The sequence below is a fragment of the Macadamia integrifolia genome, unplaced genomic scaffold (genome assembly GCF_013358625.1).
Source record: "Macadamia integrifolia cultivar HAES 741 unplaced genomic scaffold, SCU_Mint_v3 scaffold566, whole genome shotgun sequence".
NCBI lineage: Eukaryota > Viridiplantae > Streptophyta > Magnoliopsida > Proteales > Proteaceae > Macadamia > Macadamia integrifolia.
Genome location: NW_024870487.1, coordinates 216,800 through 288,888, shown reverse-complemented (window position 1 = coordinate 288,888; position 72,089 = coordinate 216,800). Strand labels below are relative to the sequence as shown.

The following is a 72,089-nucleotide window of genomic DNA, read 5'->3' as shown; positions in this document are numbered from 1 at the left end:
ATGTACCATATATGACCATATGGAAAAGAAATGCTAAGAATGATTCCATAGGATGAATGTATCCAATGATGCTATCTATACATATTAATAAGGCAGCAACTGCATTGCAAGCCAACTGTTTATATCACTCATCAGTGTACTCAAAAACACAACAGCCTAAGAGATGAAAACACTAATACACTTCTCATGCAACCATGAAAGTGGAATAAGAAGCAAATAACTTCTCTATGAAATAACAGATTAAGCATGCAACAACCAAAAAAAAAAATGCATAGGATATTAAACCAAGCAAATAAGCACTTAGAAGTCTACAGTCCTTCAGATTTTGACATTTGATCTCCCAGACTTGGAATTCGTGGCATTGCTACAAATGGCTTCTCTCTAGCAGAAGCCTATTATGGGCCACAAAACTGATGCATTTGCATTAGCATAATTGACCCAATTAGAGACCAAAGCTAAGACACAACCGACCAAAAGCAACTTTTTGGCCCAAGGGTCGGTAGGGGTTAATTAGCTACTTGGGGGTATCTTTGTAGTTGCATTCTCTTTGTTGGAGATTTATTTCCATGTAATCCTTTAGTTTCTTGTTTTGAGTTGGGTTTCTATTAATATGTTAGGATTTTTCTTTATATTTATATTTAAGAGTAGAGATTGAGCTAGAATAGAGTCGAAAAATTTACTGGTTGTTACTGTGCTTCGCTGTGGTGAGATTGGAGGTTGCATGGTTTCCCCCTCCCTTTTCCTGGTTCTGCTCTTTCTCCCCTCCAGTTAGTCTTTTACTCTCTCTTCTCTTCTTTCTCCTTCCTTTGTTCTATATTTCTTTTTATCTGTTTCATTACCCTGTTCGGGATGTATTTAACAGCCCCACTCAGTTTGACTGAACTCCTTCAAGAGCCACCTACTAGTTCTGAAATTTTGAGGTGAAGGGCATACTTCCACCTACTAGTTCTGAAATTTTGAGGTGAAGGGCATACTTCCCTAAGCAATCAGAAACCCTAGGACTTCGGTTTTCTGAAATCCATCCTATTGAGAACACAAGCTTTTATTCATAGCTGGATCTGCAACTACCATCTGATAGAACTTGCAGAGCTCTATTTGAATTCTCTGGTGATTACTTGGGTCCGTTTAATAAAGTTTCTGCTGTTTCTGTGCTGACAAACAGCAGAAACAGATTTTTCCGTTTGTGTGCTAAGAAACAGTTTTTGGAAGTGTTAAAAACCGTTTGATAAACCTGTTTCCAGAAACAGTTTCTGTCCTTCTCCTTTTCTGTCCTTCTTCGTCTTTGGAAGGATGAGGGGAGAGGGGCAAGAGAGATCGATTTGATCCACATAGACATTCAGAGAGGGATATGCAGGCAGTGAGAGAGGAAGGGGTTCTCACCTTCGTCGATAAAGAGGGGTTTCTCCCAAGAGTCTGTTCGCCTACTGCTGCTGCTTCGAATTCTCACTTCTACCACTGCTACTGCTGCTTCCTGCTACTAGTTTCAGGCGAAAGGAGGCGGTAGAGAGAGAGAGAACAGGAGTACAGGGTCCAGCCAGAGAAGCCGAGTTGCAAATAATGTCTGGGAGATGAGCTTGCGAGAAGCCAAGTTGCAGCCAAGTATGGTCGGTTTATTTCAAGGTTCAAGTTTGGAATCCTTTTGTCTGGCACATCCCCATTTTTTTCTCATCCAATTGTTTCTAGAAACAGAAAAACAAGTTTGTCTCTTCCGTCAAGCCCGTTTTTTCAAACATAAATTTTAATTACGTTTCAAGAAATGGATAAAATGAAACAAATTTGTCAAATGGTTTTTGAGGTGTTTTTCCATTTACGTTATCAAACGGACCCTCGGACTGTCGGTTGTGTGTATTCCGTAGTTCAGCAAGTTTGTGACCTTCTCCTATGATTTCAGGCAAACCGTGACCATATGAATGGATTCAAACACCTTTAAGTCAAAACCTGTCCTCCACCCTTTTCTGCCCACACAAGGTTGAAGACAACCTTTTGGTTGTTCTTTAACTTCCCTTCTATTTTTTTCCAAACATTACCCCTCCCCCTCTCCCTTATTCTTTCTTGTCCCATACCTTAAGTTTATCCAAGTCTACCCCCTCGTTAATGTAATCCCCTTATATCCTCTTCTTTTTTATTCCTTAATAATCATTTAAGATTCCATTTATTCACCAAACTGCCACTCTTTATAAAATTATGAATATTTACTGTTTTACCTCTAAACTCTTGATTCGAGTCTAATATTACTTAGGTTGGCCCAAAGCAAACTCAAACAGGGTTTCCAACCCCAGAATCGCATCAGAAACCCAAAGGTTTTTCAATCTCCTCAATGTGACCTTGATCCAGTTCAAAGATGCATCCAGATTATAATACCAGTAACCACCAGAGACTAAACAGGATAAGATAGCGAAGAAACAAAATTTTGCAGACTTTATCAAGTGTCTTTCCGGACATAAAGCACCACTGTGAATCATAGACAGAATATTTTTTTATCATTTGATGTCGTGTCTGTAGAGGAGCAGGGGGAATGTACAGTAACAAAAACTTAAACATGGCCTGGGTCTCACTATCTTACTCCAACTATACAACGTAACTTGGATGCCATAGTTATATCATTATAATATATACAAGTTAAAACCAGAATGGGAAAACCTCTTACCAGATCAACATTAGGTACATCAAGTCCACGGGCAGCAACATCAGTGGCAACTAAGACATTGAAGCGCCCATCCCTAAAGCCTGCAAGTGTCCTTTCCCTCTGATTTTGTGAGATATCCCCATGCAAAGCCTCACAACTAAGACTGCGGGCCATAGAATATGCCAAGCGATCAGCATCACGTTTAGTTTGTGTGAAAACAATACATTTTCCTCCCTTTGCATGTTCCTGAAAAGCAACCAAGTGTTAGCTCAAAAACTTGCATGATACTTCCAAGGCAAAGATGCTGCTATAAGAAAATTAAAAAAAGGGCAAGAGAACCCTGTCTGCTTGTGCAGCCACCGCACCAGCGAGCAAGACAATGGGGGCCACATGGAGGCATCTGGGCGGGGGGGCAGTACGGTATTTTTGTGCCTGCCTATGTCTGTGCATAGAGACGTGCAAGCAGGCAGGGTTCTTTTCTCCTTAAAAAAAAAATGAAAAGATTGCGAAGAGAGAAAAAATTCTGGAGTCATACCGTTATCAGGGGACCAATAACTGATGCTTTCCCATACATGTCAGCCACAATTGAATATAGAGTAATCCCTTCTGCCAACTTCTGATCAGAATCTCCTACCTACAGTGGAAATGATACACAGTCCATAACAACTAAGTCTGCAGTCGAACTGGTAGCAGAAATTGAAATTTCACCAGTTATCTTGAACCATCCCCTCCCCTAACTGAATGATCTTGTATTTATTTTGCAATATTTAACAACACTACAATGTCAATTGGACATGACATTCCAATAGATACAAACTTACATCATGAACAGCAGACGTCAATCAATAATAACCATAATGAACACAGATTTCTATTTTAAGAAAAACAAAAGCAAAAATACACGAATACTCCAAATTCCACATTCACATTCAATATTGATCATCCCATTTCAAATATCAGAGTGCATATTCAATGCTAGACTTTCATGCTTGAAGACTGGAAAGTTTTTAAAGTATCTATCTGTCATAACAGAATGAATGGAACCTGCTGCAGAGTGTTCCAGAAATAACAAGTATATTGACTATATCTACAACAGCAAAGTCAGCACACTGTTTGTTCACAATTTTATATATATGGTACTGGAATAAAAAATGAAGATGATAAAGAGGATGGTGATGACAACAGTAACAATGATGCTTCTGCAAAATGGTGGTAATGGTAATTACGACGCCTTCATTATTCGTCAACAGGAGGATATATGAATAAAGCAGAGGCAAATGCATACTCACAAGATCAATAGTTAGTGGGTCCTTCAGATACTTTTGGGTGAGCTTTCTTATCCAGGTTGGCATGGTGGCTGAGAACATCATGCTCTGACGTTTCTTGGGTAACTTCTCTAATATTACTTCAACATCCTCATCAAAGCCCACGGCAAGCATCTGATCTGCCTCATCAAGAACAATAAACTGAACTTCTGACAAGTTTAAGGCACCTCTCTTAAGGAGATCAATAATTCGACCAGGTGTGCCAACAACGACATCAACACCATGATCAAGAGTGTTCATTTGGTGTGAAATTGGCACACCTCCATAAACACATAGTGTATCCAAATTAGGGGCAGATTCATGGAATTCCTTCTCAACTTGCCTTGCAAGTTCTCTCGTTGGAGCCAATACCAAAGCCAAAGGATTTCTTCCACGTCTGGATAGATGAAAGAAAACTTCTCAATGCATAAAGAGGGAAAACATCATACGAATCAAATTACACACCCATCTCCCTGCCAACCGAAAACCTAATAAATAATTGGGGAAGGGTTCTATGAACCACCAGCGTAGCCTATGCCCCTCACATTGATTTTCTTATTCATTTTTTAGATGAGAGAAAAACTTAATGTGAGGAGATGTAGGCTATGCTGGTGATTCAGAGACACTTTTCCCTAAATAACTTATCAGATCAGCACAATTAAAACTGCTGAAATAAATAAGATAGTGCGGCAGAAGGAAATATACCCATGTTTAGCGTTGAACTGAATTATTCTATCCATAATGGGAATCCCAAAAGCTAGAGTCTTCCCTGTTCCTGTTCTAGCCCGACCAATCATATCACGGCCTTGCATTGCTGGTTCCAATACAGCTTTCTATAAAACAACCCAGGAAAAAAATTAAATGTAGTTGCAATGGCACCTATTTTTGCAGAAAGAAGAACCAAGTTTTCAATTAAGAGTCATATTTGGACAATAACTACCATGGATACATACCATTCCAAAGCATGAAATACAACCTAGCAGATCAATCCATTTATTTGTTAAATAGACAAGTAGAAAATTCATTACTGCACATAGTTTTTAAGGCGCTACTAAGGCGTCGCCTTACCAACGCCTTGGCGCTGATGCGATCTAGAGATGGTAAGACAGTGCTCCGCCTTGTGTGAAGTGGCGCCTTATAAGGGTTTTTTTTTCTTTAATACATTTTAAAATTACTTGATGAAGATTCCAAATATAATTTTTTTATTGGTAGGTGTATGGTTTTGTTAACACTTGAGATGTATGGGATCAGCTTTACTCCACCAAAAATAACCAAAACAAACAAAACAATAACACGATTCACAAACGGGGTTTGGATTTTGTAAAGGGTTTTAAGAAAGGACTTTGAGAAGGAATCAAGGAACAAAGAAGAACCACTGATCCAGGCGACCATTTTGCTCCGGTAGCAGTGAGCTTGCTCCGGCAACGGTTAGCTTTATTCTTCTTTGACAGGAGTAGAAATATAGTGGATGACCTTAAGGCTTAGGCACTCATTTTGGTATCATAGGGATAAATATAATAAATACTTGTATTTTTTGTCTTCTTTTCTTTATATTTATAATTTTGTTTCATAATTATGTATTTATATTATATGTTAATAAGATTGATGATTGATGATTGATGATTGATGAAGATTAACTTATTTTATTCACTTTATTGATTTGTTTTCTTGATGAATACCTTACATTGGTAATAGGAACATTTTTGAACATTTATTGATTAATATGTATTCATATTAATATGTTAATATGAACATTTAATATTTAGTTAACATATGAGTAATAGGATTCAACTAGGATTTGAGCCAAATAAATTGGTTTTATAAAAAAATTACACAGGAACGTTTTAGTCGATAAGGCGACGCTTTATGCCCGCATTATCGCTAAGGCGCTCTGAAAGACCCTCAAACGCCTCCGTCGCCTTACAGCCTTAAAAACTATGTTACTGCATAAAAACAATAAATACAAAAAAGATAACAGCACAGATGTGTTGCCACTTGCAAAGCTTGGCAAAAATGCCCCAATTGATTTTGACTACATTAGTAGTGATGTGGCTAGGTAGGGTCCCTCTTGGATCAGAAACTGAGCTACATGTCAACTTTGGTAGTGAAATTCAAACCTATGGCCAACTTGTAAACAATTATTTCCATGTATTTTGGACAGCCCACAATTTTCAATCATACCGACTATTAAGTTATAACCATATTTTCACCTTTTTTTTTTTCTCCAACTATAAAGATTGGGATGAAATTTAACAAGAATAGGGGATGGGGTCTATATGTGCAGTGCTGCTTCGGCCAATAACTAAAGAATAGCCTACATTTTGTTGTGTTGTTTGTTGTATGTCATGCAATAAGAAAACTATAAAATGGACAACACCATAGAAGAAGCTAAAAAGTAGTGTGCTAAACCTACATCTCCTAGTAGCATCATATTATCCAGCAGATTCAAACACAGATTACCCAATAAGAGTCTGAAAAGGGTGGAAGTCTGAGACTTGGCTTTCCAGGGATAACCTGATCAACTGGAGTTCGTAATTATCCATAGTGCAAATTTAACATACTTTTTCAATTTCAAATTGACGTTTCCAAACACAAACTAATTAACATCTTCCTAAAGAATACTAATCATGTTTGAAACTACAAGTTACCCATGTCTCCAGTTGCAAGTTCAACCATGTTAAGATAACCTCATGACATTAACAGTCAATAGATTGAGCACATTAATGACCAATATAAACCAAAAATTTTAATTTAAAAAAAAAAAAAAAAAAAAAAAAAAAAAAAAAAAAAAAAAAAAAAAAAAAAAAAAAAAAAAAAAAGAAGACCAATAAAAATACACAGGGAACATCGAAAACCTCCGACGTATGACGAATGAAGACAATGAAAGAAATCTTTTTCAAATTTTCAATTAACCCTGTCAAAGATCTGTTTCCGAAACTAAGGATATTCATGTTAGAGCACAAACGAAGAGGGATTTGACTTTCAACAACTTTAAACCAAATCAAAAGCAGAGCAGTGGATTCATAGAGGAATGCGAGAAGAATTTATAGAAATAAACAAGGAAACACACAACACACGCACACACCTGAATTGGAAAGAGCTTCGCAATTCCTTTCTTTGCAAGAGCAGAAACAATCTCAGGAGCAATCCCCAGCTTAGCAATCTCAAGCCCCTCGTCGTTCTCTCCACGAACCTTCTTCCCCGAAGGCCTCTCCTCATCAAAGAATTCATCAATCGCAAATTCCGCTCTAGCAGCTATTGTAGCTCTAAATGCCAAAGGAGCAGCCAAGAAATGAAAACCTCTAACCCCCAAACCAAACTCTTGCTTCACCGGCAACTCAGAAGACATAAATGAACGAATTTTACCGCTAAACACAACACATTTAACATTTTCAGTAGCTATTACAACTGGAGCAAAATGAAGTGACTCTACTGAGATCAAAGCAGTTCGAGTATGCCTCGATGCCAAGGAAGCGATCGAAGCTGACTTCCTGATAAGGTGATTCATCTTCTGTGTGGTGGTTTTCCAAACCCTAGAAATGAATCAAAGAGATATGATTCTGATAGAGAAACCCTAGAAATGAACTCCCAGTTTCTCAGGAGAAGAGAAGGGGCAAAGAGAGGCACAGTTGGTGGAGAACCGCGCAGAGGGTTTACGGTAGAAAGAAGATATTTATGCAAAAGCGAAGGGTTTTAGACGTGGTTGGGATTTTAAAAAAGAATTAATACTCTGGCTCTCGATGATGACTTTTACTATGGTTCCTCTGAATTAGACACGTTTGATCAGAATCTTTCGAGTAAAGAGCTCCCCATTGAGGAAAGATTGTAATCCAAGAGTGGATTGTGAAACGCCCTATTAAACCGAACAATGTTATCTCAATCTCATTCCATAGTAAAAACCCTCAGTCTCTAGAGTCTAAAGGGGTGTTTCATTCGGTAAATCTTTGGGATGACAATCTTTAGAATGATAATTCTTAATTTTTAGAGTTGTTTGGTTCCACTAAAATGATCCTCATAAGTGAGCATCCTACTTCCCATGAATAACCATATTACAAAGGATGTGCTTTAAATCTGAGTTCACCTCAACACTTAAACTCAGATTTGAGCAACATTTTCACCACCTAATATAAAAGGAGAAAGCAGAAAGACGTTCTCTACAGAAGCCAATGTCTCAACCCACGAGAAACATGCACTAGCCTTAAAGCAACCAAACGATTTTTCAAAAAGAAACATAATTCAAAAGAATGTCTATCAAAAGATTGACATTCATATCTGATACATATACCATTTGATTTACCGAACCAAATACCCCCTAAAAAGGCCTTTCTTGGCGCGCAATCCTTGGAGAGTGCAAGATTTTTTTTTTTTTTTTTGCCAATGAAAAAGGATATGTAATTAATAATAAATATCTTTGTTCACATACAAAAACATAGGATTTCATAAATGTAGGTTTACTGGCCAAACTTCTCATAAAGATGACTTGTCCTTTGAATCTCAACAAGATTGAATTCCCCTGTGATGTAACAGAGTGTTTGGCACGTATCAAATTGTTGGAAACACTTAAGCATGGAGACCAAAGTAACCACATGCAACCCAAGGTGTTTTTGAGCATTGGATGCACGTCAGATAAACATCAACAACGAAGCTGAATAGCACATATGGCTATGACAAAAGAAACACAAATATTGAGCACTAGCTCAAACAATGATGTTTTAAGTTTTATTTTTAATAAATTGATTTTTTCTTTTTTTGATTAGAAAAAAATGCAACAAAACTCTAATAAGAGATAAGTGCCAAAATCTAGAAAATGAAGACCAAGGCCATGCACCTTGAAAAAGTTCAGTAATCATCCCGGGTAAGCTTTTTGAGTTTGTCCAAATGGTTTGTCTTTGCCACCCCAAATCTGATACTTTCTTAAGACCTTGTCACACGCTTAACTAAGACTTTCACTTCCTGTCCTGCCAATATAAAATTGTATTCCACCAAAATAAATTCTCCTCAAAAATCAATTCCATAAACTCATCCTGAATCTTTTAAGGGGTAGTTAAAAAACCATGCACAAATTAAGATAGAATAATTAACCGTAGATAGTGATGGAGAAAATTGCTGAGATAGATCAACAACATCTGGCCACTGAACAATAGAAGTATAGTCCATATGGACTCATTAATTGAGTTTCAAAGCGGCAAAATCCTACAAGTTAATGAAACTGAAGAGTCTATTAGATGTGGAGTGCCAAATAAAAGACTCGTTTCACTCATGTAACAGAAGGGGAATAGATAAAATAGCTTCAGCCATATCTAGCAACCAACAAAATCAAACAAGTTGGCTCTTCCAAATGTGAAGGTTATAATCAATAAATCAGCAACCATTGAAGGGGTAGAATACTTAAGAACCCTAGAATCCCAGGGTTAATTGATCTACCATGGCTGACTTTGATGAATAACCCTTTCACTGGAAGATCTTTGACCTACGATGCAGAATAAGGAACAGCCACATAAAGAAACCCCAAATAAGAGAAATATTTCGCTTTCATTATTTTGCCCCAAAGGAGATAAGGAAGGGTTAATGAGTACCCATGATATTCTATCATGCCAAACATAGCCTTCGTCCAAATGAGTTCTTGACCCATATTGCATACCAAACACAGCCTTAGTGCATAGGGTTCCATTCCTATGAATGGTTTGTTCATGTAGTGAGCTGTGTTCAATCTACCACAAATAAATGAAATACCCAGATAATGATCCAGTCTTTGTCGTAGAGACAATGTGACATCTTTCAGATAAAAGTCAACGAAGAGAGCTAGAGACATTTGGACTGAATTGAGCTTTTAGTCTAGTGAATATTCAAGGCTTGCCCAGTGTATCTACATTACTCATCAATAGTTAAAATGAAAACATGTGTTCCATGGATTGAAGCTTCTCCAAACAAACTAAGATCAGCTACGAAAGCCATATGGGAAATGGGCTCACAATTTCTAGAGATTTTGATACCTCAAATGCAATTATGAGAAAGTGCAATAGTCAATTGAGTATAGATAAGTTCAGCACATAAGACAAATAGGTAAGAAGATAAGGGATCTGTTTATAAACCTTGGGAAAGCTTAAAAGATGAAAGTGGAGAACCATTGAGCAGAATTGCAAGTTCTTAAGATTTAACACAATTCTTAATCCAGCTTCCCCAAAAAGGATTAAAACCATAAGCTAAAATGTTAGCTTTGAGAAATTCCTACTCTTGCTTGTCGATCATAACCTTACTCATATCTAATTTAATAGACATGAATCCCTTCGTACCACATTTATTCTTTCTGATAAAACAGAAAAAGCTAATGACACAGAAGGATGTTATCTTTTATGAAACGACTTTTACAAAGTCATTTTGATTGAATGATATAAGATGTAAAAGATGAGACAAAGTCTGAAGGAAGCCCTTGGCCATCATCGCGCGATCGGCTGGTTGTGGGTTTGAGTTTGCACACTCCATTATCACTTGTTGTTCTTACAGAAGCCCTGCTTGCCATATGAGGGCTTTGGCCTAGGGGCTATAATCACTACTATGGAATACCATTTTTCTTCACCTAAAAAAAAAAAAGATGGGACAGAGGAAGATAGCCACTATAATTGGCTAATAATTTTGTTTGCAAATTTGTAAAGACCAATGGGTTGGTGGTCCAAAATGGAAGAAGGGAATTCAACTTTCGAAATAAAAGTGATGTATATGCGATTTAGATCATCAGCAAAATAGCTGTCATCAAAGAAAGACTTTACTAAATAAAAAATGTTGGGTTTGACAAAGGGTCATACATGTCGAAGAAATCCCTGAAAACCCATCAGGGCCTAGTGATTTATAAGGGGTCATCCCATAATAGTCTTGGTAACTTCGGCACTCCCTCAAGGGTAATCGAACTTCCTGAAAAATCTCTCTCTCTCTCTCTCTCTCTCTCTCTCTCTCTCTCTCTCTCTCTCACACACACACACACATATATTAGCATTTAAATATTTAATCTGTTACATGTATATACTCTCTCCACCATGTAACAAATGACCACGCATACATCTGTACATGCGAAGTTACTCATATATATTAGAGAAAATTGCACTGCCACCCCCTGAACTTTGATCCTTATTCAATGCCACCGCCTGGATTTTTCGAAACACCAAAGATACCCCCTGAAAATTCAAAAAATTCCAAATCAGTCCCTACCGTTAGCCGACCGTGTTAAGTGATAGAACCTCTGTTGGTTTTTTTACAAAATTCCCAAAACACCCCATGCTATTGTGAGAGGACAATATTACCCTCTCTTTCCCTTCTTCTTCTTCTTCTAAACTCACACTCTCTCACCCATATGACTAAGAGATACCCAAACCGAGAAGAGATTTTCTTGCAACTATCGTGAGCACTGCTCCCCTTCGACGTACGATCGTGAGCACCTCTCCCCTCCGACGTGCAATCGTGACCACTTCTCCCATCCGGCGACTTGTCCAACCAAAGTATTTCAATAGTGAAGTTCTCTTTCTCTTATGGTTTTTAGGGTTCTTCTTCCTTATTGGAAAGTAAGAGCAAGCTTTATTTTAGGTTTCTTCTTCCATGTTACATAGTTCATATCTCTAACTACGAAATTAATTTGTGATTTTGGGAATCTATTTTCTAACTATTGGGTTGATTTTGGGATTCTATTTTGGAAAAAAAGGACTCTACAACCATCGCCATCGAGCAATCTTGATAGGGACAAGCAGCATATGAGGGAGGGGTTTCTCTGATATTTCGTCCCTTTACTACCTGTTAGACTACAGAAGAAGGAAGAAACTCAAATTTTTAAGAAGCCATGTTCTCTGCTAGTCGACTGAAACTCAAAATTTCATCTCAGGTTTGTTGGGGTTTTCTTCTCTTTTTCGTTTAATAATACCTTCAATAGCTTGATTTTCATAAGCAATATGATGGTGGGTAGCTTGATTCCAACATCCAGCTAATTATGCCAGCTCTTTCTTATGAAAAATCCCTCGTTTATATCATCAAAGCCTAGCATTGCCATTGGACCATCATATAGTCCTTCCTGCTGTTTTTCGATCCTTTTTTATAATGGGTAGCTTGATTTCATCTCAAGTTTGTTGTGTTTGAATTGAACTGAATAAAGTGTAATCTATGTAAAATCGATCAAATTGAACTCAATAAATTATAATCTGTGAACTGATCAGTTTCTTTATTATAAATATTCCATCAAGCTCCAATGCATATTCTCCCTTTTGGTTATTAAAATTTGAAGAAGTAAATTCTATGAGTGAGGCGAGTGAGGCTTTACTATAGGAGAGTGTTTTATGTATTCATGTTAATTTTGTGAGTGGGGCTTTACTAGTGTAGAGTGTTTCATGTATTCATGTTAGATTGGATTATTGTGGTGGTCTTAGTTTTCCCTCACACATTGTTCAACAGTTCTTATTCACTTTTGGTGGATATCAATCTTTCAGAATGCTGTAACTTGGGAGTATTGATGAATCTTAGTTTTCATGTTTCATGATATTTACAACCCAGCCATTAGTATTGATCAGTATTAAGTATTGTTACTTATTTTCTCTATTTTCTCACATTTGATTTTCTTTAGGAATGACTGTTAAGTGTGCTATTCAATACCATTGGACTTGAAAGACGGTAGTTAAAATTGTTAACCCAGACTTATATGGCTACTTGGACATGGTGTATGACATCTACAATGAACTTATCACACATGTGCATGTGGGTCACAATGTAGTTTTTAAAGTGAAGTGTATATTACCAAACAATGAGATAAGGGAGGTAACAGATGATCCATCAGTGTATGAGTTGTTTGGTTTGCATAGTTGTGATATGATAAAAATATATGTGGATGACATTGTTTACAGCAAGTCTGCAACCGATGAATTTAAAGTCAACCGGTTCCCTAGCAGTCCAGTTAATGATAGAGATGGTGAACTTGATGATAAACCTACTGGATAATGTCAACAGCCTCTACAACCATATGGTGCTGGTCCTAGTCAGGGTAAGGGAAAATTGCTGTATATAGAGCTGCTACTAATGCTAATAGTAGTTGTAGTCGAAGTGGAAGCGGAAGTGCTACTACTTATGCTACAGCTACTGCTAGGGGAGGTAAAGGTACTATGACTATTGCAAGGTATAAGAGCACTGCTACTTCTAGTGGAAGAGCTAGTAGCAGAAGTGAAGCTACTGGTAAGAGACTGAGAGTGTCTGATGAGGTTGTCAGGGCTGTTAGCAAGAGCAATGTATGTTTGGATGACTCTATGGTTGAATCTGATGAAGATTGAAAAATGGGCAGCGAAGATGAGTGAGATGATGAAAGTGAAAGAGAAGATGGTCATAATGACATTAAAGCTACAGAGGATGATGGGTATGGGAAAAATATTGAGGATTCATTTGATGATGACCTATCTGGATATGAATCTGAAGAGTGTTATGGTAAATTTGGTGAATAGAACTATGTGGGTGAAGGTGGTAAGGTGAAGATAGCTGAAGGTAATGTGTATGGAAGTGTATAGCATTTCAGGGAAACTTTGAGAGAGTATATACTGCAAGAGGGGTTTGATATTATCAGATTGAAAAATGAACAAGCTAGAGTTACAGTTATATGCAGAGCACCAAAATGGTCATGGAGATTACATGTTTCACTAATATCAAATGGTGTCACCTACATGATAAAAACATATAACGCAATTTATACATGTATTAAGGCAACCAAGAACAAGTCTACTACATCTAGATGGATAGCAATGAAATTTCTTCAACAGTTGAAGGTTGAACCAGAAATGAAAATAGAAACTATGGTTGATCATATGCAGAAAACATATGGTCTTCAATTCCACTACACCAAATTGTACAGGGCACGCAGACTTGCTCAAGATATTAATGAAGGAAGTCATTCCAAGTCCTATGCAAAATTACCTGCTTATGGTAGGTTGGTACTTTAGAAGGATGTTGGGAGTATTTTTAAGCTCCAGTTTGAGACCATGAACCGTATGTCAAATAATCTAATTTTTAAAAGATTATTTATCTATTTTGATGCTTGCAAGAAGGGTTTTTTGAGAGGATGTAGACCATTCATTGGTCTTAATGGCTACCACCTCAAGGGTATATTGGAGGAGTTCTGTTGAATGCAATATCTGTTTATAGGAACAACGGTATTTTTTCTATTACATATAGTGTAGTTGAAGTTAAGTGTATGGACAGCTGGATGTGGTTTTAAGATAATTTACGAGATGCTCTACTCGATGATAGTGATGATATGTCACTCACATTCATATCAGACAGACAGAAGGAATACTTTTTTTTTTAATCTTCGGAGAAAATTGTGTAATCAAATCTGTATTTTCAATTACTCATTTTCATGTCCTAACATTTTCCATATATGTTGTGAAGGGATTGTCAAATGTAATCTCCATAGTCTTCCCTTATGCTTACTAAAGAATTTGCAGTAGGCATCTATATCAAAACCTGAAGGCAAGGCACCGTAGTATGTTATTGAAACAATATTTTTGGGCAGCCTCACAAGCTTCAACTGAACCTCAGTTTTCAAAAGGAAATGAATAACATCAAGGAGATTAAGGAGAATGCATACTTGTATTTGAATGAAAACCCCCCGAGGATGTGGTCAAGGCATACCTTCGATGTAGGAGCAAGGAGTGACCATATCACGAACAATATGACTGAGTCATTTAATCACTGTGTTTGAGACTTAAGGAGCAAACTCATTCTCACATTGGTTGGTCAGCTAAGGGTGAAAATAATGGGTAAGCTACATAGGAGGTATGAGAAGGCATCCATGTGGGAGGGTAAAGTAACACCAAGGGTTATGGTGAAGTTCAACAATATTCAGCAAGAAGCAAAGCATTGTAGGTGTCAATCGACAGGTTAAGGTCAATTTGAGATCTTAGATACATTTGAAAACAGATTTGTGGTTAATTTGAAAGATTACAGATATGATTGTAGAGTTTGGGAAACCACTGATATACTTTGTCTCCATGCTACAGCTTCTATAACATATATAAGGGGAGAGTTGGTCAACTACTGTGATCCATTTTTAACTATTGAAAAATACATGGATACATACAAAGAGATGATCCATCCATTTCCAGATTTACCAGGGTTGAAGGATGATGCTCCTAATGAGAGAGTACTACTACTAAATCTAAAGAGGTTACTAGGTAGACCTCACAAACTCAGGAAAAGAGAACTAGGAGAAGCACTTTCTTCATATTTTAAGAAGAGATCATCATCCATTAGGTGTGACATCTACAAGAAGGAAGGACACAATAGGAGGACATGCGGGTTGGAGATGTTGAGCAGGATGGATGTATTAGTAAAAAGAAGAGTATGAAGGTAAATGCAACTTACTTTATTTATTTAGTTGAAACTTATTTAATGAATATCTCATACTTATTTTATATTGTGTAGAAGAAACAAAAAGAAGAGAGTCAAGATGAGATCGACACATTTCAACAAATGACTAGATCATGGACATCTATGACTAGCATAGTTGGGTGTTTACAGGACAAGGTATTGACCAAACAGAAGATCAATCGAGCAAAGAAGATAGCAAGGGAGAGGGGGAAGAAATAAAGCACAAGCAATCTAGATGTTTTAATTTAGAACAAGAAAAAAATGATGTGTTAATTAACTTTTTTTGAGTTTAAGACAGTTGGGTGTTTCCTTATGGTTTTTGGATGTATTTGATGGATTTGCTTTTTAAGAACTATTTCTATTTCACACTAGACATGGTTGTATGGAATATGTTATGAACAGATATTTAATCAAGTATTCATGGATATGTTTTGGATGTTTCTTTATGATTCTGGTTGTGATGAAATATGTTAGTTTCAGGTGTGTAATGTTATATGTATTTAATGTCCATTTAATATTAGACATGGGATGTCAATTTGGTATGAGAAAATTGAATTATCAATTTGGTATTATTTACAAGTATATATTAAATGTCATTTTATAGCCAAAATACTGCCTGTTTACAACCAAAATGCTACCCCTTTGTTTTAGAAACTCATCACAATGATGGCCCTCTCTCCATCAAAATGCTACCCATTCAATTTGAGGGTCATGATTAAAGTTAACCAACAACTTAGTAATAAGAATAGAGAAGGAACAATTTCATTAAGTTCAAATGCTTACAGACTCGACACAACTTCAATATTAAACATTGTAAAATCATTTTTTAACACACAATACTAAACAGACCACCACAAGCACACCAATTACAATCTTCATCGTTCCATACGTTTTCTCTAAATGCTTAATTCTTTTCTTCAAAGTGTTGTAACCCGACAGTCACTGAGAGGGGGGGTGAATCAATGAGTCCAATTTCGATCCCTAAAAACCTGTCCGATGTCTGGCCAAGAAAAACCTGATATACCTGTCCCTGTTTGCACACAGTCGTATGCACACTCGGCCTCTCATAGGCACTTCCGAGTGTGCACACCCATTCCACATTCCACGCACTTCAATATAAAATGCAAACAACAAGCGCCCACAACACAGGGTTTTTACGAGGTTCGAAAATTTGCTTACATCCCCAGAGTAGTGCCTGTAAAGGCTTCGTACCTACTCAATACACTACTTTTGACTGCACCCATAGTCGGGAGCACCCACACCCAATTTTCTCAAGCCGAAGCTGAGATGGCACTCATAGTGCCGATACAATGTGTAGCACCCACTACACGGGAACACCCACTCTCGGTGCTTAGCACCCACTAAGCACACAATAAATAATACAGTAAATTGGGGCTTATGTCAATGCCCTATAGTTAAGCCTTGCCTAGCAAATACATCCACAACTAGCTAGCATGCTTACAGTTCATCCACAACTAACCTAGCATGTATACATTCATCCACAACTAACCCTAGCATATATACATACATATAATGTAAAATCAAAAGTTAGAGAATCTCACAACCGATTCCTTGGGATGACTGGAAACTTGTACTGACAAGTTTGGTGTTCACACCTTCTCTCTCCTTGGCTTCTTGCTCTTCAAAGCAAAGACATCCTTGCTTTCTTCTCTTCCTCATTGGCTTTGAGTTAATGTACCATTAACACACTTCAACCACCTCTTTTACCTCTTTTGATGGCCTAAGAGCATTTATCATTAAGTATGTATGTTCATTCAAGGACCAACAAAGGGGGGGAAGTTTCTCCTACCAAAACCATAGCCTTATTTTACTCAAAACTCATTTTTCTTGCTTCTATTGTGTAGGGCTTGAAAAAACGAAGAAACCGCAACTTGGTTCACCCAAATCTGAGTTAAAATGAGGGAGATATGACCATTTGAAGTTGGAGCAATGAGATAACCTGAAATGGAATCTTCGTAGGGGTGGCGTAAGCTACACCGGTGGCGCGCGCAACAGGGGCGAAATCTGACCGTAGAGCTCATATAAAAGATCTTATAATCTGAGCCGTCGGATTAAACCAACGGACAATAGATCCAAACCATTAGATTTGAATCTCAATGACATCATCATGACGTAGGCGCTGACATCTCAGAAGTGTTGTCGATCTATGATTGGTTGCTTTCCCGGATTTTAAGGGAGCTTGTCTCCCACTCACAAAAGAGAAATGCATATCGACCGTTGGATCTGAATCCTCCATGATGCTTTAATCAGATTTCATGAGATCATTAAGATCAGAATCTTTTTTATACCTTCTATACACGCGCGAAACACCACAACATACCTTGATAAGGTGTAGTGCCAGTGCATCAAGAATTATGCACCTAACCAATCAAATTCTACATGCAAGTATTTATCTCGTCCATGTCAGCGTAAAATCTCAGTAGCCTTTGGATGAGCATCAAGCCTACGTGGTCGAATTGTGGCCATCCATTTCACTTCCCTTTACTCCTCTTTATTAGAATCAAGCCCCTGCCTCCATATGTTTCAGTGCTTAAAGACCCCTTGCAACTCAGACCTTCAAAATCTTTAAATTACACAAAAGCCCTTCAAATTTTAAAAATAAATTCTGAAAAATCCACCCAACACCGAGAGCAATTGATGGATTTTCGGTTTGGATTTTCAAACCGACTTTACAGAAACACTTATAACTTTTTCATACGATATCCGATTGAGATGAAACAAAGTGCGTTGGAATCATAACTGGATTCTCTACGACTTTTCAGAAGACTCAATCATCTGAATCATCCATGTAAAAAGACCAAAATGCCCCTACATATTTCTAATGATGTATCTTTCTCATACCAAATCGGAAAGCAATGAAATCAAAACCGTTGGAAAGATTGTATTTTTTTCGTATTGTTATATGTAGAACACTTCCTTTAAAAAATTCATCTTCAATGCCGAAACTGCCCTCGACTACCACAAATGTTGTAACTTCTTCATACGGTATCGGAATGTGACGAAATCAAATGCACTGGACTAGGTAAATTACAATCTATCTTTTTCATGAAGAACCGATCTTCCAAAAATGTCATTTTCATTACCGAAAATGCCCCCGAGCATAAATAGGCCAATTTTGCCAGTTTTGACCCAGAAACCCGCACCACCTATTAATGATGTATTAAACCACTCCATGCATACCAAGCTGCTCTGTTATCTCATCGGTGACACTGGACATTGCCATGTCATCATTTTCATCCACATCACCTAAACTGGCCACGTCATCACCGCCACGTGGCCGAGTTGCCAACAAGGACAACCATAAAACAACACAAAGCACGAATCTCTTCTTTCATCTGTTGATCCTGGATTCTTTCACCAACAACTGCTTTTGAATTAGTTGCTTGAGGCAAAAGTCTTGGTTCAGCTATAGGATCACACCATGAGAAGAATCGACATCCTTTTGGTGCTTCAGGACAGTAGTAGTACAACATGTTTGGGTTCGAAATAGACTCTGAAATTCGAACCAATGCCTTTTTGGGTTCAGGACATTTGCATCTTACATTGACAAACCTTAACCCACTTTGGTTGCTGTCATTAACACTCGTGGTAGACATCGGTTATCTGCAAATTAAACATGGTAAAAGTGAATTACAAATATGCCAAAAATTTTAATGAGTTGCTAAAAATGAGGGATATCGATTCGAACAAAACCCAATAAAATAAGAGAAATCAAGTACTCAAATGGCTAGTTTGTTTTCCTAATACATATAACTTGTAGAAATTAACCCCAATAATATTTACACACCGCATAAATCTAAGCATGGTTTCTTACCCCTCCAATTTCAATCACAAAATCAACCCAATAGTTAGAGAATAGAATCCCAAAATCACAAATTAATTTTGTTTAATCAAGTCTGAACAATTTGAATAGAGATATAAACTTTTCAAGAAGGAAAGAACCCTAAAAACCCTGAGGAAGAAGAACCCTTAAATACCTTGGACGGACAAGTCGCTGGAGAGGAGAGGTGCTCACGATCGCACACTAGTGGGGAGATGTGCTCACAATCACACGCCGGTGGAGAGATGTGCTCACAATCGTATGCCAGAGGGGAGCGGTCAAATTGCAGGTTTGTCTTCTCGGTTGGGCTTTTCCCTTATTCGTATAAGTGAAGAGTGAGAGTGTGAGTTTAGAAGAAGAAGGAAAAGGGAGGGTAATATTGTCCTCTCACAATAGCGGGGGGTGTTTTGGGAATTTTGTAAAAAAATTAACAAAGGTTCTATCACTTAACACGATCGGCTAATGGCAGGGACTGATTTGAAAATTTTTGAATTTTTAGGGGGTGTCTTTGGTGTTTCAAAAAGTCCAAGGGGTGACATTGAATATGGACCAAAGTTCAGGGGGTGGCAATGCAAATTATATGCACTAGGAAAACAAACCAGCCAAGTGTAAATTGAAGGTCAAGATAATCTCTATAAGGTAAGTATACAATTGAAAGAACAACGACGATAGCAATTTTGGGCTCTAAAACTCAATAAAGATGTTCCACTTATTAAGTGCAAAAGTTTGTAATAAAGGCTCTCAAAAGTCTCTTAGATAAAGGTCTTTTAAAAAAAAAAAAGTGCTCCATGGTAGTGACTAGTGATCATAGCCCCCAGTAGCCCCCAATAGGGGTGTCAATCGATCGGGCTGGGCCGGTCTTGGTCGGGCCTAACCAGGCCTAGCGGGCCTATGTCCTCGGACCATGACCTACCTATTTAAGGAATGAGTCAATCTCGATCGGTGTTGTGTCGAGCTTGATCGGGTTCCAAGCTTTAATCAGGCTTCTCCTAATTGGGCTAATTGGGCTATAATCGGGCGTTAAACGGAGTAATGTACCAATAAAGCTTTAAACGGGCCTTAAACGGTCTTTTCTTTTCTTATATTTTAGATTCTTTAATTTATTTTATTAAATCATCAACAATTTTGAAAATATATTACTCTTAATTTCAATCAATAATTGATAAAAAAAAATCATATATACCCTATAATATGCCAAAAAAATCAAAATACCTATATACAAGGTTGAGCTAAATGTGTCGGTCCGAGTCGGGCTTTTAAATGGGTCTAGCCTGTCAAGAGACACATCAGGCTTACGGCTTACACTGTGTACTACCTATTCATAAACAGGCCGGGCTTAGGCCCGACACGTTTACCAATCAGGCCAGTCTACATCGGGCTCGATCGTGCCTACCAGTGTTGGCTTGGAATTGACACCCCTAGCCTCCAAGACAAGCCCCCATACGACAAGCAATGCTTCCGCAGGACCAATAGGCGATAGTGGACATGTCAAAACTCGAACCCACAACCAGCCGACTCGAGCGGTGATGGGTTGAGGACATTTTCACCACTAGGCTACCAACCCCATTGGTCTCTTAGATAAAGGTCAGTCAAAGGGAAGCTCAACCTGTATGACATTTTGGGTTATTAAAACCCTAGAGTTTATCATATTTTGGTCATCTAACTAGGTCAAAAAAAAAAAAAAAAAAACCATCCATATGATGTCCACAATTCGTTTTTTCAAATTTTTTTTTTTTAAACGAACCAGGTAAAAAAAGCGTCAGAAACAAGAAATGTTAGAACATTGTAATCATATTCCAACATTTGAGTTTTGTTTCAAAACGGAATTTTTACACAGAAATGAAAAATGCTAGTTTTGACACAAAACGTCATTTCTAGAACAGAATGACTACCAATCGAGCTTTTGAGTGAAGCTTGAGTCGCTTGACCAATCCAATGCCGGTCCAACATGTTTCAATCATCACTACACCAAGTATGGACTTGGCCCAACTAACTTAATCCATCATGAATTGATGGGCCACCCCAAGCTAAGTTTGGGCCTAAATGCCCATGCACAAGATAAGCTTGTGTAAGACCCGTTAAAAAAAAAATTTTGATAAACATCAAACGGTCAGGAGAGAGAGATCGAAAAAGATTCGTATCAATGGACACAAAGGACAATCTCAACATCTCCATTGCCATTCCAAGCATGCAAACAAGTGAAAGTCCTGACACCACAAGGTCCGCAACACAAACGACAAAACAACAACAACAACAAGAGCACACACTCGAAAGAAACCACATGCCAGTGAGGGGTCATTGCCACGTGCGTCATAGATCACATGTGTCAATTCCCTCTTATTTCATGTTTATTTACTACTCCGTAGTCCGTACACAGGATAGAACGAAGTTACCAAATCACCCTCCATTCCCGTAACGCTTCTTAGTCCCAAACGGTGGCATATTCAGCAGATATCGCTTCTTCACACTCGAATACGCACCAAGGTGACTTCCAGCCGAGTCCCGGGGCATTTCGGTAATTAAATTTCCAGCACTCTTCCCGGTTTCGGTCTCTGGCAGCAGCCCCTTCTTCAGAGTCGCATAAGCAGCGACGCCATTTGCCACCGATTTCCGGGGCGTTTCAGTAATTAAAGCTCTCGCACTATTCCCATTTACCCCGAATCCAGCTTCGGACAAAGGCTGCTGCTTCGTCAGAGTCCCATAGGTACCCACGTTATTTACCGCTGAGTCACGGGGCATTTCAGTAATTGGGCCTCTCAAACTCTTCCTCGCCACCGACAAATCAGCTTTGGAGGACGGTGTTGCATTGGTACCAACGCAATTTCCCGTTGAGTCCCGGGGTATTTTGGTCATTATATCACCTGGGAGAACTTTCTTCTGTTCCATCGCTTTGTGGTTCTCGTGGCCCAGGCCAGCGACCATCGTTCTTTTCTTAAAAACCACCAGGACAGTACAATTCACCGTACGGACGGCGACGACGTCGGAAAACCTCAAGAATGCAGCCACAGGGGCGGCGGCCTTCATAATCGCCGTCATCGGAAAATTCTCAGACACGCGTCGCATGACCACGCCGACACGTGCTGGTTTCAGAACTCTCTCCATCTCCAGAACCAGCCTTGCCGGAACCCTAACGCCGTCTATCATTTCCGTCGAAAACACGAAATCAAACGATCCATCGTGAAACGGCAAAGCCCTCAGCTGTCGACGGTGTCGGAACAGAGACGCGCACGATCTGTAGAGCCCCATAGCGTCAGGGAAACCCAATTTCCTCAGAATCATCACTGCCCTTGCTGAGTTACGGCCGATTGAGAGAGTTTCGTAGCCGTCGACCAGCCAATTTGCAGCCATTAAATCTCTGAATGCACCGTCCAGATCTGATGAGTTCAGTCGGACTTTAGTGGCTTCGATGGTCCAAGACGGATCACAGCCGTCGATTGGCATGAACAGATTGAAGCAAGGGATTGACGCCATTGTAGCTGCCAAGAGCAAAAGTTTAACCATAGCTCTCTTCTTGAAGGCGAGATTGTGGTAGTAGATCAGTTGGAGCTTTAAGAGCTCCACGGCCATGATTAGTAAAGAAAAGCAGAGGATTTCAGAAAATCACTTGTTTAGAGTTAAAAAAGTTGCCTTTTGAAAGGGAATTTTGATGAGAAAAACCGGTGAGGTTGGGGATTGAGAGATCTAGCGAGTACAAAACCTGGAGGAGGTGTGGTTTCCACCCACGAGGAGACCTTGAGATTTTTGGAAACAAAGCCAGACTCTTAACGGAACACGTTTCGGGTACCTGACGATTCGGAATTTCGCCATTGCTGAGTATTTGAGTTGCATTTTCCTCTGTTTACATCTACATTGTATGGGTTTACCAGGGATTGCTGGATTTTGCAGAGGGGAAGAAGTAGAACGGTGGTTCAGTGTCGAAGAAGATGAAGAAGGAGGATGAGAGCTATTTATTTCTCAAAGCTTGGGAGTTCTATACAAATGCCTCCAAGTCTCACGGAATTTACGAATGTGACACTGCTTGGGTACTATCATCAGTAGTACACGTTTTCTTTCGACAGTTCCGGCATTCCCATCTTGTCAGAACCCCATTATTGTAGACGCGGGTCCGGGCCATGTGGACCTCGACTCAACACCGTTGGATCTATAAATGCATTTGATTATGGATGAATCCAATGGTCCATTACATAAGGTCCAATTGTGATGGGATGGACCCACAGTATTGATGGTAAAACGGAACCTGTCTTGGAAGTGTTGTAACTGTTGATGCTTCGGCTACTAAACCTTCAATCTTCCTATATTGACGAAAATATCCCTTATCTGGACGCGTGTTATATCTTTGTCGCTCTGGAATATGATATAGCTGGAAAGCAGATCTCAATCTTAATGATTCCATTTGTCTGAAGAACCCGCGTGGTAAAGTACGCTAGTATACAGATAAAACAGTTGCTTACTGATCACCATCTGATTATTCTTAATATATGCCAATCGGGTGGTTGATATCATATAAAATATATCTTGACTTTTGACTAATGGAATAGAATCGTAAAAGTGAAAGAAATATGCCACGTGTCCAACAGAATACCGGCGCACGTGAATTGGAATAATTATTTAGTCTTTAATCTCGAACAAAATCATGCATTAGTCAAGATAATGTTGGCTGTGTGAAACATTAACCATGGATGCGTATGGTATCATAAATCAAATGGTGCATGTATCGAATATGGATATCAATCTTTTGAGAAATATTCTTCTGAATTATCTATTTCATTGAAAAATCATTTGATTGCGTTGAGTCTAGTACATGATTCTTGCTGGAAAACTATTTAATTACCCTGAATCTGTGTAGTGATTCTTCCGTTACCTTAATCCTATGTAGTGATTCTTTCGGTAAAATTGTTTGGTTACACTGAAGTGATACATTCTTATGACATTAAAATCTAAGTATTCTTTGGTATCATTTATTTTGAACATAAGTTGGAGACTATAAGGTCAATAACTATTAAGGGATCTCAAAATCGCGATCCAAAAAACCTACACTCTTATTCCATTAAAAAAAAACAACTCCCACTGAAAAAGGCATAGACTATTACTTAGTTATCCATGTTTCACCTTTTTTTCCCTTAATTGGTAAAAGGTGGTGGGATGCAATTCACACCTTTACCTTTTAGGGGGTCTAGAAGCTTCCTATGACGAGCAAAATCCTTACTGTAAAAGTGATAACAAATTAGGTAACGTTCGTTTGCCCAACATATCCATATATTAAAGCGAGACTAGAATCTAAACATGGCTTTAAAGCTAAAGAACCAATATCATGGAATCCACGGAAGTGATGATGGATCATATATGGTTGAAATTTTATGAACACATAGATCCCAAAGTCAAATGCTTACATGTCAAAGTTCATCTTGAATAGAGGTGGCTGTCTAGTAAAATTAAGCTTTCAATATCTTAGAGAAAAATCAAACTTACTAAAAGATATGGAAAGCTAGAAAATTCAGAGAAATTATGTAAATACATGGAAATGTATATGATTTGAGCCGGCTTCTGCTCTTGCTTGGTAAAATGGTAAGGGGCTTGAGTTTCAAACAAGAAATGTGGTAGTGACATCAGGGTGGATATTTTCTGGAATCGTAAAAAATTGATTAATTGACTTCATCCAACCATTTCATAACTATGTAAGTACCACATGGATGGAGTTGTCCAGCTACTCTTCTCTGACCAAGTAATCTCTCTCACCTATGGCCTTCATGTGCTGTGTTCATTTATACTAGGAGAGGGAAACAACTGAAGACAAGGTTAAGTCTCCATTGGGTGCATGCTCTCATATTTGTGGCTTCACAAAAATTACTAAGAAATTTCATGGAAACTTAATTGCAGGCCTTTTAAATTCTCACTGAAGACCATTTCATGTTATTAACCATGTTGAATGGATTGGGTCTGCTTGCTTGGCCATCTAAAACATCTTATCTTGGTCAGAAGAAAAACCCGCAAAAAAACCATTGATGACAAAGTCAATGTAAACAAAATCCAATGAATCCACCACTTCCCTGGATCTTCTGGTCTGAGATAATGAAATAATCAACAATTACCAAGGCTTCTCTTCTGAGCACAAGGGAGCTTATTCAAGTTAACCATCATTGTTTATCAATTGTAATTTGCAAAGAAAAGAAAGGTCAATTTTAAGAGTCATAAAGCAGAAAACAAAGGAGAGAGCGGTAGAGAGAGGGAAAGCGAGAAAGTGAGAGAGAGAGAGAGAGAGCAACTACTAGATTACCTGTTGAAATTAGACTGTGGAGTCACTGGCGGTTAAGGATGTGAATTTGAAATCGAAACTGAATCGAGTCATTTGCATTGAAATGGTAAAATCGTTTAGTAAATGGTTCGGTTATGATTTCAAATTTTAGGCCGATTAACTAAACGAGTTAAAATCGAACCAAGCTGTTTAACCCGTTGGTTTCAAATTGAAACCGTGAAAATCAAACAATTTAAACCGTCAAAACCGATCCAATTAACCCATTTAAAGATTAAATAAGGTAGTTGTAAAATATCATTAGTATCTCATTTGATTCAAAGATTGAGTGTTGCAAGCTTACAAGTAATTCTAAAGGTACCTTGATCATTGTTTGGAATGCCTATTAAATTAATTCAACGCACTAAGTAGAATGTATACTGATAAAAATGCAATTTTTTCTTATACCATGGCATATTAAATATATATATTTTTAATATTATAACACATTATTTGGGGGTAGAAGAAAAAAATCTTTGCTATAAGCATTACTTACTAACTTGTTAAATGCGCTCAAGACTATTTTCTATAAAAAAAATATATATATATATATATATATTTTTTTTTTTTTTTTCTTTTGCTTAGTTGTTTGGTTGTTTGAACCAAACATAATTATTTGCATTTCACATTCTCAAGATTGAATCATTTATCACCAAAAGCAAATTTTAGTAAACATACGATTAAACTAGAAAACCGATTGCTAACGTTTAGAAACCGTATGAATAAACCGAAATCGAAACCGTTTAAAACTGTGAAATAAAAACCGTGGAAACTAAAACTGTTTACTAAATGGTTGCGGTTTCAGAAAGTGCAACTGTTTAGTATATTGTGCGATTTTGGTTTCAACCAAAATATATATGAACCAAATCAAACCGTTTAAATCGAAACTGAACCAATTAACACCCTTATTGGTGGTAGATTATATTTCATTCGTGGGTAAAAGGGTATCAAACCAGATGCCTTTCGGGTCATCCTAATGGAATCAAACAACCCAAAAAATTAACAATTGTAATTCTAGAGAATGTCTTCCAATTTCTTTACCTAACCAAACACGTCCGAGATTCCATTTGTTTGAAGAACCATCGTGGTAAACTACGCTACTATACAGACAAAACAGTGGCTTACTGATCATCAGTGGCTTATTGATCACCATCTGATCATTCTTAATATATGCCAATCGGATGGTTGAGATCATATAAAATATATCTTGACTTTTGACTAATGGAATAAATCGTAAAAGTGTAACAAAAATGCCACGTGTCCAACAAATAGTGGCTCACGTAAATAAGAATAATTTTTTAGGCTTTCAATCCCGAACAAAATCATGCATTAGTTAAGATAATGTTGGCCGTGTGAAACCTTAACCATTGAGAAGGACTTTTGCCGAATCCTTGAACACCATAACACTTGAATTATTGATTATTTTTAAGGCAAAAGTACCTTTAATGTGTACGTACATTTAGAAAGCTTTCTTCATTTCTTGATAAGTATAGATATTTTTTTCTTACATGAAAAGGATAAGTATAACTAATTTTGCCAGGAAAAGTGATTTTGACCGTTTGATACAAGGAGAACTTGTCAAGATTAATTATATATAAAGAGAAAGTGTTTTCTATTGAGGAGTGTGGTCCCTCTCCAAACACATGAGCATGGATGCAAGCATCAATATGAATGGGGCACTCATAGGGGTGGGGTGGTCATTTCACCCCTCTGTGTGTTTAGGCGTAAGAGCCGCATTCTTCCAAATAGTTATGTTTCCCACATATAAATTGCTAATCTAATTTTAGTCATTTACCTTATTTTCTAATGAGATACTCTTTTATGTATTTCAATTCTATTGTTTCTTTACCTTTTAATGTTTTCTTTTAGGGAGGAGGTTAGGTATGTCGTCCATCGTTGATTTTCTTGGGCATAGGGGACTTTTTCAAAGAGATGAGGAGAGATATACAAATTTGGGTATACCGCTAGTATACCCAGTCTTTTCTCTTTCTTTTATTAGTTGATTGAAATTTGATATATTAGTAAGGAAAAAAAATATTGTATTCTACAAATTTTGGGTTTCAATAAAATTTACAAAGTGACAGAAAAATGTATTTTTCTAAAACACTTTTTGGAAAAATAAAGGGAAAATTTTCCTTCACATGGTTAGGGAAGGAAGAGTAATTTGAAGGGAAGAGGCACTACGTCGGCCTACATTTTTCCCACACTCACACACAACCCCTATTTTCAAAGGGTCTAGGGGCATTTTTCCACAACTCTTTGAAAACAGGGGCTATGTGTGGGTCTGGGTACGCTAGACGGACATGAGTTCTTTCTCCCTAATTTTAATTTATTAGTGGAGGTTTCTCTTGGCCAAAAAAAAAAGATTTCTTTGAACAAACAAGACAGAAGAGTACACCAATGAGGTGCAACAAAATAATTTTCATATAGGAAATGGTAGAAAAATCATTTAATACGAGAAAGATAGAGATAGAGAAGGTCAAGATGTAGAAATGAAACCCAACCCTAAAACGATGCAAAAGATAATGGAAAAACATAACAAACAATGCACACAGATTTATGAGGTTCTGCAAGAATGTCTACGTCTTCGGTAATATGAGATCATGATTCACTATCAATGAAGAATAGGGTTACAATGTTTGTCCACACACCTCTCAGTATTGTTTGCATTACAGAGAAAGAAACCCTCACTATGAATATATAGCGAAAAACTCTAATCCGGAAAGTACACAACTGCCCTCAAATAAAAAATTTTAGCGGAAGGCACAATACCCCCGCTATGCAGGGGGCCTCCTACCCCCTTGCAACCCCCACGGCTTGCTAACTAGCTAGCGGGATCGCCATCCTACTTGTCGAGGCACTGTACCAGTACTCCCTGGATTAAATTGTGACGGAATACAAGACATCGTACACCAACACAAGATACCCTCCCCAACATCATAGAATATATATATATATATTTTTTTTTCTAATTTATTTAAAGGAAAAGACTCTCATGATGCCATTTCATGGACCCCACATTGTATTATTAAAATAATGGTGTCATATGAAACCTTACCCAAGGAAAATGACTTTCTCTTCATCCTTAAACATGTAACTGATTGGTTCTGTTTAAAAGACATTAGTATCTTTCATGGGCACTTACATTTAAAAGTTTTCTAGTTAAACATAGTTAATTTTGCCACGTAGGAGGTTCATTTTAGTGATTCTGACCGTTTGAAATCATAGAGATTCGTGTGGATTGGTCACATATAAATTTCGAATCTAATTCCAATGATTTACCTTTGTTTGTAATGAAGTTTTCTATCATGTGTCCTTGTATTCTATTGTTTCTTTATTCTACAATGCTTTCTTTTATTATTGACAAATTCTGAGAGTGAAATTTGATACATTAACAAGAAAAAAAAAATGATATAAATTTTCACAAATTTTGAGTTTTAATAAAATTTTCTATGTGACAGAAAAATGTATTCTTGTAAAAAACACTTTTTCAATAAAAAAAAATGCAAAAGTTTTTCTCCAAATGGTTAAGTGTCACCAAGGAACACATCAATAAAATACGACAAAATAATTTCACTTATGAAAAAATAGTTAAGACATTTTACATGTGAATGAGAAAGAGAGCAATACAGAGAGCTAAGATACCCTCCCTGGTGCGTCAAGCTCCTCTGTAGTGGCTGGAGAGGCCAATGAGGATCCCAGCCATCGGATGTATCCTAACCATGTGTTAAAATGTGTGCGGGGATCTATTTAATGGCTATGACCCTCAATGGCCTCTTTGACCGCCATTGGAGAGAGGTTGGATCTCTCCCTCATAGTATATATATTTTTTAAATGTATTTAAAGAGAAAGGACTCTCAAGATGCCAATATATAGATTCTTGAACACCCCTTTCACATCTCATTCATGAAACCTACTCTTCTCATTAAAATCCCTAATACCCACCCCTTTATATTGGTGGAAAACCACACTATTTATTTTATTTTCTTTCAAGCAAAAGAAGGTGTTTTGTTTGTTTTGTGTTGTGACTTGTGCGGTTCATGAAAGATGAAAGGGGCTCCCGGGCCCACCACATAAGCTTCAGTCGCTGCGGCGTCATGTGTCTTTCAATCAGATCACACTCACATGATGTAGTTTGCAGCTATAAGTACTTGTTATGGGCCCATGATTTAAAACTGTCTTAATTGGGCCCGTTTAAACAACTAAAAATCATATAAACAGTAGTTTTTTTTTCTATTATTATTAAGTAATATATATATATATATATATACATACTTGTTATATATATGGTCATGTTTGTTTTGATGATCCTATAAAGTGAAAGAGTTGTCTCATGATCCTTAAGTTGCAGATTTATCAAAATAAAATAAAATAAATCCTTAGGTTACGTCATGTTCAGTCGTGACTCATGAACTTTTTACATCATTGCTGCTATTTCTAAGATTGATCGATGCCTCATTTGCACAAATATCTTTCTAGTGCAATGTCAATCGCATATTCAACATAGGATTCATATTTTTCTTATGATATTTTATAATAATTTTCTATTTTTTAATAATATACATAAAAATTATGGGCAATAGTTCTCTGAGCCTAGAGCGTAGGTTACACTTAGAAATATTCAAATTTTTTATTTTAAGATATTTAAATGTGTATGGATGTAACCTAGATTGTAGGCTCAAAGACACTTTTTCCTAAAATAATTAATAAAAAAAATATTTTACACAAAACTTTTATTCTTCTTATTTATTGCAAAGAAACAAACATAACCATTAGAATTAACAATAAAGTTTTACATCAGTTTTATCTAACATAAACAAAGTATTGAGGGAAAAAAAATCATAAGCTTTTAAGTGAATTTTTTTTATTGACACCCACTAAGGTCTCAATAGATTTGTAATCTTACTTTCTTGCTATTTGTTTTAGTCTCAAAATTTATTTATTAATACAATGGTTAAACGGAATTTTTAAAAAGTTGAAAGCCATTTTAATATAAGCATCAATATAGTTTTAATATGAAATAATAATTTTTTTATTTTGTAAAGGGGACATGATACATTTAACCTCATTTTAAAAAACTACACTAAGTACTTTTAGGAATAAACCTAAAGGTAAATAAATGAATATGTCTAACTTCTAAACAACAATATACAACTTTTGAGTAAAAATCAAAGAGAAAAAGAACTCTCCCTGGTCACACGGCCTTCACACTAATGCGGAGCCAATGGAGCACACAAGTGCAATAAGGGGGTGGGTTTTTGAGGTTTTAAAGAAAGGGGGGTGGGCATAATTTCTCCGCCCTATTTGTTTGGGCACAAAATTGCATGACTAAGTCTATTCTTTTCCCCAAATTAGGGGTGTCAATTGGTCAGTTCGATTCGATTTCAGTCAGGTTGAATCGATTTTGGTCTATGAATGAGGGATACCAAAACCAATCCGTTAAGGAATTTTGGTTTTTGGTATCAATTTTGGTCTAGTTTGGTTTTGGTTTATTTCAGTTTTTCAATATCGGGTTAATACTGGTTTAGATCGGTTTATTATTGAGCTTGAACCATAATGAAATCTTACATTCACAACTTGTATTGACAAGATTTGATGAAAAAAACACTTTAAATTTATATTAAATCATGGTTTATTGTTGTAAGGGAACTAAGATTGAAACCAATGGATAACAAATTATTAAGAAGAAAACTAATATTGAAATCACAAAATGAATCCTATTAATTCCAATCATTCCTTTAACTATCCAACTAATTTTGTGTAGTGAACAAGGAAATCAATGGGAGCATTATTATAATTTACAAATAAATTTTTTTATTCATAACCTAATATTTAATGATTTGTAATAATTCACTTTACAATAAAAAATTTTCTCATTAATATTGTGAAAAATGGATAGTCAATTCACCAATTTATAATCTCATAATCATTTATTTTTTTTTATCGGTTTCATTCCGTTTGGTTATTGGTCGGGCCTAACATACCTCAATTCAAAACTAATACAATAAGGATCAATTTGATTCGATTTGAGTTTTATCGGTTGATTTTATTGGTTTGAACTAGCTTTCGACACCCCTACCCCAAATTCTAAATCTATCATTTCTCATAGAAATTACATTAATATTTCTCAAGGTTGGTCGATAGTTGCTATCATTATCTTTTTTAATACATGCTTTTTCTGTTTAGCGGAATTAAAAGCATGGTAGCCATCTATTTAAAATGATTTGATATGATAGGATAGATTGGAGTTGGTTGGTGAAGGTTCTGGTGGTTACCTCTACTTCTTAAGATGATCCATCAAGAGAGTCCAAATCCCTAGTGACCATAGGAGAAGAGAGTCATGTAGAGTTGAAGGTGTTGATGCCGAGGATAATAGACCAATGAAATGGTAATATACATGGCATCAAGGATTTCGCCTATGTTGACACGTGGACAACCTCTATTGGAAATGGTGGTTGCCAAGTCATGTAATTTTGTTTTTTTTTTTTGGTAGAGTCAAGTCATGTAATTTAGATGCCTATTTTAACCCTGCTAGGTTTTATCTAAGTTAGGTGTGATGGTCCGTGGGTGTAAGGGTGTCAATAGGTCTGGAAATAGGTATTTGGTCCGGTTTCGGTTTCAGTTTCAAAGATTGTTAGTGTGATTCATAACGGGATCAAGTCCCGTCTTGATTCTAAAAGTTTGTACCTGACCTATCCGGATTTGGTCCGGTTCTAGTTCTTATTTGGGAACAAGCAATAAACAATGGCAAATGGAAAACCGATCTACTGTAATTTTGTTAAGAAGAATCGGCTGAACAATCACTGAAAAATTATGAGAAAATGAAGAAGGGACACTTTCAGCCACTGCAACTTTGTCTAAGTCAAAGAGTCACTGCTATACTAATCGTGAAAAGAAGAAGAACATAATACTTCAAACTTGAAGAGTTACAGTTAAGTAGATCGTTTATCTCATGATTCATGAATCCTAATGTAGAAAAAAAAAAAGAGGTTTTACAGTTGGACTATAATTATAATTTTATAAGATTATTTATCATTTAGGTGATTAATTATGTCAGGTTTTCATATAAGTTACGTCAAGTTTTTAGTTAAAGAAAAAAAAGTGATATTAAGTTATTCGGTCTGATTTCGGTTAAATCCGCCAATTCTTGGCATAAATCCAGATCCGGACTGAACCAAATGATACATACTTATTTCAAATTCAGGATTTTACCATATTATAATGGGTTGGATTGGGTTAAGGGTATTCGGTCCAAAACTGGATTTGGTTTTTGATTTTTGGTTTTGGTTCCTATTTGACACCCATACGTGGGCGTGGTCACGTGGACAAGCAGACATCGTTTGTCACTACTTCTCATTTAAACATTAGCAATTTAAGGGTATCAATTTGAAACCGAAATCGAATATCGAATTCAAAATCGAGTTGAATTAATCGGAATCAAATTAATTCGGTTCTATATTAGTTTTAATTTTGATATTTTAATTTGGTTCGGCTTGGTTCCGATTTCAACTTAGGAACCATAGGTTTCAATCGAAATCGAACTGAACCACCCATTAAAGATATAAAAAGACAAGAATCAATTAAATGCTCCAATGCAATAGTAAATAGTAAATACCAAAAGTCAATAGTCGAGAATCGTGAAGTAATCAATTACCCCACAATGGCACCAACCCACTTCTCTGTTTTTTATTTTTTATTTTTTGGTTAAAACCCACTAACTTCTCTCTGTCTCTCTCTCCTCCCATCTTTGACCGTTTTACGTTTCTCACAAATCGATTTCCTAAACCCGATTTGAAATCAGATTAAAGAACCGATTTTGAGCCGAATCCTAACTGTAACTGAGCAGGTTTGGATTGAGTATCCAATTGCAGAACCGACTCGGTTCAGTTTGATTTTTGTTAGCACCATCGCTCGTATGAATCAAGCCAAAAACCAAAACCGAACCAGTTGACAACCTTAACTGGTATGGGACACCTGAAAAAAATTTAAACACCTGCACTGGAGACTCAAAACTGAAATGAGAGTTGTCAATAGTGATTTATAGTAATAGATTCAAATTATTCGATAGAAAAAAAATTAATAATTGAATCTAGGAGTATCAAGTATTCCGGCCATAATATAGGGGTGTTTAAGTAATTTTTCCTTTTTTATTTTTATGAAAAATTTAATAATTCATGAATTTAAGTATTGATATTGTATTAGTTATTACATATTGGTATCGATAATGATCGACACTAATACGTCATTTATATTGATACGACACTGATATGAATCAAATGATTTTTTTTTTCCGTATATATCAAAACTGATTTCATATGTAGGGATCAACTTGATATTAATAGATATTGATATAAAATCAACATCATCAGCTAATGACCTTAATTAGACAATTTTTTTTTTTTAATATTTTAAATCTTAGGAAAGGTTGGAGGAAATCTTCATTGTTAAATTGCAACTCGATCTTAGAAGAAAAATTAGTTATTATATGATAAGTAATTTTTTTTTTAGTTAACAAGAATATCACAATACTTTTGTAAAGAGAGAAGAGACCCCAAAGTCCTAAGTCCTAAGTCCTACCTAAAGGAGGAGGTCCTTAGGTCTGGATTTACAATGGAGAATTTTTATTTTAAAGCTCATGTGCCCTAGTTTCAAACAGATATTTTAATATATTTTGGTTAAATTGCTATTTTATTTTGATGCCATTGGATAGTATTTAGAATAAACTTTCTAGTGGGATTCAAATCATTTAATCTGCACTTACCAGTTTGACCACTATGAATGAAATCTTTCCATAACCTTAGTGGAAAGTTTCCTTCAAGAGGACCATTGAAAATTCAGTGTTCTCACGAGTAAAAGTTACTTCTTAGTGGAAACTTGAAATGATTTGGATGGTGTATGTAGGCATTTGCTGAATTATTCTTAAGTGGATCTAGTATCTTTTCTTGTGTATTTGTTTATCCTTCACTCACATCACATCCACTGAATTAGTGAACATGAAATGTGGAATTCCAATTCATCTCCTTTTGAGCTACATTGTACAATCAACATTTTTGAAATATCACAAGTACAATATCCTCTAGGTTGTCCACATTTTCATGAGTTCCTCTATGAACTCACAATCTTGATAAAGGTGGAACATTAAAAGAGAGAGAGAGAGATAAAGAACACTTACAAGCAAGGTTTCAATTAGTTCAGTTTCGATTCGATTCAAGATACAATATTTAAAAACACAAATCGAACCGCAACTAAATAAGAGTCTATTTTATAAAACCAGAATCGAACGAACTAAATTTTAGCTTTGATTCAATTTTACTCAGTTCCTTAATCGGTCCATTATTTGATTTTGACCTTATTTGCATTCAGTTTGAGCCCTCTTTAATTTATCAACCATGCTGATTAAAAAATTAAAAAGATAATAAAATTTTAGGAAAAGAAGATCCATACCAAACTACGTGGTTCTTGTGCTTAATAAAAGGTATAGAATCATTGTCCTCACAAAAAACAAAAATCCCACCACCTATTGATGTCTGCTTGTGCATTATTAGCGGTCTCCATACAAGTTTATGGCCCATGATGCTAGGCATCGGTCCCCCGGCCAAATGGCCCATGATTCTAGCTTAGGCCTGTCCACTTATTCAGCAACAGCGCTCAAGTTTGGTGATGCAATTATGAGTTGGGTCAAGCTTGGTTAGGCTTCTCTAGTTAGCAATTTGTTGGGAAATACATAACCTCCCCTTCGCTTGAAGTGAGACAAAAACAGAAGTTAACCCTAAAAATGGGGCTACCTCTGTCTATTATCTAGCCTAAAAGCAAACTTGCCGTTGGGTATGGAAATCACCCTAGAAGATGGGTGAACGAAGAATCCTTTCACCCATTATTTAAATTGATTTGGCATATAATGATATTTTCCATTTCAACCACAAATTTTTTTTTTTATTATTATTAATTTTTTTTTTAAGGACTAGTTAGGGGTTTCATGAATTTATAAACCAAATAAAGAAATAATGTGAGGTGGGGAGATAAAATATAATATTTAATATGGTTTATAATAGGCAGTAATGATAAGGCAAATTAGAAGTTTCTATAAGTGACTGACAAGCAAAAAGACAGTTATGCCTCACCATATAATTACCATAAAAGGTATGAGTTTAAAAAAGGAAATTTGCAAATTCAAAAACATGCAAAAACTTACCAAATCTAGAGTGGTGATAAGGCCAAAGAATCTTGGACTTTGGTCACCAAGTCTACATTTGATTGCCATTTCATCCATTACAAACATTGATTTTGACTGTCCCATCATCGGCTGACTCATCACTTAAGGTTAGGATTGGACTAAGTCAAAGAAAAATCAAGGGTATTACACCACCATCACCTCAATGAGAAGGCACCATTAGATATCTCTCTCATTTTTGCTCTCTGACCCCACCCCAATATCTCTATCATATTTCCTCCACCTTGTTCTTTTTCCCCCATCCTCCCCAACCATAGTTGGAAAATCAGGTTTTGATTTGGTCACAGTTGAATAAAAAATTGGCAAAACCTGGTCAAGAGTTGAGAAGATTAGATAGGATAAAAAATGATTTGATCATATGCAGTATTTATTCCCGAGTTAGATAAAACTTGCCAAGTTGGCAATACGTGGGTGTGCTTAGCAGCATTAGATTCCAATATCGAATAAATTTGAGTTGACCTCCTACCTATGGGGTGGAGGTGGTGATCGAAGAGGGGAGGCAGGGGAAGATGGGTAAAAAAAAATATTAAAAGAGTGAGAAATACTGTTTTTTGAGTAGTTTTGGTTATGCATAAATCCATAACCAAAACTGGATTCAATTCCTCTCTAATTAGTGGCCACCCAATTAGTGTTCACTTAGCCATCCAACGGTTTGGAGGACTCAAACACGCATCCCAGCACATGAATGCACATCCCCAAGTTTGCCCAAACGTTGAATGACTAATTGAACAGCCCAATAATTGGAGAAGAGCTTTTTTTCCTTAATAGACAACGTGGCCTCTGTATGACTACACAGTGAGGGCAAAATGACTGTTTCATTTCTCATGAAAAATGGAAATCCTACCCATTGTTCCAGGCAGAATTTAGCTAGCAGTGCTTGGGTGAGCATAGCCACGCTCCCCTATTAGCAAAGCAGGCAGACATCTCCATAATATAAAAGAAAAACCAATATGAAGGGCAAATAATATCTGACTATCCTAATCCATTTTGTGGGAAATTTTTTTTCCCAAAAAAATTATGTGACAGTGGTAGTACTCTCATGTTGTCAAGCTTAACAAAATGTTTAGTTAATATATGACACTTCATAATAAGTTGACCCAAGCACCTTGAATAATAATAATAAAAATTTTTACTAGCACAACCCATCACCACGGTCTCCACTTAAATCGTAGATATACAGATGGAGAATCAAACCTGAGACCATGCGCCTCCACACAATCCCCATTTTGCCCTAACCATCTGGGCAGTCCATGGATGCGTAAAGTAAAATTTCACAAGAACTAACACTATGGACCATCTAAAAAAAATAGGTAAAAATAAATACAAGTTGGGCATTTGATTAAATTTATACATAATTTGACACGTAGTTAATCCATCTAATTTATTCATATGGTTAGAAACTCTGATATCATCCGCCATTTGAGAAAAAAAAAAAAAAACTGGGACTTATTTTTAAACATGTAACCCATCAATGCAGGTTTTAGGCAAATTAGGATTGGGTCCAATACTTTCTTTTGGTTCGACCCATGGGTCCTCTCGGGTCCTCTCTCAAAACAATACCATCAAGCTTCATAGTGTCTTGATTAACAGTGTGACCCACATCCCCTCCACTGAATCTGTTAGTAATTTCACCATCGATATTACCTGGAACTTTGAACTTTTAAACTCTATTCTCCCTGTTCATTTTGATTTTATTGTTCAAATCCCATTATCCCATCATTCTGACAGATGGTGGTGTATCCTTTCAAAGGAGGGATCCATTTCAACTAAATTAGCAACTAAGGCACCGTATGACAACATTCTTGCTGTTTCTGGACACGTTTCTATGTCCAAAAATAGCAGAAACATAAATTCATGTTTCTGGGAACAGAAACGGTTTTTGGGGCATTTGATAAACCTGTTTCTAGGTTTCTTTTCGCCATCGCTCCATCCATTCCAAGACCTAATCCTATAGCCATATTCAAAGATGGTGGTGGATCCTGGAAGAACCCAAACCCTTCATTATCTTACTCTTGATTTGCAGAACCACCATTTATTAGAGGGCAACTGATGCTAAATTCTTCTTTTTCTTCATCTTCATCCTCTTCTTCTTGTTCTTCCCCTATTTCATCAATTTCTTTCATATTTTTTTTTGCTTTTCTTCTTCCAACCAATCCCTTTCATGCACAGAGAGTGATGGAATCTGTGAGAGCTTTGTTATAGGGTTTGCAACAAGCGATTCAAGAAATTTAACAGAGAATCAACTTCATTGAACTCAACAGGGGAATCAGATTCGATCTCATTCTCGATCTCGATCTCCTTTTCCTCAGATTCAGTCTCATTCTTGATCTCAAATCGAACATGTTTTGAAGCATTTTGAGCTTGAGAAAGGTTCTTGAGGGTTCATGAGCAGAGACCTACAGAGGGCTAACCCTCAGGAGTTACTCATGCTGCAGCTCAAGTTGCAGAGGGCTGACCGTCTGGAGTTACTCACGCTACGTCCTTGGAATCGTTTTGGAAGGTCTACAGTAGACTCCTCGCCGTGAGTTCTTAATCAATTCCTGTCGGTGGTGGAGGTTATTGAGGAGATGAGCAGGGTCGGTCGAAGTGAATGGGAAAGAGGAAGATGGGCTATAGCAAGGGCTTTCACTTTCTCGGTTCTCGTTTTTCCATGAAGAGAAATAGGCGCGAGGGCTTTTTGTCAGGAATATCACAATTTTGGGTGCCCAAGCCGTTTCCAGCTTTTTAGATTGTTTCTACGTTTCTGGGAACAAGAAAATGCTCGAACGGGTGTTGTTTCTAAATATTATCACCACACTAAAAATAGAACGTTGTCAAATGGTGCCTAAGTTTCTAAATATTATCACCACACTAAAAAAATTCAATGAATGCTCGAACGGGTGTTGTTGCTCATCTCTATGCTCACGATGGTGGTAATTTTTTTGGAAAATCAATATCCACCCCAAGTTTAAGGTTTTCTTTTGGAGAGCGATCAATGACGGACTACCAACAAAGGACATTTTGTCGAACTGGGTGGATATTGACCCTCAGTGTAGTCTATGTGTCACACCTCGCTTGCATAGAACTGAGCCGATGACCAAGTTAACTCCGGTTAACTTCGGTTAACTCGCAACTTGCCAGGATCAACACTGCAGTAACTGCAATACAATATACATCTACTAAACTAAGATAAGACCTGTATTTTCAGTGGAAGGCTTGTTCATAATAATACCTGTAATTGTTTCTCAAATACTTGATACTTAATTGAGTTATAAAAATTATATAAATTTGGGCCCGAAGACATGATATATACACAAAAATATAATAATTTAAGCATCAAGTCATCAAAAGGGAGTACATCAAAAGAATAAAAAAGAATCACTCTGGAGTCACTGCTGTCATGTAACACAATCCTTACATGTGCAATCGGCACCATGCTCGAACTCATCAGGGACCCACCAGTCCTCAGAGGAAAACTCCACAGAGGGGCCTGACTCCTGATCTCCAGGCGGGTAATATGTAAAATCACCTAAAAAGAATTGTGCACGTGAGATGAACTCACTAGCCCAGTAAGTGGAAAGAAAGACCACACAAGGAGTCACAATATAAATGCACTTATATGTATGCGATTCATTTTAACCCTATTCACCTAGCAACATTACTAGGTCATAGGCTATGTGCTACTCACAACCACAGTGTGCCCTGGGTACTAGTCGTGGACCCCATCCCATGATACGCTCATAGGATTTTCAGAGAAGGCCCACCGTTAGTACCAGAATTTAAAATGTAAGTCGACTCTCGAAAAATTTAAATGATAAAAAGTAAATGGGTGACTCCACCCGAAATAAAAGCAGTACGATCGGCCCTCTGAATATGCCATCGGGATTATCGACTGTCCTAGCGATCAGCCGTACGTACTTCTAACCGCTGCAGGAGTTCAACAATTGTAACTCGATGCTTTCCCTCAATAGTAACCCAACACGTAAACCCCTATTCGGAAGGGTCGTAGCACAAAGGGATATATAAATCCTAGTCGCATGCTTCTATATTAGTATAGTACGATTACACGATGGAACCGCATCCCATTCTGCGAACCACCATGCACTCATTTCCAAGCCGTCTACAGTATCTAATCTAACATGCATATTATGTCCATATGAAATTCTTTCATCACATACATCAAGACATAAAGAATATTCGTCATAAAGAAAAACATAGTATGTTATGTAAATGCACATATAATGCATGATATGGCATACATGATGTTTAGTCTACACACAAGTGACATGATGACATGGCTAAACTAACACATGTTAAGTGATACATATCATTTCAAAATTAAATCAAAGTCCACTCCCTACATACTTATATATGTACATGGTGCTTGCACCCGGCACGCAAGAGATCCGATGTGTGGGTATGCATATAATGAGTGTAACTTATCATAAATATAATGGTTTATTATTTCACTATTTTGGGATCAAAATCATCAGGTTTGAACACTAAAATCGGGTTTAGAATCATAAATAGGGGTTACCCATCAAATTTGGACCCATTTTGGGCATTCTGGAAAGATAGGTGGGCATAAGTCAAAGACAGGTGGGCCTTGGAGCCCATCGGTCTTATACCCACCGGTTACACCAGAGGCTTAGAAATTGAGTTCTGGGAACTCAGGTGGGCCAGAGACCCAAAGACAGGTGGGTCTGGAACATCCCCCCAGTCTTGAAACGAAATTCTTCTATCATCTTCTCCATCTTCTCTCCGGCTTAGGAAATTTGTTTGGGGTCGATTCGGTGACTCAAATCACTCATCTAAGGTCCAATCATGTATCCTCAACCTAGATCTAAGATCAAATCAATAGAAAAAAAAAATGAAATTCTTACCTCTTTCTTAAGAATACCAATGAAACCCAAATTTCACTTCTTTAGCTCAAGAACTTCAAATACTCTAGATCTTCACCAACACTCCTTTCAAATCCTTTAAAATCATTGTACACACCTTCCATTAGACCTTAGATTTGATTATTCAAGTAAGATTAACAAGATCTAAGTATGCTCTTTTCCAATAATCAAAGAGAGGGTTTAAGAAAGAGGTTTTCCTAATAATCCTTGAAATATGTACAATATCTACCTCAAATTGAAGATCTCGACGAGTAGATCATTAATCCAGGCTCAAAATGCCAAGACCCAGTTCTGGTAAAGTTCTACGGTCGATTTCCTTTCTTCTTTCTTTCTCTCTCTTCTTTACTCTCCACCGACCAACTATCATTAATGAGGAAAAAGACAATAAATGTCTCTTATTTTATACCTAGGCCACAAAAAATATCTTCTAGTCATAGGTGGGTACATCTCAAGTGGGCATTCTCATGTGGGTATACCTCAGGTGGGTATTTTCAAGTGAGTATATCTCAAGTGGGTATTCTCAGGTGGGTATATCTCAGGTGAGTATATCTCAGGTGCGTATATCTCAGGTGCGGTGAGTATATCTCAGGTGAGTATTCTCAGGTGAATATATCTCAGGTGAGTATATCTCAGGTGAGTATACTATTATTATCAGCCTATTGCTAGTGTTTCACTTGGACTTCAATGGGGATAAACTCATACTTATAATTAAATTGCATAGGCACCCAAAATTACTAGCATGTACCCTTACTTCTTGTACATGACCTCGTGGTGCGTGTAAGTACAAGGCTTGGGTGCACATATTACACTTGGCACCCGCTCGATCTTATCAGGCCAACCCGAGTTCAAGGTCACTCTTGCTATTATATTCCATATGCTACTTACGTCAGTTCGCTCCGGTTCATCCTCTACATGATCAAACCAAGTCAATACGGGTAATTAGACCGAATTTAGAAAGTAGGGTATCACATTACCTCTCCTTTTTGAAAATTTTGCTCTCAAAATTGTAGTACCTGGTTGTTCGAAAAGATGAAGATACAAGGTTTGAATATCATCCTCTTTCTCCCACGATGCCTTTTCAATTGGATGGTTGGCCCACTGAATCTTTACAAAAGCAATAGAGTTGTTGCAGAGAGTTTTCACCTTCCGATTTAAGATCTCAGCTGGATGTTCTTCATATGTCATATCAACTTCTAAGTATTCCGGTTCCATAAGTAGCATGTGGGATGGATCATGAACGTATCGCCTCAACATAAGTACATGGAAGGCATTGTGAGCACTGCTGAGGGAATGTGGTAATGCCAACATGTATGCTACTGCCCCAACTTGCTTCAAAATCTCAAATGAGCCAATACATCTTGGACTTAACTTGCCTTTTTTATGAAATCTGCGCAGACCTTTGGTAGGAGATATTTTAAGGAACACTTTCTCTCCCTATTAGAATTCCATTTCCTTCCTACGGCTATCTGCATAGCTCTTTTGACGTGATTATGCTACTTTAATTCTTTTTCTAATGACATCGACTTTATCACATGTCATCTGAATCATCTTTGATCCAAGCATTCGACGTTCACCTATTTCATCACAGTATAGAGGAGTTTTGCATTTTATGCCATATAATGCTTTATATGGAGCAATCCTAATTGTAGCTTGGTAGCTGTTGTTGTAAGCAAACTCCATAAGAGGTATATATTCCTCCCAACTGCCACTCATTTCCATGGCATAGGCTCGGAGCATGTCTTCTAATATCTATATTGTCCGCTTAGACTATTCCTCTATCTGTGGATGGAAGGCTATACTCAGGTTCAATTGTGATCCCAAGGCTTGCTGGAAGCTTTTTCAGAATCTAGAGTTAAACCTCGAGTCTCTGTCTGATACAATGCTCATCGGTATAACATGTAAGAGTACACATTATCCATATAAAGCTGTGCTAGCTTATCCATGGTGTAATTGGTCCTGATCAGAATGAAGTGAGTTGTCTTAGTAAGCTTATCAACTATTACCCAAATTGTATCCATTCCCTTGGGTGCACGTGATAGTCCGATAACAAAGTCTATTGTAATGTTATCCCACTTTCACTCGAGTACTGAGAGTGGTTGAAGAGTGCCAAAAGGCCGGTGTCGTTCAGCTTTGATTTTCTGACATACAAGGCAAGTTGACACATACAGAGCTATTATGGACTTCATTGCTGGCCACCATTAGTGTTGCTTTAGGTACTTGTACATTTTGGTACTTCCAGTGTGAAGAGAGTACTCAGAACTGTGTGCTTCCTTTACTATTTTATCTTGTGTTACCTCATCGCAGGGAATCTGCCCCAAAACAACAGTGCCCCATCACTGGCTAATGTTAAGCTGGGGTCATTTATTGTTTGCTCTTGAATCTTCTCTTTGATCCGCTACAACTTAGGATCCAAGGGTTGTTTCATTAGGATTTCTTCCTTGATGGATGAGTGTGCCTGTAGAGCTGCTAAGTATATAGTCAACTGCTGGACATCATCTGACTGGTGCTCTAGTTCCAAGGTCTCTCCCTCATACAAGAGGATTTCATCTATTAACATCGCCTCCACTTTAGGGCTCTTTGATTTGGGGTTTGGGTCATTGTTTATGTTACCTTCAAATTTCTATCTATCTGACTGGTTGCTTTAGTAATGATGTTGCTTATTTAAATCTGAATATTCATTCATTTTTTTTTTTTGGGTCAAGTTTATTTCTACTATGGGATCTACATGGGGTGGTTGGTAGTTTCTTTACTATGTGTTCCTAGATTAATCAGATTTTTTAAATGGATTTTGAATCTTATAAAGAGCAACCCAATGCATGAGACTGGGCCTGTGAGGGGCAAATGTTATCAGTTAATAAATTGATGTCGACAATTTTTTAAGTATTTTCTTACTCTGATAGGTTGTATATGACAAGCTAGGGATGCCTATTGGCCTTCTATTTATTGGGAGACTACGGCCTTTAGTTTATTACAAGATCATGTGAAGGACAACGTGCTGGATTTTCTGGTCTTAATAAGCATATAAATTGTATTTTTAAAATATCCATGCAATATGGTGCATCTTTCACATATATTGGAATCTATCTATTTTTCAAACACATTTCTGGTTGTGCATATGTATGTAAGTAATTAATGTCATGGACATATGGAAAAATGTAAAGATTTTAGTTTCATCAGTAAGAGAGTAACCCCTGCAGTTTTAGTCTCCCACTCATCTTTTCTTGCCTTTCTTCTTATTTCTTATTTTTTTTCCTATCTCTTCTATTCCTTTCAAAGTGAATCAATCCTACCATTTTAGTTAAAAGTGAATCAGTCTTTTTTTTATAGTTCAAGGTTACATCTGACTAAAATGGCACTCCAACTCTCTCTCTCTCTCTCGCACACACACACACACACACACACACCCCTCCACCAATATACCTGTCACGATGTCAAGATTCTCTCTTGTAAATAGAACAAGATTATATATGAGTATGGATTTTTTTTTTGGATCGATGTAAAGATGACTTTTCATTGCTCAATGTTCATATCTTCTTTAACTCAGTGTCCCTTGCTTGTAATAATTTAAACTATTTTATCAATAAATAAATAAATAAAATTATCAATAGTCATTAGTTCCCTCTTTTTTTCTCTCTCAACATATAGCCACACGTACATTTGCATGTGTCAGTTTTACTAGTGTATATATATATATATATATATATTTATTTATTAACTTCATCATGCCATAATGGTATCACTTTTTACTAAATGGCAATGTTGCATGGTACAATTACATTGGGTGAATCCCGTCCCATAGTAGGCGAGTGAAAATTTTTCAAAAATAAAGAAAAAAAAAAACTGTAATTATTACCATATGATTATATAAATTATTAGTTTTCTTATTGTATTTAATATTGTTTTATCTTTTTAAGTTAAAAGGATTTAGATACAAAATAAAGTAAAATTTAATAATTAAATGAGAAAAAAATCGCAACTTATCAGACGACCTTATACCCAGCTAGGGATGGTAAGAGGACAACCTTGCCCTCTGGTTGGATGTTTTTGCTCCTCCCTTGATTGATCCTCATATTGACATAACGATCACATGACTAAGTAACGATCTCAACTCTAATCATGGTTTTAAGTATCGGTATCGTATCAGCAGTATCATCTCAAGGGTAAAATAATAAAAAAAATGTATTTTTTTTGGAAAACAAGGGGTAAAAGTGATCGCACTGATCTTCTCCAATACCGATTTGAATTGAATCATCATTGGCAAAGATTGATACCAAGAACTAAATCGATGATCCTACCTAAATATATAAGGATTTGAATATTGTGATATTTTGTATTTAAAAAAGTGTTTTCCTGGGGGAGGAGTGTGGCCTTATAGGTACAATAAAGCAAATGGAAGAAAGCCCATAAACATCAGACAAGATGTATTATTGTATTTCATTAGGGTTGGGTGATTTTGTTTACCGTTGTGTCTTGGAGTAGGCCACCTTTCCTTTCCCCACCCCCACCAAACAAAAAAGATAAAAATTTATGATTACCGTTTTAGATTTGAAATATTCACTTCCCATCCAATTAATTCCCTTCTGACCATGTTTTAAGTATTGGTATTGCATCAGTCGTATCAGATCAGTGTTGGCTGAGACCAATTCCTGATCCTTGACTGATCTGAATCAGTTGCTCGTATCATTTCAGAGGTAAAACAGTAAAAAAAAAAAAAAAAAACAAAATCGGCCGATATGCACCTATTCGATCCGATCCGATCCGGGTCGGTGTATCCATTCCTCCGACCAAACGAAAACCATATGTTTCCTTTCTTTTCTCCTTCTCCGCTTGTTAGCCGTTCGAAGAAACTCCTCTCGCTCTCACTCCCTCTAGGATAGTAGTCAGTACTCTGGATTTCAGCCCCTACGTCGTCCTTCCGCGTTTCTTAGCCGGTCGAAGAACCTCTATGTGTGAACGCTTACGCGAGCAAGACACAGAAGTCGTCCTCCAAATTCCAGCCCTTACATCCATCTAAAATCCGAACTTTTACCATGGAATCCCATAAAACAATTGAATTGTCCAAAACCCATGACCAAATTTGTCTCTAAATTCAGCGGAAGCCTTTCAAAATGCCTCTAACTTTATCGACCCAATCTCTGCAACTCTACTCTGCAACGTCATTTTCGGCCAAGCCCTCCACTTCAGAGCTTAAGCCAAAGCAATCATGGCTTACAATCAGATTTTCGCACAAACCCATCAACCGGATTACCTGCGTTTCAATCCGGCCGAAGAAAAAAAGGGCTTCGAAGAGCGACACGTCTGAAGAAAAGGAACTCATTCGTACCCTTCTGAGGAATTTCAGTGACGAGAAGCCGTTAGTCTCGACGCTGAATAAGTATGTGAAGCTCATTAGAACTGAACATTGTTTCATTCTGTTTGAGGAGCTCGGAAAGAAAGATAGATGGCTTCAATGTATTGAGGTTGGTTTTTTCTTTGTCCCCCAACTTCATCTTTTTTGTAAACTTAGGTTTATATCAGTTCTTTAGACAAGTATTTGTTCGGTGGGTTTCTTGCAATGTCTGTGGAAAGCTAATGGTTGGTCATATTAAAGCTGTGATTTCATTTTCCCCTTTTTATCTTCTGCTGGTTCATCATCGGTGGATATATAGGCTAGTGGAAATATGCTTTGCAAATTATAGTCCATTATTGTAGTAGCAATTATCTTTTAATACTTATTAAAACGGTTTAGTTCTTCTATCATGAGGGGAGGATCATACAATTGAGTCCAGTTGTGGCCTATGGCTTCTTTTAGTTGTTATCAAATAATGGGTTCTACCGAAAAAAAAAAAAAAATTCAAATAATGGGTATAAAGCCACCTTATGCATCACAAGTTCAGGATATATTAATTTATGCTGTCCACCAATTTCAAAGCAAGTAAGAGAGAGACTTCTCTAAGTATACAGGGCAGAACCTTGAAGATCTTTTGGATCCCAGAGTCTGTCTGAACAAAATCCAAGCTGTAAAGTTTTTGGCCAAGTTTGTCTAACTCAGCTTGTTCTTCCCTGACTTGTATCTTCTGAATTTGGCTTGTCCAAGTAGACTAAGCAAAGTCCTATTAAACTTCGCATAGGCTGAGTTGGAAGTTTATCTTGTTGGTTCCATAGTCCTTTTTTTCTTTCTGTTATAGCATTTCACGGAGTTGGGCATTGTAATCGTGATCGATTCAACCACAATGTGGTTCTGAGTCCTACAATGATTTGTCAATGGTATAACTACACAACCATCCCTGCTAACCTGAGTAATTAACAATGGAATATGCATTGGTTTTGACTATCATTTTACCAGTTACTTGGCTGATTCATTGTTCCATCTGCGCTGGATTTAGGTTTTCAGATGGATGCAGAAACAACGTTGGTACATTGCAGATAATGGTGTTTACTCAAAATTAATATCTGTAATGGGAAAAAAGGGGCAGACACGGATGGCAATGTGGCTGTTCTCTGAGATGCGTAATAGTGGGTGCCGACCAGATACTTCAGTGTACAATGCTCTTATCACAGCTCATCTGCATTCTCGAGATAAATCCAAGGCTTTAGACAAATCCCTTGGGTACTTTGAGAAAATGAAGGTCATTGAACGATGCAAACCCAATGTTGTGACATACAACATTCTCTTGAGAGCTTTTGCTCAGGCACGGAATGTGGATCAGGTCAATGCTTTGTTCAATGATCTTGAGGAGAGCATTATCTCATCTGACATCTATACCTATAATGGTGTGATGGATGCATATGGGAAGAATGGGATGATTAGAGAAATGGAATCTGTACTTTCTCGCATGAAGAGCAATCAGTGTAAGCCTAATATAATCACATTCAATTTGCTGATTGATGCATATGGTAAACGTCAAGCTTTTGACAAGATGGAGCAAGTTTTCAAGAGCTTATTGCGCTCCAAGGAGAAGCCTACTCTGCCTACATTTAATTCAATGATTTTGAACTATGGGAAGGCCAGGCTTAGGGAGAAGGCAGAGTCTGTTTTCAAAAAGTTGACAGAAATGGGATATACACCAAGCTACATCACATATGAGAGTCTTATTACAACTTTTGGGCTTTGTGACTGTGTTTCAAGGGCCAGAGAAATTTTTGATGAGATGATAGAATCTGGGAAGGAGATGCAAGTATCGACTCTAAATGCCATGCTTGGTGTATACTGCTTGAATGGCCTACCTGCTGAAGCGGATCTGCTTTTTGAGTATGCTTGTGATAATGGGTTGCTTCTGGATGCATCGACATACAAACTTCTTTATACTGCCTACACTAAGGCCAACATGAAGGAGCTTCTTCAGAAGTTGCTTAAACATATGGACGCAGTTGGTATTGTCCCCAATAAGAAGTTCTTTTTGGAGGCTTTGGGTGCACTTGGATCTTCACAGGGTAGACTTGAGTCCAATGATAGCTCAGCTGGTTCAAGCATTCCACAGATTGGAAGTGCAAAGACATGAATTTTAGTTGTGGCCAGTTGGTTCATTTGTATGTTACCATCTTGTTTTATTCAACTTGAGATTCTGACATGGTTGTGGGTCAGATTGGATGCTGCTTGGATTCACACAACAGTGAGATAGTTAGTTGAACCTAGATGCCCTCCTTTTCTTCTTTGTGCAGCATTTCACCATTTTCTTGATTACTTAAAATTTTCCATCTAGGTGAGTTTACAATTAATATTTTTAAACTCTTTTTTGCACCTTTAAATTGATAATATGGTTATGTTTTACATGAAGTCAAACGGAGGCTCTTTATATCATGGCTGTATATAAATGTTTAACCCCAAGGTGTGGCAAGTCCCTCACTAGATATGTTATTGTTGCTGCTGCAGATTATCACTTTACTCATTTAACCATGGGGTTAGGTTAAGTTAATATTTGCTCATATTCGACTTGTTTTATACAACTGAGATGTGGGTGTAGGCATACAAAACATTATTCCATTTGATTAACTTGCAGATGAGCTGGTGAAGTAAGGATTTGATAGCGATCTCTGTTATGTAAATTCCCCCCCCCCCCCCCCCCCCCCCCACTTTCTCTTCCTTCTTTCTTCTCCCTTTTTGGATTTATTCTTCTTCTCTGGTAGTCTGGTATGGTAATTCATTTGTTCTGAAACGTTCCTACCTCCTACAGATTGTGTTAGGTACAAGTGGAAGTCCAAGGGAGAGAGAGAGAGGATCTGGGCAGCTACTTCCCAAGTAAGGCCTTGTGGTCTCTGATCTATCTAAAATTATCAGATTTCTTCCTATTCTGGTTATAAATCCTGTTCCATGATCCTGTTCTGAACTATTATCTGTTAAATTATTCTGGCCTTTAGATTGATTTACATTAATACCAACCCAACTACCCAAGTTGCATCTTGCAAGTTCCTACGATTTGCCCCATAGTCCATAATCTGCAGCTCCTGCACAGCTACTTCCCAAGTAAAGCCTCCGTTTAATCATTTTATTTATCAATATCAAGAACAACTGCCAAAATGTTGATTCTTTGATGATATTGATTAAATCATTTGTATTTGGATATATATGGATTTTTTGACACTTCACTTGACTCTTGAGTATTTGACTGTTTAAACTTTGAAGATTACTTAAGTTTTGAATTTTGGATTGATTTTATGTTTTATATTAAATGTTTTTAGAATTATATCATATTCCATCAATGTTGTCGGTTTTTGAGGGTTTGATGTGGCTTAATGTTAATTTTGATGATATAAGGTGTATGTTGTACTGTTGTAGCATACTAAATAAGGCTGCGTACATTATATTAACATACTAATATGTTTTCCTTTTCCATTATTGTTCACCATTTTCCTCTTAGCCTCTGTGACTACCAGAGTGTGGCTTGGTGATGGGGACATCAAAGTGTACAGGCGCAAGAAGAAGAAGAAGCAGCCATCTTTGTGGCTGGAAGAATAGAAAGAAGAAGATCTTGTGGGCCCCAAGCTCGATCCAGATTTTAGAAGATCTTAGAAGATTTCAGAAGATCTTGTGGGTCCCAAGATCGATCCAGATTTTTAGAAGATCTTGGAAGATTTTGTGGACCCCACCAAATCTTATTTGATTCTAGTACTTTGCTTTAAATCTAGTGATATTTGATTGTCTTACACAATTAGGAAACTAGGATTTCTTTATATTGATCTATTAAGTAGTTTTTATTTCATGCAATTGAGTTTCTAAGTATCTTTTTATTTTTGGAAGTTTACTCTCTTTAAGTGTAAGGCCATTGGCCATTGTTCATGTTCAATTAATGAAGAATATTGAAAAGAAGAATAAACCCTCAAACCCCTCACGGTTCTCTCTCTCTCTCGTTCTCTCATCTTTCTCTCTCGCCTCTTTCCTCCCTTACTCTCTCGGCTCTCTCTTATCTCAATCTTCTTGTCTCGCCTCCCTCTCTTTCTTTTCAGTCTTATCACTTTTTTTTTCTGCTGCTGTGTTGTTATTACTGCACCTGCTACCTTACCTCACTGCTGCTGCAACACATTACTGGAGTTACAAAATTTCTGCCGCTGCACCTGCTGCCTTACCTCACTGCTGCTGCTGCAAGATATTCCTGCTGTTATAAACTTGCTGCTGCAACATATTTCTGCCGGTACAAAACTGCACTGCTGCACACTGCTGCCTTTACACCACTGCTGCTACTCTCTCTACAATTGGCTGGATGTATCTTCTTCAACAAAAGGTGGAATACAACCTCTTTATTTTGGAGAACCTGGATTTCTTCTTCTCTCCTCAGATCTGAATAACAGTGTGGTAAAGTACTAAACTAAATCCTCCCCACCTCCCTAAATCCCTATTACATATATTGCAACCCATTGACGTTGAAGTCTGCCCTTGCCCTTTGTTTATGCCTATTTTATCGATTGTTGCATATCTAATTTGGGTGTCTAGATGGATTTGTGCTGAACCTAATAGTCATATGTCGTTTGTTCCCTTCCCCATGTCCCCACTTGAAACTTGAGTAAGAATTTATATGTTTTTCCGTCTAGATTAATATTGCTTTTGGTTACTTTGTTTATTAGTCTCGCTTTATCTTGCATGCTTAATCGTGTTTGCTGAGATTCTTTGGTCTTATTTACCTAAGCCCCTTGAGTTAACCTACCTAGTTAGTTAATCTTGTAGGAGACCTAGTCATCTAGGAACCCCTCCTACATCACTTGGATTTTAAGTACACTTTAGGTGGTCTCCTATTGTGCAGAGCTGGTGACCACGTGGAAGCTTTCTTAGGTCATGATACTAACATAGCATTTAGAAGGGTCAAAAGTTGTATTAGATGGCTAGATTAATTGAGTCAACTGCATCACTTTATGCATCTCATATAGTTCCACTCTCTTATTTGAAATTTTGTAGTGTAACCTTGGCTTCCCGTTAGGTCAAGAAAAAATCTAGAACTGTTCAAGTTGGAATTGTAAATAGTAAAATTATCATGATATCATGACTCATGAGACTCCTCACTTCTGTAAATACTTCTTGAATTTCATGGATTTGGACACAGTGTGTTAACATGGTCCAGAATTCACTTTTAAGTGGAAGATTAGTGGTAGTGGAAGAGAGCTTGTGGATTTAAAAGCTCATGAGGTGGCTTAAGCCTATCCAAGCTGGGGAAACGTTCTCCAAATTAATTCACATGCAATTTTAAAGCTGCCCGGGGGGGATCCATGACTTGGTTAATTTCCCTTCACCTGCATAGCTCTTGGATATGCCATAAGCCAGCATAGAAAAGAGATGTCAGACAAATTTATGTGTTTTGTCAATGGGCCTTGAGGCCTTAATAGCAGTTTCACCGACAATTTGTTTTCTTCATCTTCATCTTTATTGAAGTAAGTAAATACAATTGTGATGACAGTAGTAAGAAATCAGAAATTGACACAAAAATGTGTGGTTTGCCATTGGAAAGATAATTTAGTAGAGAAAAAAAGTTGTACTTTGTCATATTTTTGTCAAGTTTTCATGTAGGCATCCAGGCATAGTTGTCATGGCAACAAGGTGACCCAGCACGGTAGAGGCCACCTAGATGCCTGCATAGGAACCTTAGGCGTGCGCTGCAGTCTGGTTAAATTAACAATGTTAAAGCAGAATTTATTCTAGCAGAGTTTTATCAATAAACTATATGGTAGAACCAGATACAACAGTGCAAATCAGAACTTGAAATATCAACAGAATTTGATGAGAGAGAGAGTTGAAATCAGGGTTTAAAGTATCGGCAAGCATAGGACATATCTTATCGAATCTTTGAGGTACCGATACGGTACTTATTAACTTTATCATAATGTATCGAACTGTACCAGTGTACACTATGATATTAAATTGTTAATTGATACTTGAGGATACATATGATACTTATCTGAAAAGCTGTAAAACATAAACTAGAAACAAATATAGGAAGACGAAGAAGAAGAGGAGGAAGAAAAGAGGAGAAGATGAATAAGAAGGTGGTGGGGCAGCAGAGCTGGAGTAGCAGCTACTGAAGCAGCAGCAGTAGCGGGACCACTGGTGAGTTGGAGCAGCAGTGGCCACTGTCACTGCCAACGGATCAGTAGCAGCGATAGTGGCCAAAGTCAAAGCCACCGGAGCAGAAGGAGCAGAAGGAGCAGAAGAGGACTAAGCTGCAGCAACGGAGGGCAGTGGCGAACATGACAATGACGGTAGCGGCAGGTGATGTTGGGAGGTGGCAGCAAAAGTGTCGCAACTCTCATGAAACTGCTGCATGAACCACATCTAAATGAACTAGTAACATCAAACTTGACTGATGCAGAATCAAAGAAGAGGAGAAGACGAATCTGACCTGCGTAGGATCTGATTTGAGTTTCCTTGTTTATCAAGGAATCTGGTCTGGTCGTGGGGTTAGTAGTTTAGGATATAGTTGCTAAGACGTCGCCTTGGTGGCAAGGAATTTTTTCTAGTCCTAGGCCATCCCATCAGAAAGCTGGTCAAGGCACCCAGATGGAAGCAAACGGGGAAAACTGTAGTGGAAAGGAGGAAAGAGGAGGAAAAGGGATAAATAGGGGGAAGTGGAAAATAGGGAAGAAGAAGGAAGCAGCAGCACTGCCACCCCCACCGCAGCTGCAGCAGCAGGGGAAGAGGAATAGGGAGAAGAATGAAGTAGAAGAGGGATGAGGAGGCAAAGAAGGTGGAGGAAGAAACCACGGAGAAGAAGAGGAGGTGGATAGTCTGGAGACAGAGCTACCAACATGGATGTCAGAACCACCTCACCGCTGCAAGTCAATGCCTGAGCATCTCATCACAACTCCCAAATCTTGACAATGAAAGGCTTTGGCTCCCTCATAGGCATATAAAAGGGATGGTATCTGATTTACCATTCTGATCTGGAATGTTGTTTCATTTATATACTAGTCTCTTATTTATTGTAATATATAAATGCCCACAATCATCAAAATATTACTACCAATATTCCTAAACTAAAGTGCCTGCGCAGCCCCCACATAAGCGACGCCTAGGCATCTAAATGGATTCCCAGCGCCTACAGTTGCCTAGCCGCCTATGGTTTAGGAGTTATTTTGATTTTTTATTCTCATCCTATAGCATATTAATAGTTGGAATTGTGTTAGTGCTTTTCCAGTTTGATTTTTGAATGTTTTCTTAGAGTCCTAGATGAACCAAGAGTTCCCTAAGATGGGCAACAGGTCTTAGTGCTAGCTTGCGGCATTCATAACTTCCAGAATATTATTTAGATTTGTCTCACATTTGATACTGAAGTTTCTAGGTAATTCTATGGATTTCTGATTTGGATTTTCGATAGCTACAATTCTAGTTTCAGTACTGCTACTCTGTTCTCCTAGGAGCACTGGGAGTTCTCTGCATAGTTCTTATTCTTTCTCAGATTTCTTAGAGCTTCTACAGAACATGCTAACCTGCTAAAATAAGCAGTCGTCTGAATTTCAATCCGAATAGTATTGAAATAATAATGTTTTCTTTCTCTGAACCACAATCTCTCTAGTTCTCTGTTTCTGTCCTGGAAATTCCCCATCAAGTCTCTTTCCAGCTCTAGTCAGAGAATGGTACTGCATTATTGACTTCAGTTATGTGGAAAAGAACTAGATGGCAAAAAATATCAAGAAACCTCTTGCTTCTATGATGACATGCTAATTTGCTAATACTGCACCAGTAGAAAACTAGCAAGTGAAGAAAAAGAATCTGACATTCAACACTAGTAAAATCTGTGTAGAAATTAAAGACTCATGCTGCTATATAAAGGAAGAAAATATACCCACCGTTAATCCGTTATTCCACACAATGTCCATGACATGCTTTTAATTTATTTGATGTAATTTATGTATCGCATAATCTGGACTTGGTTGTAATTATTTCACTAAGCTTTTACCTATCTTCTTCATAATGAGGCAATATGCTACGTTGTGATGGAGGAGATAGAAATAGGGAAGAAATTGTTGCAGGGGAGAAGAGAAGAATGGGGAAGGGGAAGAAGTTCACATGACCAAGCAAACCACAAGGTTTCAACCAATTAATTAATTTATCGTAAAACACCACCAATTACCCATCGGTTACATGCCTTTATATAAAAAACTGAAAATTCAAACTTGCCTAATTAAAATCTAAATTAAATTAGCAACTCCTAATTTGCTTCCTAAATTCTAACTAATGAAATTAGAAACAGAATAAAACTCAAATTGGTAACTCCCTAATTGACTATTAACTACCCAAATTAAAAGATTGCAAATAATTCCCACACAAAATAAAATCCTAAAGATCCTAATGAATCCAATTAAAAGATTGCAAATAATTCCTATACAAAATAAAATCCTAAAGATCCTAATGAATCGAAAGATCCAATTAGACCCCGTTCATCTCGGTTGAGATTACCCGAAGGGTCAACCCGGTTCAATAGCATCAATTCTGCATCACATTGTGATACAAAATCATATGGCCTTTAATAGAAAAGGGACATAGCATGCAGTTTGGTGCTCCTCAGCTGCACCATACTTGTTGGTCCACTTGTTTTCCTAGTTGCATCTCTCTCTCTCTCACATCCCCCTTTTTCCTGAAATGCATGTATTTCTCTACTGGGTGTTCTTTGTCAATTTATTCACGGATCCATGTAACCGACCCCATTTAGTTGGGATAAGGCCAAGTTGTGTTGTTGTGTTCTTTGTCAATTCTATTCTTCGACACTCGTCTGATTTTAAACTGCCTTTTGCTTGATAGTAATGAGATATATTACAAATACACTACTTCACACACGTTTCTGCGCTATTTATTGGGTTTTCTTTCTGCTTTTCTCATATTGATGTTTTCTGTTATTCTTAGAGTTGACGTAAACGAAAGCTACTATTCCAATGATGTTAGCATTGAGAAATAATAAGCTATAAAATTCCTGTTATTCTGATCAAAAGATGAGATCGCTTTCATCAGATTATGTCGGGTCATCTAGTGTATTGTCTAATGGTTCGACAAGTTGTCATTGTAGTCAATTTTCTCACCATGTGAACCACTATAATGTTGCTTGACTACATGTTTACACATCCAATGTGCTTAAGATAGTACTTATGGAAATGGATAATCATTGCATGATCCACTTGTGACTTACCAAACCAATTCAATGAACAGAAAAAGTACACTTGGATATTTTAGTAATTGAACCTAGTGTATTTAAATAAATACTAGAGAATTAACCATATATTTGCCTTTTCTTGTTTGTGAATCAAGGAGGTGATCAGCAAAGCATTCTCTCTTATTGGACTGAATGTATTTTGTACCTATTCTTACTGTTATGCATAATGAGTCATGCGGTTGTGATGCATAGGATATATAAATATTTATTTAAGAATCATAGAATGCAAGAGGAGCCTATTACAAGTGTTGTGGAAAGAGAGCCCTTGCTATTAGGGGATCTTAGTGGTTAGGTAGTTATTGTTGTGGAGTCGAAGGTCTCATATTTGTATTGGATCAGTTACTCATCATATGCATCTATCGAATAAAATCTCAATGAATGGAGAACTAATGTTATCTACAGAACGTTTTCCTCTTGAAAGATCAGGAAACCTGGTCACCTTGACCATCGAAGGAGGTTAATTCCCCCTCAAAGTGGACCATAGCTTTCATTTTCTCGTTCTTTTGTTCTAAGAAATTTATGTATATGAATTACATAAAATTACCAACTCATCACCTGGGTGAAAAAGGTGTCCATTGGGGCGGGGGTGGCCGGTTTATATTCTCCAGATGTTTTTATTCTTTCTTTTGCTGCTACTATCTATTTTTTTTTTTTTTGCATGTATTATAATTCGTCCACTCTTTCTAAAAGAAGGGTCCTATTTACTCTCTATTTTGGTTGAATTCTTTATCTGTGTTTAGTTCTGAAATCTGTTCCATTTGCAGTGGAGACAAAGTGAGGATGAAGAAGATGGAAGCTATGGATGTTGATATGTCCAAGCAGACAGATGAAGTTTCCCATGCATTAGCAGCCGCAAATGCAGTTATAAAGACATCTAACACAAGTTCTGGGACAATGTTCCAAGACATTAACCGATGGTCTCAGGAGGGAGCTTGACATGTACCACTATGATGAAGACGATGATGTTGGAATAACTAACGAGGATAATCTTTGGCATTACGTATGTAAAATGTACATGTGGGACAATAATATCACCAATTACACCAGCACTCCTTTTAACTATCACAAACGTTTTTGTCAAACCCTAGAACTTTAGAACTCCAAGTCATGTGAATTAGACCTTTTACAGGTGAAAAAGAAGGAAACAAAAAAAAAATTAATTAGGGACTGGCGCAGGAAATGCCTAGAGACAGCACGTGAAAAGATGACACTCTCCCGCTTGAGAGGGTGTTGAAGATGCTGATGCATGTCCTTGCATTGGTCTTGCACGATGGTGTTTCCTGCAACAGCTGGCCAGGGTTCCTTTGCCCTAATAATTTTATCCAGCACCAAAACAGGCGGGGCTCTTCTCTGGCACAACAGAGGTGGCAGTGTACATTTGATGGCCTGGAGGTTCTTGAGGTGCATGCCTGTGTGTTGGGGTCTATGCCTGGTGCTCAGGAGCTCCAGGCTGATATTGCTGCCACCCCTATTGCACCACATAGGAGCTGGATCCAAAAACCCAATAAAAACAGCACGCGAGAGCACAAACATTATCTAACGCAGTCCAAATCTATCAAGAACTGTATGGGAAAGATTAAAAAAAATAAAAAAAATAAGGGAGCTATATGAGAAGGGTTAGTATCCAAGAGACTATATAGAAGCAGTCCTACAGACTATACAATTTGTAATGACTACAGTAAATCTCAACTGAAGTATGCAAGTTGCTTCTTTTTTTTTTTTTTTTCCTGATATAGAAGATCTTAAAATGCAACCATATCTATAAATCTAATATAAAAAATTCAATCTAATATAAAAAATTGAAATATAAGAAGAAGATGAAACAATATGAATGAAAGGGTACTATCCCTTGGTCCATGTATACTACATGGAAAAGAGAATTCCTTCTTGGACATGCTTCAACGTATGGTTGAAAAAAGCAAAGAACAAAATATTTTTCACCTTTTTTTAATTTCTGAAACCAAATCAACCATCAATAGAGAGAGAGAGAGAGAGAGAGAGAGAGAGAGAGAGAGAGAGAGAGAGAGAGGGTATGCCTGAACACCTGCATACCACTCGCATTGCCAATCTATAATTAAGATTGGACAAGGCGTGAGGCATGCAGGGAGCCAGGCATAACCCATTTTACCTTTCATCTACTAACAAAATTTCACCCCGAACAACATGCAGCAGTTTTTTTTTTTCCCTTTTTCTTGACAAAGGAGCCAAGTGACATTATGTCATTAAGAGAAAGAGTGAATCAGAAGAGAGAGAGAGAGAGAGTAGTGCTACTGCCATGGTCACTATTTTGGAAGTACTCTTTCCCTCACAAAACCTACAACTACAAGTGGATTTAACTTCAAGAGAATAACAGTGGTTTGTTCATTGGAATGCCTGTTTTATATAATGTGAGACATTTTCCATATTTAGTGCTACATTTAATAATTAGATCTCCATGGATATTTTGCCTTTCATACTTTCTTTATCCCAGTATAGAAAGTGATGAATTTTATCAGAAAAAAAAAAAAATCTCCATGGAGATTTACCTTGAAAGATTACTGCCTACTATTTTAGGCCCATTGGATTTGTCCTCTTTAACTTCTAGACTTATCATCAACCAAAAGCACCAGGTGGCCTTCCCCTCAATTTCCTCTATTATTTCACACTTCTTAGCTCTCTTTTATAATTTTCCTTATGAAATAATTACTGTTTGGAATATTATCTTTCTTCATTATTATCTTATTTTCTTCTACTTAAGTGCACCATTATAATACTTCAAATAAACTTGAGTACATATAGTTTACACTAGTGCTAAAACCTTTTATCAAGATATCTTCTAAACTGTTGGGGTTGTTGCTTCAGATATTGTTCCACTGCTATGAAACCAATTGGTTTAAAATTCTGATAATCTGAAGTACTCCATCTCCATCATTGCATATGGGAATATAGAAAGTAGATTGGGAATTAAGGACAAATCTAAAAATTTTGTGTTCTTTTTATTATTTATTTCCTTTTTGATGGTTATTACCAAAAAATAAAAATATAAAAAGATTGGACGACTAGATATATATGGTGATATTGTAGAAATTCAACTAATTATCATGTGAAAAAAAGAAAGAAACAAAGAAAAAATAACTAGATATTGTGATATTGTAGAATTCAATTATCATGTGAATATCCTAAATGGACGTCCATATAACTACTCATAGAATATCCTAAATGTGCTTTATCCACTCAATGTATAGGCTCTCACTCTTATATAAAATTCTGATAATCTGAAGTACTCCATCTCCATCATTGCATATGGGAATATAAAAAGTAGATAGGGAATCAAGGACAAATCTAAAAATTTTGTGTTCTTTTTATTATTTATTTCCTTTTTGATGGTTATTACCAAAAAAAAAAAAAAAAAAGATTAGACGACTAGATATAGTGATATTGTAGAAATTCAACTAATATTGTGATATTGTAGAATTCAATTATCATGTGAATTTTTATCTACGATCGACGTCCATATAACTACTCATAGAATATCCTAAATGTGCTTTATCCACTCTATGTATAGGCTCTCACTCTTTTATCTCTTTGTTGAGAGAGAGAGAGAGAGAGAGAGAGAGAGAGAGAATTACTCCGTGGGATCTCTTGTCATTGTGGTGCTATCTTCGGATTGATATTCCTTTGTTTTGAACTTTACTCTGGCCATTGTGCCAGGTCTTTTGGGCTTGTTTCCTCTTTTAGTTTTAATAAATATTAAAAAAAAAATCATTTTAACTTATTAGTCGAACACTTTTTTATGTTTTAATAAATTCTCTATCGGCCGATTGCTCAAGAAACAACTCATATCCGTTGAGTCCAAAGGTTAATCAAGAAACAAGAGACATTAGGGAGGCAGATTCTTTAGTCCCACATCGACTAAGGGCAAGAGATTGGACTAATTGTTAACTTCTAGCACCCCTTCCATGACTACGATACATTTTAAAGCTGTGAAGCCCATGGGTCAAAACGAAAAATATTGTGGCTTGACTTGGGGCATTACAATATTCATCTATTATGGATGCACTTGGGATCTTTTCAAAATATCTCTGGATCTTTTCACAGCTTGGTTCTGTAGCATACTTATAATAAGGAGCTGAATCGAGTATTCAATCAAATGAAATTGAGCACGTTTCTCATATTTTTCTGAGAAAAAAAAAAGATATATTTTCTTCGCAAAATAATGCTATTACAAAGTTTTACCCGTGGCAACTATGGGGGTAGAGAGAACAACAAATTGGAAGTGACAAAACTAAGGATCCGTAACGAGTGTTCACTTTTATGCGATAACTCTCTTTCCCATTATATTCTCCGCCTTCTTAGGAAATAAGTTATGCGCAAGAACATGCAGAGCACTTACAAGCTGACTTCCAAAAATTACACGACAACGAGTTATTATTATAGTTTTCTTTTCAAGTTTTATCCTTACTTTTATATGTTTGTTACTTGAAAATGAAAATAAATATACCTAAGACACCTATAAACTATAGTACTTCACTAAAGAAGAAAATAAAATTTATTTTTTGCTAAACAACAATTATTTCATTAGAAAATTTAGAAAGGAACCCAGGAAGTGGGAATTAATTGTGGAAATTGAGGGTAAGCCCACCGAGTGCCTTTGGTTGAAGACAAGAGTCCTTCCAAAAAGAATCTTCTAGAATATCTCTTCAATCTTGTCAGCCTAAAACAGTAGGCGGTATTCATAAAGAAAAAACAGTAGGCGGTAAAACAGTTGGCGGTAAATATTCTTTTATGCAAAGACATGCATGGGGTCGTATCAATAAATTTAGCATTAAATAAGGTAAAAGTCTGCTATTATATAAACAGACAATCCCAGTGAACAAAGCATTGATATTCTCTTGAAGTTAAATTCAACTGTAGTCACCTCTCTCCCCCTCTCCCTCTCTCCCTCTCTCCCTCTCTCCCTCTCTCATCCGATTCATTCTATATCAAAGTGTGATATTCTCTTGAAGTTAAAATCAACTGTAGTCACCTCTCTCTCTCTCTCTCTCTCTCTCTCTCTCTCTCTCATCCGATTCATTCTACATCAGTGTCACTTGGTACCTCTGTCAACAAAAAAACTGCTAGTTAGCATATTGGTAGAGAGAAAATATGATCTGAGATGAAAGGTAAAATGGATTATGCCTGACTCCTTGCATGCCACTCGTACTATCCTATCTTATTTAGAGATTAGAAGAGGGAGAGGCATGCACGAAGCCAGGCATTCTCTTTCTCTCTCTTCTCTTTTCTGGTTCACTTTATCTCAATGTCCCTTGGTTCCTTTGTCAATAAAAAACACTACTAGCTATCATGTTGATAGGAGGAAAATATGTTCACAGATGAAAGGTAAAATGGGTTATGCCCGACTCCTTGCATGCCCCTCGCACTGTCCTATCTTATTTAGAGATTGACAAGGGGACGGGCATGTAGGAAGCCAGACATTCTTTCTCTCTCTCTCTTTTTTGATTCACTCTATTTCAATGTCACTTGTTTCCTTTGTCCATAAAAAAAAAAAAACTGCTAGCTAGCATGTTGATAGGAGGAAAATATCTTCAGAGATGAAAGGTAAAATAGGTTATGCCTGGCTCCCTGTATGCCACTCACATTGCCTATCTTATTTAGAGATTGGCAGGGGGAGAGGCATACAGGAAGCCATGCATTCTCTCTCTCTCTCTCTCTCTCTCTCTCTCTCTATGTATATCTAATATAATATAATATAATATATGTATATATCTTACTCATCAATGGTTACATTGGTTTCGAAAATAGAAAAGGTGAAATAGGTTTTTTTTTTTTTCCTTCCGACAATAAGTTGAAGCATGTCTAAGAAAGAATTGCCAATTTCAAGTGGTGTACATGGACCAAGGGATACATCTTTCATGCATGTTGTTTCTCCTCCTTCTTCTTCTTCTTTTTTCTTTTATTAGTTTATGCATATGTTTTCATTTTAAGGTTACAATGTTGTACATAAAGTGTTAGACAAAGTATTCCTTCAGCAGGTGGTGAAGTTCAAGGACCACTCTATCTTAGGGTTCATAAATCCCAAAAAGGTATTAGTACCTTTCCTAAAACCCTACATGGTTCCCCATTTGCTATGATGACATCAGAAAACTTGATCCATCTATCTATATAGATAAAGTATTGATTGAATTCAATGTAGATGATTTCAAGAGATTGAGGAAATTTTTCTTTTAAAAATGGAATAACTCTTTCAAATCTTATTGTTCTCATGCTACTGAACTACCTAGCAGTTATAAAAATAAAAAAAACTAACTACTGTAACATTCCCTTAATGATGATCTAATAATTTAACCCATTTAGCCAAACGTCTTAGCTACCCAGGCTATTCTAATAAAGCACAAGAACAAAAGGAGCCTATTCGGGAAGCAATCATCTAAGATACCCCTAATCTATCTAGAGAAGGATAATGGAAAAAGAGATGACCCCAAATAGTATTGTTTCTGAATACCTGTAATTCCAAAGAAAGTCATCAATTAAGATACAAGGCCTTTTAATTATATCACTTAAGAGAGTCTTCTATTTTTGCCAAAAAAGTGAATCTTCTATAGATGTCGATGGAAATCAAATCAAGATATTTTCCTTTTTCTTTTTTGTGAATTTTTTAAGAGATTCTAGGCGGCTGGCCCACTGGGTTTACGAACGAAAAATTTATGTGCTTTATTTTTTAAGTATCTTATATTGTATCTCTTTAATTTTACTATTATACCTGCAGATGATTTGAATAAATTTTTGTTTTTGTTTTTTTTATCTTAATTTATTATTTTTTATAGGCACATAGAATTAAAATTATTTATTCTAATGAAAACCTAAGCCTTTTTCTGTACTCAATCCCACTAAGCAATGGATTGATCGTTATTGTCAAATCATTAAGAAGCAGGTGATTTCTTTCCAATTCATAATTCATGATATAATATGTTTTTCCACCGTATATACACCCTTATTTGTTTGTTCAGCTATCACTGATGCTAATAAAATCATATTTTCCAGTGCTATCTACATTATTAAGAAGAGGAAATTACACTCCTTTCTGAACTATGTCTTAATAGCACTTTTCCCCACGTGCTTTCATAAATACCCCTCTAGTTTGAAGATTCTTTCAATCGTCCCATTAGTGACTGATGGTGTTAAAATAACCTGTAAAAGGACTGATTTACCCTTGTATCATCTACATGTATTTTCTCTCTCCTTTCCTCATCTTTGGACCTTCTCTCTGCTCTCAAGCTATCTTCACGCATAAAAGAGAACGTCCTGCTCTCTGCTCTCTGCTCTCAAGCTCTCAAGCTCTCAAGCTCTCAAGCAAGGTCTTCTCTTCCTTCGCAATCTCGCTGGAGAAATCGCACCTGCACCCGCAACTTATGGTAACTCCTTCCTCATCGATTCTCATCTCTATCGCAACCATGTCCTTATGAAGTGGGTGAATCCTCCTCCATCACAAGATGGATGGTGACGTGTCAACCCAAAACAGATGCCAGTATTTGGGAAAACGGTTACTTGTATTGCTAACATGGGGACTATAGAACGAGATGTAGCCAAGTGAGGCACCAGTGGGCGTGATTCTATGGCGTCTTTTAGGTGGTTGGAAGAGAGACGATAGGAATTGTTATCCGACTCAGCAACGGTGAAAGAGACTGAGTCTCCTTCAGTGTAACAGATCATGGGCTAGTTGGTTTCATGAGGCCGTGAGAGATTTTTGCTAAAGGGTAGAAGTGGATGAGGGTACAATAGAGAGTGTTTGAGCTGGGGAAGGAGAGAGTGAGTAAATTTAGATATTGGGTAGGGGCACTCATAGAAATATAGAATTTCTACCGGTGGTAGTGGTAACCAAATTACATCGAAGTAGGTAAGAGGGACGGCGGTGGAAGTCAGGGCGGCGACAGAGCCCGGAGGTGGGCGACTTTAAACTTCAAGAAGCTTCACCGGTTTTGAATGCAACCATGAAGGTGAAGATGATCTGAAGGAATTGAAAGGGAAAGGTTCTGTTGGGGGCAGATTAAGGAAGCAACTTATAAGGAGTAAAGGGTAACAATATTGAAATCACACAGAGAACTTAGTATACAACAAACCTTATATAAGGAAACCAAGGGATTTGAGAATATTAAAAGGATTTTATAATATTAAAAGGATAAGTTCACAAAAAAATCAAAAATTTCTTTAATAACTCCAAACTAAGAAACACGGCGATGGCGAAGCACAACCAGCGGCAATGCACAAAACCACAACAATGAAGAAGAGGTAAATTTCAGACCTTCGTTCTCTACCAAAAATGCCTTTTAGGGCTCTAAAGCTGATTTCGTGTGGGAAGGATAATTTCAACATGAAATATAATGTCTTAAAGATGATATCATCACTTAACAGTGTTTCTAACGAAAGTGATATGATTGAAAGAATCTTCAAACTAGAGGGGAGGGGATTAGTATTCATGAAAGTACATGGAGGAAAATGCTATTAGGTCATAGTACAAGGGAGGGAAGTGTAATTTCCTCTATTAAGAATGGAAAGTGTGTCTCATTGTTGCTGATTACATGATTACAGGAAAATGCTTTTCAAGCTAGTGCAAGGGGCTTTTTATATGGGCTGAAACGGGCATGAATGATGGGTAGAATATAGGGGAAGTATGGAGCAATTTGGCAGAATTCAATCAAGCACTTTTTGGCAGTAGCATGACATCGTGGACTTGGAGTGCACTTTCACTTTTTCTGGATGTTCATAATTTTGTGTCTATGTTTTGTGTCTATACCAGCCTTCATGCTCAGACCTATGAACAAAGTAGTCTTACTCATGCAACTTTTTGCAAACAATACCATTACCAAACTCTCACATATAGATATAACTAATCTGGACATGGATTTGTCTCTTTAACTTTTTAGAGGGATTCTCATGATCTTCTCATCAACAAAAAGAACCAGGTGGGTTTTCCCTCAATTTCCTCTATTATTTCCCACTTCTTAGCTCCTTTATAATTTTCCTTAAGAAATATTTACTGTTTGGAATATTATTTTTCTTCATTATTATCTTATTTCCTTCTACTTAAGCATATATTACAATAAATTCTATTTTTTTCCCATTTGATAGCATGTTCAAAAACATGGAACGGTCAGTATCGGCCGGATTGGCCTTGACCAACCCCAGATCATGATTTTTCCAATCCAATTTCACTTGTATGGTTCAAGTGTAAAATCATAATAAAAATTTATGAAAATAGATCTGTCCAACATGGTCCAATCTAGTAAGTTTAGAAATTGTATCAGAATGGTATTGGCCTTGATCATTCCCATGACCATTTATGACTTTTAGAACCTTGTTTGATAGTGATCCCCCTATCCAGGATGGGAAGAAGTATTAAATGAGAACTTTGAGATTAAATGTATTATGTTTCTTCCCATTCCTGATTAGCCACTTATTTCTCCAAAATAAGAGATCAAAGTGATTTGACTCATTTTTTCTAATAAGTTGACAACTTTACACCATTGCGATACTCCGAATAAACTTGACTAAATATAAGATACACTATGCTAAAACCTTTTCTTTAGATATCTTCCAAACTGTTGGGGTCATTTCTTCGGCTATTGTTCCCCTGGTATGGATCCAGTGCATAGTGCACTGGTTGCAGCTTTTGGTTGTAGAGCAGGTCCCAGGAGTGTGGAAGGTCTAAGGATCGACTCCTGTCATATGCATTCCCCCCCCCCCTTCCTATCATCTCCCCCTTCCCCTCTAGTGTGCGTGAGTAAAGTTCCCTTGGGCAGTTAAGAAAGATAAAAAAGATAACAAGATATTGTGATATTGTGGGTTTGAGTCAACATGCGTTGTTATTGCTCATTCGTCCTATGGAAGTGCTGCTTGCTGTGTAGGTCTTTCGGCTTGGGGGCTATCATCAGTACCATGGAACACTCTTTTCTGAGAAAAAAAAAATATATATATATATCATGATAGTATAGAACTTCCATTTATCATATGAATTTTATCTACATATGTCCATATAACTACCCACATAATGTCCTAAATGTGCTTTATCCACTCTTAAGTATAGGCTCCACTCTTATATATCTTTTTTGAGAGAGAGAGAGAGAGAGAGAGAGAGAGAGAGAGAGAGAGAGAGAATTACTTCGTAGGATCTCTTAGTTCAGCATCCTCCTCTTTGCTTTGGTAATAATCTCCTTGCTTGTTGTCATTATGGCGATATATTTGGATTGATGTTTATTTGTTTTGGACTTTGATCTTGCTGCTTATTGTGACATTCGATCTCTAGGGCTTGCTTCCTCTTTTGGTTTTATAAATGTTTTATTCACTAAACAAAAAAAAATATTTTAACTTATTAGACAGATGTCTTTTCAAGTTTTAATGAAGAGGAAATTACACTACCCTTCCTCTTTGTACTTTGCCTTCATACCATTTTCTCTGTGTATTTTGGAAAATAGCACTTCCTTCCCTTGCAGTTTAAAGATTCTATCAATCGTACCCCCTTCCTTTAGAGAACCCAATTAAGTGACGACATCACCTTAAAATATGTTATTTAATCCTCAAATTACCCTTTTGTGATCTAAAATATTACGACTGACCTTTTGAGCTCTAAAATGGGTTAGGAGTTCGAAGTTCGAACGCTATAACTGATAATCAAACTCACTGGCATACCACAACCAATGCTTATTGAGGAATGAAGATTATTCAACGATCCTATTCTTGATTTCTGAAACCCTAACAATTTTTTTTCCGAATTTTTTCGTTGTGGATTTAGTAGTGTACTTGGTGTATTCCAAGTGAAAGAACAAAGAATCAAAGCTTACTATTGTTTCGTGGAAGTGGTTTTATGGCAAAGAGAGAGCGAAGAAGCTCTATATTGATAAGAAATTCGAGGTTAGGTTACCTCACTAGTTGAGACGAAGGTATTCAATGGCGATGGAACTAAAGGGGAAGATGATCGACGCTTCTTTGTCGCTTCTTCACGCATCCCGAGTGAGTGGACGAGCAAATGCTCTACTAACGCTGCGGGTGTTGAAGAGTCTAGTAATGATGATTCTCTTATGTACATGGAAGATGGGAAAAAAATCCTTTGTTTTTCTCATCCATGTTTTTCCTTGTTTTGCTACCTGCAGAACACGACACATGGACAATTTTAAAACCAACACACTGGATGTAATAATCCTCATCCAATCTTGGCCGTTGGTCTTAAAGTTGTCCACGTGTCGTGTTCTGCAGGTAGCAAAACAAGGAAAAACATGGATGAGAAAAACAGAGGATTTTCATCTTGGAAGATGTGGGAAAGGGGAAAGAAAGGATAGGTATTAGACACAAGCGTAATGTTGTCTTTTTAAATGCTATTTTAACATCGTCATTGACTAATGAGATGATTGATAGAACCTTTAAACTATAGAGGTGGGGAGTGGTACTTTTTAAAGTACGAGAGATGGGGGAAAATGGTATTAAGGCAAAATATAGGGGAGATGAGTGCAATTTTCTCTAGAAATTCTCTATCAACTGATTGTCCAAGAAACAACCCATATCCGTTGAGTCTCAAAGGTTGATCAAGAAACAAGAGAGGCATTTAGGGTGGCAGACTCTTGAGTCCCACATTGACTTAAGTGAATAAATTAAATTATTATTATTTTTTTTGCTAAAAGTCAGCAAAAGAATATATTAAATTTGAATAAAGAATTACATGCTTAAAGAATGAGAGAATCAAAACATTAGACTACCACTCCACCTTCAGCATTGCCATTAGCAGAGTAGCAACCTAATCAGAAGAAATAAATAGTTAACAAAACCTAAATCTTGGTCTCAATTGAGAGTCCCAACTGATATCATGAGAAACAAAAGGAGGCGTTGGGATCCAACTTGTAGACAATCGAGCAGATGCAACATGCTTTTCCAATCTATCAGCCACCATGTTTCCCTCCCTACAACAATGTGTAATCCTCCATGTGATGCTATCTAAATAACATTTACAATACCACAATTTTTGCTGAAAATGCCATGGGATTGTTTTTTTATTGATGCAATTCACCATTGCCTACGAGTCACACTCAATCCATAATCTTTCAATATTCACTAAGGTTGCAGTGTGCAACCCAATAAAGAAAGCATTGAACTCAGCTATAAAATTTGTCTCCACTCATTCATAAGCTACAAAACATCGTAATGAGATCCACCGCTGTCCCTGATGACCCCTCGCCCCAGAGTAGCTCATGTTACTAAAAGAGAACCTGTCAATGTTTAATTTAATCCAATTATTGGAGGAGGTGCCCATACAACTTCAACAATCCTCTCAAAAGGCGCTCTGGAAACAGATAACATGAATTTCTTAGAAATTAATAAATCTATAACTAAGGAGATATGAATTTTTTTCAATTTTGAGAAATCTTCTTGCATTATTGCTTTCACCACCAGATCAGCAAGACGAGATTTATTGTCATACCTTCGATTATTTCTTTATGTCCATATCTATTGAGGAATCAAAATAATTGCAGCAAGCCAAATCATCCCCAGCGAGACCACTATTGCCTTTCTCTTCCACCAAGAGAATAGCTCTTCCAGAAAGGGGAAATCACACCATTTTAGATTAAAAAAAAAAAACCCGAAATTTTAGACCAAATCAAACCTGCAAATTGACAGTCCCCATAAACAAATGCTGAAAAGGTTCCACATAATTGAGGCAAAGATGACATCGAGACGCCAAGGGTATGCTGCGCTTGGAGACCTTGCCATCTGTAGGCAGGCTTTCATATGCTAACCGGCAGCCAAAAATAGATGATCTAGGATGTAGACCGTTTTTCCAAACTAGCTTGGTGCAGGAGCAGCTAGGAGATTTTTCTTTGATGCTTTCCCAAGCAGAGAGAACAAAAAACTTTCCCGACTCTATAGAGACCAAACTCTTCTAAGCCACTGTTGGGAGATGAATTGCCTTTACAAGATCACCTACTGCCCTTAATTCATTAGAGAAGACTAGCGGGAGAAACCATTGCCCTTCATCTAAAAAATCGGAGACCCTCACTACTAAACTAATAGAGTAATATTCACCATTTGAAGTATTATCAATTGGGCATCTATCTTTCAACTAGCAACCATACGAGAAACTGATAGACATACCATCGCCAATGATCCATCTTTCTGAAACACTGTCAAAGTCCCGTACCTTTCTCAACCCAGGCAAGATTGAAGAAGAGATGTTTCTTTTTTTTAGCGCCCCATTGCTAGCAACAAATCTACCTCTCAAAAAGGAAACAATCATGGAAGGATCAGATTTAATAAACCAACAGAGTTTTGATAGGAGAGCATGGTTAATGTCCTTCAAACGATGAACCCCAAACCCTCCTTATTTTGTTTTTTAGCTTCAGAACATTAATAGCTTTAGAAGCATTCGAATCCCCACACCATATGAAATTGCGGATCCATCTCTCCATTAATAAAATCAGTGAGCAAGGCCAAAGGTATACTGAAAAGGTGTATATACGAATACTATACAAAACCGTCTTTACCAGCTCAACCTGCCTGCCATTGATAAGAGTCGACACTTCCATTTAACTAGCCTTGATTTAATTTTATCCATTAGAGGCGTGATAAATTCCTTCTTGACCCTGCTTTCAAAGATATCCACCCCTAAGTAGCAAGTGGAGAATGTACACTCAGGAATTTCAAGGACATCCTTAATTCTTCTTTTCTTGCTTGGCTGAATCTCCTAAAAGATTGAGTTAGTTGAGAACCTCTAGCACCTCTTTTATGGTCACGACACATTTTAAAGCCATGAGCCCCATGGGACAAAACGGATAATATTGTGGCTTGGTATGGGTTCGGGGCGTTACAATATTCATCAATCAAAGTAGATTATCCATCAGTTTTGGTTATTATGGATGCGTTTGGGATATTTTCCTACTTATCTGGGCTGAATATTAACAGAGATAAATATTCCCTAATCTTAGCTCTTAGGGGGGGGGGTCTCCCAAAGTTTCAAACTATTGCTTTTGCAATTCACTTGTTTCATTTAAAATGTCATCTTTCCATTCAGTAATTGAGTATAAACTCGTTTATTTATTTATTTTTGTTGGTATTTACTGTATGATCTTGTAAGATATTTGAAAACAATTTTAATAATTTATACAAGGGTTAAAAAACAATACCTCCTACTATACCCTATGCCCACACACATGGGAAAGTGGAGCTGAGACATGAGTGTCTTTTCACAATCTGGCTCTACTTCCCCATGTGTTTGGGGGTAAGGTATACTAAGAGGTGACCTTCTTTTTTTTTTCCTTTAAATAATTATAAATTTTATGAATCAAACAACAAGGAACTGAGTCAAGTAATCAATCAAATGATATACATCACGTTTCTCATCTCTTTTCGAAAAAAAAAAATGGTCGTAAATTAATGCTATAACAACAAATTGGAATTAACAAATCAAAGGATCCGTAATGAATTTTACTTTTATGCGACACACCCTTTCCCGCTATATTCTCTGCCTTCTTAGGAAACAAGTTATACGTGATAGCATGCGGACCTATATTGTCCTTACTTCTATATGTTTGTTCCTTAAAATTCAGATGATAAGATACCAAGAGACCTATATTACTTCACCAAAGAAGAAACTAAAATTTATTTTTTACTAAACAATTATTTCATAAGAAAAATTAGATAGGAGCTTAAGAAGTGGGAATTATAATAGTGGAAATTGAGGGTAAGCCCACCTGGCGCCTTTGATTGATGACAAGTCCCCTGAGAAAGAATATTCTAGAAAATCCCTTCAATCCTATAAGCCTAAAACAGTGGGCGGTTTTCATAAAATAAAATAAAAAAAAAAAAAAAAGAAGAAAAAAAAAAAAAAAAAAAAAGAAGAAAAAAAAAAGAAAAAAAAAGAAAAATGAAAACAGTGAGCGGTAAAACAGTAGGCTGTAAATATAGGTCATAATTATTTCATGGAAAGATATCCATAGTGATCTTATAAATAAATTTAGCACTAAATATGGTAAACATCTGCCATTATATAAACAGACAATCCCAGTGAACAAAGCATTGATATTCTCTTGAAGTTAAATTCAACTGTAGTTGTTGTAGAGTGAGGGAAAGATTGTTGCGAAAATAGTGACCAAGGCGGTAGCATTATTGTCCCTGCAATTCACTATCACACACTCTCCCTCTCTCTTTTTCGACTCATTCTATCTTAGTGTCACTTGTTCCTTTGTCAACAAAAAATACTGCTAGTTAGCATGTTGATGGGAGGAGAATATGTGCAGAGATGAAAGGTAAAATGAGTTATACCTGGCTCCCTGCATGCCACTCACACTGTCCTATCTTATTTAGAGATTGACAGGGGGAGAGGCATGCAAGAAGCCAAGCATTCTCTCTCTCTCTCTCTCTTCTCTTCTTTTCTGATTCACTCTGTCACAATGTCACTTGGTTACTTTGTCAACAAGAAAAGGGAAAAAAATGCTAGCTAGTATGATGATAGAAGGAAAGTATGTTCAGAGATAAAAGGTAAAAAGGGTTATGCCTAGCTCCCTGCATGCCACTCGCACTATCCTATCTTATTTACAGATTGGCAGGGGGAGAGGCATACAGGAAGCCATGCACTCTCTCTCTCTTTCTTGATTCACTCTATCTCAATGTCACTTGTTTCCTTTGTTAAAAAAAAAAATGCTAGCTAGTATGTTGATAGAAGGAAAATATATTCAGACATGAAAGGTAAAAAAAGGCTTATGCCTGGCTCTCTGCATGCCACTCGCACTGTCATATCTTATTTAGTGATTGGCAGGGGGAGAGGCATGCAGGAAGCCAAGCATTCTCTCTCTCTCTCTCTCTCTCTCTCTTCCTTTCGATTCACTCCATCTCAATGTGAATTAGTTCCTTTGTCAATAGAAAAAAAAATGCTTGTTAGCATATTGATAGGAGGGGAATATGTTTAGAGATGAAAGGTAAAATGGGTTATGCCCCTTGCACTGTCCTATCTCATCTAGAGATTGATAGGGGGAGAGGTATGTAGGAAGCCAGACATTCTCTCTCTCTCTCTCTCTCTCCTCTCTTCTGATTCACTCTATCTCAATGTCACGTGGTTCCTTTGTCAACAAAAATAAATAAATAATAATAATAAAAAAAACTGCTAGATAGCATGTTCATAAGAGAAAAATATGTTTAGAGATGAAAGATAAAATGGGTTATGCTTGGCTTGCATGCCCCTCGCACTATCCTATCTTATTTAGATATTGACAAGGGGAGAGGCATGTAGGAAGACATGCATTCTCTCTCTCTCTCTTCCTCCTTTTTCTGATTCACTCTATCTCAATGTCACTTGGTTCCTTTGTCATTAAAAAAAAAAAAAAAAAAAACTGCTAGCTAACATGTTGATAGGAGGACAATATATTCATAGATGAAAGGTAAAATGGGTTATACCTGGCTCCCTGTATGCCACTCGCATTGCCTATCTTATTTAGAGATTGATAGGGGAGAGGCATGCAGGTAGCCAGGCTCTCTCTCTCTCTCTCTCTCTCTCTCTCTCTATATATATATATATAATATTTGTTTATGTGTTACTCATCAATGATTAGACTGGTTTCGAAAATAGGAAAGGTGAAATAGGTTTGCTTTTTTTTGTTTTTTTCCGACTATAAGTTAAAGCATGTGTAGAAAGAATTGCCAATTTCAGGTGCTGTACAAGGACCTAGTGATACATCTTTCATGCATACTATTCCTTCTTTTTTAATTAGTTTATGTATATGGTTTCAATTTAAGGATATAACATCTTTTTGTTGTACATAAAGTGTTAGACAAAGTATTCCTTTAGCAGGTGGTGAAGTTCACCACTCCATCACAAGGTTCATAAATCCCTGAAAGGTTTAGTATCTTTCCTAAAAACCCCATTGATGTTGTTTGTAGCAATATATACAAAAAAGTGATCCCACCAAATTGGTAG

The 72,089-nt window shown here is 37.1% G+C and overlaps 3 protein-coding genes, 2 long non-coding RNA genes and 1 pseudogene across 6 annotated transcripts in view; 3 read left to right on the top strand and 3 right to left on the bottom strand.

Moving 5' to 3' along the window:
* LOC122069268 (DEAD-box ATP-dependent RNA helicase 53, mitochondrial-like) overlaps positions 1–7,595 on the bottom strand; it is a 14,733-nt gene extending 7,138 nt beyond the window's left edge. The window contains exons 1-5 of the mRNA XM_042633236.1: positions 7,016–7,595; positions 4,636–4,763; positions 3,916–4,327; positions 3,162–3,260; positions 2,648–2,872 (exon numbers count right to left, since the gene is read on the bottom strand). Of these exons, the coding sequence (XP_042489170.1) occupies positions 2,648–2,872; positions 3,162–3,260; positions 3,916–4,327; positions 4,636–4,763; positions 7,016–7,438 (1,287 nt within the window). The 5' untranslated portion in view covers positions 7,439–7,595. The remainder of the gene's footprint in view (positions 1–2,647; positions 2,873–3,161; positions 3,261–3,915; positions 4,328–4,635; positions 4,764–7,015) is intronic.
* A 13,705-nt stretch (positions 7,596–21,300) lies between these two features.
* LOC122069253 lies at positions 21,301–23,083 on the bottom strand. Of its 2 annotated transcripts, XM_042633224.1 has the most exons (2): positions 22,854–23,083; positions 21,301–22,632 (listed from the first exon to the last, which is right to left on the bottom strand). In XM_042633224.1, the coding sequence occupies exon 2, from the start codon at positions 22,625–22,627 to the stop codon at positions 21,554–21,556; it is 1,074 nt and encodes a 357-aa protein (XP_042489158.1). In that variant the 5' UTR covers positions 22,628–22,632; positions 22,854–23,083; the 3' UTR covers positions 21,301–21,553. The 2 variants fall into 2 exon arrangements, with proteins under 2 accessions (XP_042489158.1, XP_042489157.1); XM_042633223.1 differs by having other exon boundaries at positions 21,301–23,083.
* A 22,290-nt stretch (positions 23,084–45,373) lies between these two features.
* LOC122069257 (pentatricopeptide repeat-containing protein PPR5 homolog, chloroplastic) lies at positions 45,374–48,248 on the top strand. Its single transcript, XM_042633227.1, has 2 exons — positions 45,374–46,015; positions 46,922–48,248. The coding sequence occupies exons 1-2, from the start codon at positions 45,665–45,667 to the stop codon at positions 48,035–48,037; spliced, it is 1,467 nt and encodes a 488-aa protein (XP_042489161.1). The 5' UTR covers positions 45,374–45,664; the 3' UTR covers positions 48,038–48,248.
* Positions 48,249–48,590: 342 nt separating this feature from the next.
* LOC122069258 lies at positions 48,591–49,488 on the top strand. The gene is made up of 2 exons (XR_006137418.1): positions 48,591–48,774; positions 49,394–49,488. It is a non-coding gene; the product is annotated as an uncharacterized LOC122069258 (long non-coding RNA).
* A 397-nt stretch (positions 49,489–49,885) lies between these two features.
* On the top strand, positions 49,886–56,208 carry LOC122069259. The gene is made up of 2 exons (XR_006137419.1): positions 49,886–50,325; positions 55,927–56,208. It is a non-coding gene; the product is annotated as an uncharacterized LOC122069259 (long non-coding RNA).
* Positions 56,209–61,092: 4,884 nt separating this feature from the next.
* Positions 61,093–67,854, bottom strand: LOC122069262 (annotated as a pseudogene).
* Between the last annotated feature and the right edge of the window lie 4,235 nt (positions 67,855–72,089).

Excerpts from the sequence above, each read along its gene's own strand:
- LOC122069253 (XM_042633223.1), bottom strand. The coding sequence starts at position 22,723 with ATGGCCGTGGAGCTCTTAAAGCTCCAACTGATCTACTACCACAATCTC.
- LOC122069257 (XM_042633227.1), top strand. The coding sequence starts at position 45,665 with ATGCCTCTAACTTTATCGACCCAATCTCTGCAACTCTACTCTGCAACG. Across the intron at positions 46,016-46,921 it reads GATGGCTTCAATGTATTGAG|GTTTTCAGATGGATGCAGAA; the intron begins GTTGGTTTTTTC and ends CGCTGGATTTAG.